Source organism: Alligator mississippiensis, chromosome 1, assembly GCF_030867095.1.
Source record: "Alligator mississippiensis isolate rAllMis1 chromosome 1, rAllMis1, whole genome shotgun sequence".
Lineage (NCBI taxonomy): Eukaryota > Metazoa > Chordata > Crocodylia > Alligatoridae > Alligator > Alligator mississippiensis.
In genome coordinates this window covers 451,608,457-451,679,732 of record NC_081824.1, presented here as the reverse complement: position 1 = coordinate 451,679,732, position 71,276 = coordinate 451,608,457, and the positions used below count along the sequence as shown (strand labels likewise).

At 54.0% G+C, this 71,276-nt stretch overlaps 1 non-coding gene and 2 pseudogenes across 1 annotated transcript; all 3 read right to left on the bottom strand.

Annotated features, from left to right (window-relative positions):
- Window positions 1-14,464: 14,464 nt before the first annotated feature.
- Window positions 14,465-14,639, bottom strand: LOC132247925 (U2 spliceosomal RNA; annotated as a pseudogene).
- Window positions 14,640-32,626: 17,987 nt separating this feature from the next.
- LOC132247872 (U2 spliceosomal RNA) lies at window positions 32,627-32,803 on the bottom strand (annotated as a pseudogene).
- Window positions 32,804-46,608: 13,805 nt separating this feature from the next.
- On the bottom strand, window positions 46,609-46,792 carry LOC132247879 (U2 spliceosomal RNA). The gene has a single exon (XR_009459287.1). It is a non-coding gene; the product is annotated as a U2 spliceosomal RNA (small nuclear RNA).
- Between the last annotated feature and the right edge of the window lie 24,484 nt (window positions 46,793-71,276).

The window sequence follows — 71,276 nt, the reverse complement described above, 5'->3', positions numbered from 1 at the left end:
TGTGAGCCGGGCCACCGTGGCCTCAAAAGCCTCGAAGGTGGTTTCCTGGGAGAGCTCCTCCAGCCAGAGGGTCTGCCATGGAGAGGGCATCCTCTGCTGTGGGGAGAGCTCCGCACCGGGAGATCCCGGCACGCTCGGGGGCCGGAGGGCACCTGGCAGCTCGGTTCCTCCCGGCGGCTCCGGAATCCTCGGCAGGTCGGGGGCCCCGGGGGTCCGGGAGGAGGGCTGTCCAGTCGGGGTGTTGTGTCTGGTCGGGGGTCCCTGGGTGGAGGCCTGCACAGTGGTGTTGTCGGGGCAGGTCTCTCCGCTGGGTGGGCCCCGGAGGTCTGGTCCGGTGGGGTTGCCGGTCTGGCAGGTCTTCGCGCCACAGCCTGGGTGCGCCGGGCCAGGGCAGTGGACCTCACCAGCGTGCCGGGTCTCCTTTTGGCTCCGTGGCCTTGGCATACCTTCTGGTGATTTTTGAGGAGCTTCAAGGCCTCATATTGGGTGCCGCAGAGGGAGCAGTAGAAAGCTAGGCGCAGCTGGTGGAAGCGCCGTAGGTTCTTGTTCATATCGCTGTGCGATCTGTACTGTCTTGGCGGGTGGCAGGTCGGGCAGAACAGCTTGTCCGGGAGGGGAAAAGGGAGGAACGTGAGCGCCATCGTGTCTGCTCCTTCCCCTGGGTCGTCCATGGGGGGGGGTCCGGTGTGGGGGGGAGGGTGGTTTCGGGGCTCCTCCACCAGCGTGGGGAGACCCTTGCGGGGGCATCCTCTGGACCGCCAGGGTCTGGGGGTCGTCGTCGTTCGGGGCCCGCCATCATCACCGAGGTGCTGTGGGGGTCTGGAGGGGTCCGCCGTCGCTCGGGGCGCTCCATTGTCATCCAGGGGGCGTCCTCGGGCTCCGGGGTCCTCCGCCGGGAGGCGGCTCTTGTCAGCCGAGGTTCCGGGCTCTGAGAGTCTCTCTGCCTCAGGGGTCGATCGATGGTCGGGGGTCCGCCGCCGCCTGTCGGGGGTCCCGACATTGTGGGGGGGGGGTGCGTCGGGGTTCTTCGCCAGCTCGTGTTCGCTGGTCCACCCTCCTGGGAGGGTCCTCTGGGATCCGTAGTTGACGTTCCGCCCTAGTTGGGGTCTCTGTGCCTCGAAAGTTCTTGACAGTGGATCAGGGCGTCCTTGAGACCTGGGGCTGTTGATCCACGTTCTGTCCTCCGAACCCTGGTGTTTGCCCACTCCGACTGAGGGGGGACCCAAGGTCTTCAGCTACTAGCCCAAGCTGGGGTTTTCGCTTTATTGGGGTCTGGCGAACCGGAAGACCCTTTGGCTACTAACCTGAGAAGCACCGCCTTCTCTAGCCCGGCATGACTGATGAGAACCCTTGCTGCAACAGGAGAAAGGAAAGCAAGCTGCTAGTCAGCTCACTTTTTGTTCCTATAGTTCCGGCAGTCTGCCGGACTGGGTTGGCACCGGTCCTGGAAATGGTGCAATGCCGGGCGCGGCGCAAAAGTAAGCGGTTCTCTGTCTTTTTCAGTGATTAAACTGATAAGAACAGATTTTTTTTTAAATTTTATTTTTTTTATATTAACAAAATACCAAAATATTGAAAATCTCTTCTCAAACAACAAAGACTTCGGTTATCCCGCTGAAAACACAAACATCTACATTAACTCCCTTCATAAAACATTACTTTCAAGACAACCAAAAGACAAATCACATTTCTTTTCTTCGAACAGAAACCGAAATGAAACGCACATCCGGAAAACCCCTTTGAACCCTTCAATTCAACCCTTCCCCATTCCCCTTTTTCACTCTATACCAAAATCCTAATAACTATCCCTCCCTTCACTCAAAAAGCCTCCTCCACTCCATCTCCTCCCACTCCCCTTTCCCTCTACTCCAGTAATATCCCAACTCTGCATACAGTAAGTAAATACACTCCCGTGGTGAAAAATAAAGCCCCTTCTGCACCCACAAACACCTCACCTTCCAAATTGCCACCTGTGCACAAAGTAATAACACCCTAACCTCCCACTCCCTCTTCTTACAACCCACCAACCCGTACAGCACCCCTTCAAAAGTCACACAATCCCCCCATCCCATCGCTTTACAAAACCTCCCCACCCTCTGCCAAACCCGTTGAGCAAACCCACACCCACCCAAATCCTCCTCCTTGTACACCCCCCCCCCCTCCCCCGAAAAATAAACAGACTTCCCTCTGTACCTGCTGCACCTGCAACCAGGTGGGCGGGTACACCATTGCCACAAATAAGACCATTGGTGACAAAAACTGCTTAATCACACTAACCTTCCCCCTAAATGACAGCTTCCTTGTACCCTATATCCCTACCACCTTTTTCACCCTCCCTCGAACCGCCTCCCACTCCCGTTCCCCTTTCCCCCCCCACATCCATATAAACCCCCAACACTTTCACCCCCTCCCCCTCCACCTGCCACCCTTCCTCCTCCAGATGCCTTCATTCTCCTATCGCCAACAAGACGCTCTTCCCCCTATTTACCCGTAACCCTGCCGCCTCCCCATAGTTCCTAATTCCTTCTACCACCCTCCCCAAAGACCCCTTGTCCCTAACCACAAAAGCAACGTCATCCATATATACCATCACCTTAACCCCTCCCCCCCCCCCGCCCCGGAACCCCTCCTCACCCGCTGCACCAAAGGCTCTATCCCACATATAAACAAACCCGGAGAAAGGGGGCACCCCTGCCGCACCCCTCTCTCCACTTGAAACCCCCCCCCAGAACCCCCCTCACCAAAACCCTGCTTCGTGCCCCTTCATACAGTGCCCTCACCCACCCCACAGATTTCCCCGGAAACCCCATCCGCCCCAAAACCCCAAACAAAAACCCGTGCTCCAAACTGTCGTACGCCTTCTCAAAATCAACACTACCCACCACCACCTTCCATCCCCTCTCCCCCACGTACTGCAGCATATCTCTCATCACCCATTATCTACAATCCTTCTACCCTTCACCCCGCATCGCCAACACCTTTGAGAACAACTTATAGTCTACATTTAGCAGTGTGATAAGCCTCCAATTTTGGAGCACCTCCCTCATTCCCTTCTTGTGTAGCAACACCACCACCCCCACCGCAAACCCCTCCCCCACTACCCCCATCTCCATTAGCTCGTGAAACACCTCCACCACATCCCCCCACCACTTCCCAAAACCTTTCGTAAAATTCCACTGGTAGCCCATCCAAACCCGGTGTCTTTCCCCTTTTCATTCCCCCTAACGCCTCCCTCACCTCTCCTTCCGTCGTGTCCCTCTCCAGATGCCCTCCCTCCTCTTCTTCTACCCTCTCCTCCAGTTCCCCCAACCACCTCCCCCTTGCCCCCCCATCCACCTCCTGCCTCCTGTACAACCCCAAATAAAAGCCCGTCACCTCCCTCAACACCTCCTCCTGCTTTTCCACCTGCACCCCCTCTCCTGTAATCACTGCCCCCACTTCCTTTTTCCCCTTCCTTACCCTCTCAGAAAAATACTTCCCCCATTCCTCCCTGTCCCGCACCCATGGTACCCATGCCAAAAAACATTTTTTCCCGCTCCCTCCCCCGAAATCACTCTTCCACTGCCTGCTTTGCCTCCCCCAACTCCCGCTTCACATCCCACCCCCCTGTCGCCTCCCAAATCAACTTCCGCACCCTCCCCTGCAGCCTCCTCAATTCCCTTCTTCTCTCCCACACCTTCTGCTTCCCCACCTGCATAAACCACTTCTTAATTCTTTCCTTTGTAACCCTCCACCACTCCCACCTTGACTTAAACAAAACCTTTGTTTTCCGCTACTCACCATACTCCCTCCCAAACCTCCCATACACCCCCTCGTCCCCCAACACCCTTGTATTCAATTTCCACACTCCCTTCCCTCTCCCCCCCCCGCTTCCCCTACCCGCAAGTCCACCTTCACCACCTTGTGATCACTAAGACCCACTTCTAAAACCTCCTTACCCTCCACCCTGGCTCCTTCCGAAATCGAAACAAAATCATTTCGAGATACCTTCCCTCCCCTCGGATCAATCCACGTTCCCACCTGCTCCCCCTTCCAAAAGTCCACCAACCCCTCCTCCCGAATCCAGTTCCCCAACCATCTCCCTGTACTATCCAATCCCCCCCCCACATCCCCTTCCTTATCTCCTTTTTGTATAATAGTTGAAATCCCCAACAAAAAGCTTCCTTCCCCCCCCCCCCCCTACATATCTCCATCCTCTTAAAGAAATCCCTTCTCTCAGCCTTCACTGCAGGTGCATACACATTGAAAATCCCCACCTCCTCCCCCACAGTTTCCACCCTTGTGCTGCAAACAACCTTCAATTAAAGTGTCCTCCCCAATCACCCTCACCCATGCCTCGTCCACCAAAATCCCCACCCCTGCTGCCTTATTCCCTCCCCTCCCACCCACCACGACCGACCCTTCTCCCACCTTTTCCCCAAGAAACCATAATTCCCCTCCCAAACAATCCCACATTCTTGCAAACATATAATATCCAATTTTAATGTTTTTAAGTACTCCCCCACCCTCTCCCACCTCTTTCTGGAAAATAAACTCTGCACATTTACGGAGGCAATTTGAAAACTCCCTTCCATTTCAATTTCTTTACCATAAACCAACAAACCACCCTACCCCTTCACCCTTCCTCCCTACTCCCGCTCTCCGAGGACTCCCCGGATGATTCAATGCCCTTCCTCCATATCCCAGTCGTTTCAACGAGACCTTCCACTGCTCCCGGACTCAAAAAAAACACTCTCCTCCTTCCCTTTCCCTTCCCTCTCTCTCATTTCCCTTGTCTTGCTCCCTCCCTCCTCCACCCCCAATTTCTTCTTTTCCCCCCCCTTCCCTTCCCTCTCTTTTTTCCTTTTCTTCAAATCTCCTGTTCCATCATTTCCATCTCCTCTGCCCAGTCCTTCCCTTTCGTTTGTCCCATCCTCAATTGCTCCACCATACCTCGCAGTTGCTTTAGTACCATATCCCCCCCCTTCTTCCCCCCTTTTCTCCCCCATCTCTATTTCCTCCTCCAGCAAACCCCTTACCGCTTCCTCTATTCCCCCATTGTCACGCTCCTCCACAGGTGTTTCCTCCACCACCATCTCCTCGCCCCCCTCCCGCTGCCCCTGCTGCTCCTTCTCCTCCACTTTCCCCTCCTCTCCTCTGATCTCCTCTTGGTTCCCCCCCTTCTGCACTTTGTTCGCATATGAAAAAGGGCACTGCTGCTGTATGTGCCCCTCCCGCCCACAGCCCCTGCATACCAGCTTTTCTTTACAAAACTGGGCCTTGTGCCCCATTGCCCTGCAGCGAAAGCATATGGTCAATTGGCAAAAGGCCGCCAGGTGGCCCCCCTGCCCACACCTGCTACATAACTTTGGCTGGTGGTTGTATGTTAAATACCCTTTATAGGGCCCAATTTGCACCACAGACTTCAAATGCCTCACTGCCCCTGGATTCCCCACCTCCTCATGTAACACTACCTTTGCCCTCCATGACCCCGTCCAAATTCCCCACCAGTCTCGCACTTTTTCCACACAAACCACTTTTTGGACCCTCCCTTCCAGCCAGAACCACACCTCATCCTTTTCCAACATATCGTTATACGTTTTAATAAACAACACTCTCGCATGCCTTCTGCCCCACCTCAAAGTGCAAACCCTCCAACTCCCCACGCTCCTCCGCCTCTCTCCGAGCTTTCCAAAATGCAGCGTAGTTCTTATCATCCGCAAAAGTCACATTCCATTGTCTATAATTATCGAAAGCGACCACGCAGCTCACATCCCTTGGGTTCACTTTCAACGTCGAAAATAGAACCGCGGCCATAAAGTCCGCACGATTCAACGTTTTCAGTCCTTTGTGGCCCTCCTGGCCCAAAACCACCTTCAGCCTCCATTTTGTCCCCCTTCCTGCTCATCCATTTCCTTTCTCCGCTCCAGACGCTGCTGCACCTCCTGCTGCTTTCTCCCCCTCCTCAGGGCGCTCCTACCGTTCTCCCTCCGCCACCGCTGGTCTTCCCTCTTCGGGGATCTGCCTTCCCTCTCCGCTGTACCACGCTCCACCCTTCCTCCTCCGATGAACGCTCACCTCGACCACCAAACTTGCCATCCGCTCCTCCGATCTTCTGGTCACCGCTTCTGCTCTCCCGCTGATCACGATCCTCCCGTCCTCCTCTCCTCTCAGCTCCCTCCTCCGCCATCGTCGTCTCCGCCAAAACCACCAACGCCACCGCCTTCATCTCCTCCATTGCTGCCGCTGCCGTCTCCATCCTCCCCGGCGCCCAGCCTCTTGAGGCCCGACCAGGCAGTGGCCGGACCTAGGCCCGTCCGCCAACCTGATCTGAGGCTTCAAGACATCGAGAAGCGATAACCCGCCCAACCCCAGAGTGGGAGCGGGCACCCCGGACCGGTGGCCCAGGGGGCCCGGCAAGCAGGGCTGGGAGCGGCGGGGGCAGCGGCTGTCGGTTGGTCAGTCCCGGGGCCTGGTGACTGAGTGACTGGCTGGCTCTCCTGCGGGCAGGCGGGGGCTGACAGGTGCGTGCTGCTCCTGACTCGACTCAAGTCAACGATTTCATAGACGTTTGGGCTGGAAGGGACCTCGGAAGGTCATCGGGTCCGTTTAGCCCCCTGCCCAAAGGGCCGGAAGGAAGTCCGCTGGGGTCATAGGATCCCAGCAAGAGAAGCATCCTGTTTGCTCTTGAAGGTGTTCAAGGGAGGCAGGCGCTTGAACCACCTCCGGTGGCAGGCTGTTCCAGACAGACCTTGCCTTGGGGGCTCAGACAGGAAAGAAATTCTTCCTCCAGTCCAGCCTGAAACGGCCTTGTAGTAGTTAGTTGATGACTATTCGACCTAGTCGTCATCCTTTCCTTGGGGCGCTCACTCTAGTGAACAAACGCGTTCCCCCAGCTACTGGTTGGTGGTCAACTTGGAGGTGGCCATCAGATCGCCCCCGAGCGAGCGAGCGAGCCTGGGCTTTATCCAGGCTCAAGAGCCCCAGGCAGGGCTCTCAGCCTGTCTTCACAGGGTCTGCTTCCCTGACCTCTGATCGTGCGCGGGCGTGGCTCTTCTCTGGACGGACTCTCTCCAGCTTCTCCACATCACGTCCTTTTGGAATTGCAGAGCAAGCCCAAAACTGGACGCTGTACTCCAGCTGCGGCCTCGCTGAGGCCGAGTACAAAGGGAGAAGGACGTCCCACCCGGGATTTGCTCGAGAAGCATCTACGGATGCAAGTCAGCGTTTGGGTCGCTTGACTAGCTGCAGCATCGCGCTGCAGGCTCGCTGCAGACTCGACTCAACTCAGGCTTCCTTCCCTTTGCCCCGGTCTCCGTCTACTGCTTTCACTTGACTTGCACTTGCACACGCCCCGCCGCTCTGGCTTTGGTTGTCGTTGTCGCCGCTGCCGACGCTCGACGAAGGCAGCTTCTGGTCTTAAGTGGCCTCGCAGGCCGAGCGACACGGAAAGTACTTTTATTACAAAAGTATCAAAACCATAAGAATTTCAACTCAACCAAACAAAACACCAGCTTGTCGCTTCAAACCTCAAGACAACACATACACATCATAACATAAGAATCTTCCCAAAACAAAACCAAAGCTAAAGAAACGCTTCTCCCCCTTTTACATAATCAACTCAAAACCATTCCAAATCCATCTTATTTCTCAAACACATAATATACATCATAACATTATTCTCTTGAACCTTCCCTTCCCTTTCAATTCCCTCCTACTCAAACAATTTTCTCCAATCTATACCTTCCCCTTCCCCTTTCTTCCTATAATACTCCAATTCCGCGTATACTAAGCACACACATTCCTGTGAAGTGAAATATAGCCCCTTCTGAACTAGTAGACACCTTGTTTTCCATATAGCCCTCTCTGTACACAATAATAAGACCCTCATTTCCCATTCCCTCACCTTCGGCTTTACCAAACGATACACCACCCCCTTATAAGCCACACAATCCCCCCACCCTATCGCTTTACAGAATCTTGCCACCCGCTGCCAAACCCTCTGTGCATAAAAACACTCCCATAACAAGTGCAACACAGTTTCCACCCTCCCACACAATTCCCTCGGGCACTCCCCCGACTGCAGCAACCCCCATTTCCTCTGTTCTGCCCTCACTGGTATTACCTTCCTTACAACCCTCCACGCAAAATCCTCTTGCTCCCCCTTCCACCTCTTTCCCACTATCCCCTTCCAGACCCTCCCCACCTGCCCTTCCGCCACCTCCCCTATGTCCGCCATTTTGTCTATCCCCCGAATTTCCCTCAGTACCCTCTTTGCTTCTCTCAAGCCCTCCCACCCTAACCCCTCCAGCCCCTTTGCCGTCAAAACCCCTCACCCCCGCTCGTACCACCTAGCTGGTCTTTCAGCCCACAGCCCCGTCCACCTCCTCCTGTATAGCCCCAATCTTCTCAAAAACCTTCCCGCCCAGTATCTACACATTGCCCCCACTTTCCTCCCTTCCAACCCTGCAGCCCTCACCACCCGTTTCCAACAGTGCACATACAAAAAGACTTCTAATTCTGGTACACCCCACCCTCCCAGATCCTCCCTCTTGCATATCTCCCTCCTCGCCACCCTCTCTGTCTTCCCCCCCCCCCCAAAAGAAAAGACACATTTCCCTTTGCACCTGCCTCACCTGCAGCCAGGTGGGCGGGTACACCATCGCTACAAACAAAATGGTTGGCAACAAACACAGTTTCATAATCCCTACTTCCCCTTTCTTTCTAGTCCCCCATATCCCTGCCTCTTTCCTCACCCTTCCTCGAACCTCCTCCCATGCCCGTTCCCCCTTCCCCCCTTACATCCATATACACTCCCAGTACCTTCAAATCCTCCCTCTCCACCTGCCACCCTTCCTCCTCCAACCCTTTCCATTCCCCCGCAGCCAACAAAGAGCTCTTCCCTTTGTTCACCCATGGTCCCGCCGCCTCCCCATACTCCCTAATACCCTCCACCACCCTCCTTAAAGCCCCCTCATCTCGAACCACGAAGCTCACATCATCCATATATAAACTAACCCTCAACTCCCCTCCCCCCGGTATTGGAATCCCCCTCACCCTCCCATCCCTTCTCACCCTTTGTGCCAGTGACTCCATACCACATATAAACAACCCCGGAGACAGGGGGCCCCCCTGGCACACCCCCCTCTCCACCTGGAATTCCTCTCCCAAAAATCCCTTCACCAGAATCCTACTCCGTGCCCCCCCATACAGTGCCCTCACCCACCCCACAGATTTCCCAGGAAACCCCATCCGCCCCAACACCCTAAACAAAAACCCGTGCTCCAAACTATCGTAAGCCTTTTCAAGGTCCACGCTTCCCATCACCACCCTCCACCCCCTCTCTCCCACGTATTCCAACACATCCCTCCACACCAACTGTGTATCAACCAACCTTCTGCCCTTCACCCCACACGTCTGATCTTCCCCCAACACCTTCCCCATCCGTATTGCCAACACCCTTGCGAATAACTTATAATCAACATTTAACAAAGTGATCGGCCTCCAATTTGTGAGTGCTTCCCTATTTCCCTTTTTATATAATAACACCACCACCCCCACCGCAAACCCTTCCCCCACTACCCCCGTCTCCATAATTTCTTTGAACACCTCCACCACATCCCCTCCCCCCCCCCCCCCCCCACCAAACCCCAAAACCTTTCATAAAACTCCTTTGGTAGTCTGTCCAACCCAGGTGTCTTCTCCTTTTTCATTCCCCCCAAGAGCTCCCTCACCTCCTCCTCCCTCATCTCCCTTTCCAAGTCCACTCCCTCCCCTTCCCCTACCCTCCCTTCCAATTCCCCAAAAAACCTCTCCCCCATCTCCCCATTTACCGCCCACTTCCTATATAACGCTGTGTAGAAACCCGTCACCTCCCTCAACACCTCCCGCTGCTCTTCTACCCGCACCCCCTCCCTCGTAACCACTGCCCCCACCTCCCTCCCTTTCCTTACCCTCTCAGCAAAATATTTTCCCCACTCTTCCCCCTCCCCTACCCACGGTGCCTGTGCCAAAAACAACCTCTCCCTTCCCCAAAACCACTCTTCCACTGCCCACTTCACCTCCCCCAATTCCCGCTTCACATCCTTCCCCCCCCATCGCCTCCCGAACCAAATCCTGTACCCTCCCCTGTAGTCTCTCCAATTCTCTTTTCCTTTCCCACACCACCTTCTTCCCCACTTGTATAAACCACCTCTGGATTTTCTCTTTTGTTATCCTCCACCACTCCCATTTGGACTTGAAAAGAGCCTTCATCATCCTCCACCTCCTATACTCCCTCTCAAAAGCCCCACACACCCGCTCATCCCCCAACACCCTAGTGTTCAACCTCCACACCCCCCCTCCCCCAACCCCCAAATCCACCCTCAGCCACTTGTGATCACTAAACCCCACCTCTCCCATTTCCTTACCCTCCACCCTCACCCCCCCAGACACAAACACAAAATCTATCCTCTATACCCTTCTTCCTCCTGGATCCATCCTTGTTCCCACCTGCTCCCCCTCCCACACATCTTGCAGCCCCTCCTCCCAAATCCAATTTCTCACCCATCTCCCTGTAGAGTCCAGAAGCCCCCCCAACACCCCCTTCCCTATCCCCTTCTTCTTTAATACAATTGAAATCCCCTACGACAACCTTCTTTCCTCCCCCACCCCCACATATCCCCAACTTCCTCAAGAATTCCCTTCGTTCCGCTTTCACCGCCTGTGCATATACGTTAAAGACCCCCACCTCCTCCCCCCCCACCTCCATCTTCATGTGCTGCAACCGCCCCTCAATGAATGTCTCCACCCCGATTACCCGCACCCGTGTCCCATTCAACAAGATACCCACCCCCACCGCTCTATTCCCTCCCACCCCAGCCCACCACGACTGCCCCTTCCCCCAGCGTTTCCTCAAAAACCCATAAGCCCTTTCCCACCCTATCCCACATTCTTCAACGCAAATCATGTCTGTGTCCAGTGCTTCTAATCATCTCCCTACCCTCTCCCACCTTTTCTTCATTAACAAGCTTCTCACATGCTAAGAAACAATCTTCACTGCCATTCCAATTTTTTTCAAAAACAAAACCACCCCCTTTTGTCTTCTCACCCCTCCACCCCACTCCCACTCTTTAATTCACTTTCAGACTCATCCCCAGGAGTCACCATCCCTGGTCTCCATATCCCCATCGTAGCTACCAAACCTTCCACTGCTCCAGGGCTCAAATATCCCCCCCCACCCTCCCTTCCTGTAACGTTTCGCCTCCTTTCCCTCCTCCCTCTTTCCCCTTCTCTCCCAAGTCCCCACCATCCATCTCCATCCCCGCTCTCTTATTACCCCCTTTCACCCCCCCTTGTTTTTTCCTTTTCTTTAAACTCCCTTCTTGTCCTTGTTCCAGGGCTTCCATTTCCTCTGTCCAACTCCCTCCTTCAGATGTTTCCACTTCCCCCAAACGCTCCACCATCCCTCTCAGCTGTTTTAAGGCTTCTGCCCCACCTTCCTCCTCTCCCTTCTGCTCCTTTTCTCCTTCCAATTCTTCCAGTAACCCCAGTACTGCTTCTTCAATGGCTTGTCCTCGTCCTCCCTCCCCCTCAGGTGTTTGCTCTATTATCAGTTCTTCCTCCTCCATCTGCGCCTCCAGGTGTTCTCCATCCCCTCGTTTTGCCATTTCTACCAACCTCTCCCTTCCAGGTGTTCCCCATCCCCTTGTTCCACCTCTCCCCCTGTTCCCCCCCCTCCCCCCCCCCCGGTCTTCTCGCACCCGCACTCTATTTGCATATGAGAAGGGGCAATCTCGCTGAAAGTGCCCCTCTCGCTTACACCCATTTTCTCCGTGCAAAACTGTGCCCTATGTCCCATCCCCCTACACCGAAAACAAATCGTTAACGCACAAAACGCCGCCAGGTGCCCCCCCAACCTACACCTACTACACAGCTTTGGCTGGTCATCGTACATAATATAGCCCTTGTGCATCCCCATCCTTACAACTGGTAACAGGTGCTTCATAACCCCCGGATTCCCCACTTCTTCATGCAAAATAACTCATGCCCTCCACCCCCCGTCCAAACCCTCCACCGGTCAAAACATTTCTCCACTGTTTTCACCCGCTGCACCCTACCCTCTAACCAGTTCACCACATCCCCCTCTTCCACCATATCTATATACATCTTTATGTACACCACACGCTCTCTCGTCCTCTGGCCCACCTCAAACCTTAGCCCCACCAGCTCTCCCCGTTCCCCAGCCACTCCGTGGGCCTCCCAAAAAGCATTATACTCTTTTGCACTCCAAAAAGACACGTGCCACTCGCGATAATTATCAAATGCTAGTACACAGACTAAGTCCACCGGTTGCACCTTCAAAACTCCCAATAAGATTTTAGACAGAGTCCCACTGGCTCAAAGTCTTTGCTCCTTGAAATCCTTCCCGCTCCAGAGTCACTTTCACTTTCCAGCGAACGTCCCTCCTTTGCTTGTCCTCTTCTCTCTCTCTGCGCCCGCCACTTTTGCTGTCCCTGCCACCGCCGCCTCCTGCCTGGTCTCTTTCCTCCGACCGCCCTCTGTTGCTGCCGCTCCTGCCGATCCGCCTTCTTCGGGGGTCTTCCCCCCCATTCCACAGCTGAACCTTCCCCCCACGTCCTACAACACTCCAAACCTCCGCCGCTGCCGACTGCTCACCTCCTTCGCTGTTCTGCTCACCTCCTCCGATGGTATGACCGCTCTCCCCGCTCTCTCCCGGACCTCGTTGCCTCCTTTCCGCTCTCCTCTGCTCCCCAACCTCCACCTCCTCTGATGTCCTCTGCTCACTGATCTCCATCCGCCTCGCCCTTTCCTTCACTGCTCTCCTCGCCTGCTCTGCCATCTCGGCTCCCGACTCCTGGCCTCTCGAGGCCCGACCAGGCAGCGGCCGGACCTAGGCCCATCCGCCAACCTGATCTGAGCCTTCAAGAGGCTGAGAAGGGATAACCTGCCCAACCCCGGAGGGGGAGTGGGCGGCCTGGGCCGGTGGCCCAGGGGGCCCGGCGAACAGGGCAGGGGGCGGCCCTGGCGGCGGGGCGGCGGCAGTCGGTCCCGGAGCCTGGCAACTGAGCAGCTGGCTGGCTCTTTCTCCTGCGGGCGGGAAAGCCACTGTGCGAGCGGGCGGGACTGGCTGGCAGATGTGTGAGGCTCCTTCCTCTACTCAACTTGACGATTTCATAGACTTTCGGGCTGGAAGGGACCTCGGAAGATCATCGAGTCCGTCCAGCCCCCTGCCCAAAGGGCCGGCTGGAAGGAAGGCCGCTGGGGTCAGTGGATCCCAGCAAGAGAAGCATCCCGTTTGCTTTTGAAGGGGTTCAAGGGAGGCAGGCGCTCGAACCGAACCGAACCGAACCACCTCCGGTGGCAGGCTGTTCCCGATAGACCTTGCCTTGGGGGCTCGGACAGGAAAGCAATTCTTCCTCCTGTCCAGCCTGAAACAGCCTTGTAGTAGTTAGTTGATGGCGGTTCGACCGGGTCGTCCTCTCTTCCCTTCCCTTCCCTGGGGCGCGCTCTCGCTTGCTCGCTCTGGTGAACAAACGTGTTCCCCCAGCTACTGGTTGGCGGTCAACTTAGAGGTGGCCATCAGATCACCCCCGAGCGAGCAAGCGAGCCTGGGCTTTATGCAGGCTCAAGAGCCCCAGGCAGGGCTCTCAGCCTGTCATCGTAGGGTCTGCTTCCCTGACCTGTGATCGTGCGCGGCGGGCGTGGCTCTTCTCTGGACGGACTCTCTCCGGCTTCTCCACATCACGCCCGTCCTTTTTGAATTGTGGAGCCAGCCCAAAACTGGACTCAGTACTCCAGCCGAGGCTGAGTACAAGGGGAGAAGGACGTCCCGCCCGCCCGGGATTTGCTCAAGAAGCATCTCTGGATGCAAGCCAGTGTTTGGGTCACTTGACTAGCTGGCAGCATCGCGCTGCAGAGTTGACTCGGGCTTCCTTCCTTCCGTTTGCCCCGGTCTCTGTCTACTGCTTTCATTTGACTTGCGCTTGCATGCGTCCCGCCGCTCACTCTGGCTTTGGGCGGCGGCGACAACACCGACGCTCGATGAAGGCAGCATCTGGTCTTAAGCGGCCTCACAGGCCGATGCAGAAGGAGGCTGCAAGGCCTGCCTGCCAGTAGCCAGGAAGGCCCCAGCCTCCCCAACCCACCCTCCGGGCGCTGCTTCCAGGCCCATGGCTGGCCTGGGCAGGCTGGGCAGGCTCCAGGCCCGCACCCCCCCGCCCGCCCAGGCCCGGGCCCTGCGGCCCTGGGCGGGGCCCCGGCCTCCCCCCAGCGGGAGGTGGCGGCAGAGGCGGGGCCGCGCCGCCTGCTGAGCAGGAGGGCGCGCGCACGCTCACTCCCTCCCCTGCCAGTGTGCTGGCTGCCTGGCGGCGGCAGCCCTTTGCATAGGGTTTTGCCCCCTGGGGCTGCCCAGGGGCCACGGCCTGGCCCTGCTGCCACTGCCTTTGGAACCCAGAGAGGAGGAAGGCAGCGCTCTCCCTGAAGGGGAGCAGGTACTGGGCCCAGAGGCACTGTAATACCGGGCCGATGCATGGAGGGGCTGGAGCAAGCTCCGAGGCCCGCTCCCGGCACCAAAAATGCGTTTAATGCATCGGTCCTCCCATCGAGGACGTATCGGCGATTAAAGTGATAAGAACAGATTGACTTTTATTAGTAGATGTTAAGGATTGTAAATCCAAAAAAGATGACAAACCCGATAGGGAAATACAGAGCGCCCGGGCGAGGGACTAACAATAGAAGGATGGGGGTGAGGTTGGGAATGCAACTAGGTTATATGCCATACAAAGTTAGCCAACTAAGCCTGGGGGTGAGGGGAGGGGGGGGGGTTTCGTGATGCTGAGAGAAAAAGAGGATAGAAACACACATACCCGTGACAATGGTCCGCAATGGTGGAAAAGTGGTCCGAAGATGAAGCGTCTCAGTCTAGATATAGTCTATCGCGGGGGTCCTCTGCGGGTGGCGCTGGGTCGTCGTCTGTTGTTGATGAATCCTCTTGAAGCGAAGGTCCATCTGTTGCAGAGGGGGGGCGGTTCATGCGGTCCCCTCTGGGTCCGGTCCGGTGGCTGTTCTCCTGGTGGGGTCCGTGTACTGGCGGTGGCCCGTGATACGCTCCACTTAAATGTCGCGGGACCACCGGATGGTGTCGGACACCATGAGGCAGCGCATCAGCTTGGCGTAGCGGCGGGAGACGCGGCAGGCACGCAGGACGCTCTCGTTACTGGGGTCCCAGGCTCCGAGCTTTCCCACGATGAGCGCGTCGAATGTCACGTCGTAGCCGTGGCCCCTCAAGGTGTCGGCCAGCGGGGCGTATTTCTCCTGCTTGCGAGCCCGGGTGTCGGTGAGGGCTTGGCGTCTGTTCTAGAAAGGGATGGTGACATCCACGATGACGATCTTCTTCGCTTCCTTGTTGGTGATCACGATGTCGGGGCGCATCTGGCTCTCGCAACCTAGGACAGTGCGGTTGACGGAGACCTGCCCCGCGGCGGCCGGGATGGCCCTCACCAGCCGATCCTGGACAGCGTTGTGGCGGAGCTGCCAGGCCCTGGCGTGCGGCTTGCAGCTGCACAGCACGTGGGGGAGGGTCTCGGCCGCGTAGCCGCACTGTCGGCACCTCCTGTCCCGGTGGCCGAAGCGGACGGCCCCGTTGAGAGGCAGGCAGTTGAGGTGGGCGCGGTGGAGGAAGCGCCAGTCCGCGAAGCGCGTGAAGCTCCCTCTAGGCATGAAGTGGTTGCTGGCGTCCCACTTCGAGGTGACGTCGAAGACCTTGCCCTGGTCGGGTTTGGCCCTCAGGTCGCCGGCGTATTTGTTGCGGACGGCGTCCTTCAGGAACCTCTCCAGGAAGGTCCTTGTGCAGGGCGTCACGGTCATGGAGTCGGCGTGCGGGGCTGGCTGCAGGGAGACTGCCAGCTCCCGGTGCTCCTCGGTCCAGGTCCAGGCGCAGCTGATGCGCTTCCCGAGGCGGCGCGTGGCGATGCGGGCTCGGCTCCACAGCGAGGCAAAGTCCCCGCCGTCTCGGCTGAACTCGCCCTCCAGCGAGCCGCTGAGGAAGGTGGCCAAGTCACGTCCGGTGGGTTGCCTGCCGATCCTCTTGCAGGCGGTCTCCTCCAGGGTGATGGCGGCGATTATACTTACCGTTGCATCCGGGCAGGTCAGGAGGCGGAAGGCGTGGGTGACCACGGCGATGTCGCTGAGGTCTCCCATGCGGGGCACATTGGCACCCCCCTGCCGGTAGGGGATGTGCAGGACCTCGTTGCTGGCCCTCAGCGGCAGGTGCAGCCACTTCTTGAGCAGCCGTCGGATCTCGGCGTCCGCCTTCTTGAGGGGGGGTCTTGGGGACCGCCGAGCCTCTCAGGACTAAAGCGACGCGGGGGATGAGGAAAGTGTTCACCGCGCCGATCTTCTGCCACAGGGCCAGCAGGGAGAAGTCCGTTTTTTGTGCATCCTTCACGATGCCGTTAATGGTTTCCTCCGGCGTCTGCCTGGCCCGGTGGCCGGTGGTCGTCCCCAGGTGGCTGTAGGCCTCGTTGTCGCACAGGTGCCGCATTGCGTGGCCCTGGATCGTGAGGGTGGAGTCCAGGACGCGGCTCTTCTGCTTCCCGTCGAAGTGCAGGGAAGCGCACTTGGCGATGTTAAAGCGCAGGCCCATCCACCTGGCCGCCTCCGATGTCACGTCCAGCATCTGCTGCAGCTGGGTGGCGTCGGAGGCGAGGAGCACGAGGTTGTTGGCGTAGGCCAGGAGGCTCAACTTCTGGCCGTAGAGGTCGAGCCCGCCGGTGCCGCCTGCCACGGCTTGAAGGAGCGGTTCCATGGCCAGGTTGAAGATGATGGGGTTGAGGGGGCAGCCCTGTCTCACTCCCAACTGGATGGGGATCTCTGTGGTCTCCCCGTCGTTGGCGCGGACGGTGGTGGTGCAGCCGTGGTAGAGCTCACGCACCAGGTCAATAACGCCGTCCGGCAGGCCCAGCTTGCGGAGGGTGTCAAAGATGTGGCGGTGGGGCATGGACCCTAAAGGCTTTGGAAATGTCCAGCCACGCCACTGCGCACTGCTTCTTGGTCCTCTGGGTGTTGCCCAGGGCCATCTGGAGGGTGAAATTGTGCTTGTAGCAGCCCTCCGTGGACATGAAGCCCTTCTGGCTTCGGCTGACGGCTCCGCCTGTCACCGCCCAGTCGGTGACGCGGCCCGCCAAGCAGCCGGCGTAGAGTTTGGCAACGGTGGAGCACAGGGCGATGGGCCTCCAGTTGCCCGGGTCATTCGGGTCTCCCTTCTTGTGGATGAGGACCGTCATGGCCCTCTTCCAGGCGGCGGGCATGTGCCGGAACTCTCTGCACTTGTTGAAGAGAACAGAAGGAACAAGGTGAGATCACTAAAGGTGAATATACCTCCTCTGCTCGTGCTTGTAGGGAGGCAGTTAGGCGGGCCAAAGCTACCATGGAGCTGAGGATGGCAACCCAAGTAAAGGACAACAAGAAATTGTTTTTTAGATATATTGGGAGTAAAAGGAAGGCCCAGGGAGGAAGAGGACCGCTGCTAAATGGGCAGAAACAATTGGTGACAGACAGGGGGGACAAGGCTGAACTCCTCAACGAGTTCTTTGCTTCAGTGTTGCTAAGTGAGGGGCATGACAAGTCTCTCACTGGGGTTGTAGAGAGGCAGCAGCAAGGCGCCAGACTTCCATACGTAGATCCTGAGGTGGTGCAGAGTCACTTGAAACAACTGGATGCCTTTAAGTCGGCAGGCCCGGATGGGCTCCATCCGAGGGTGCTGAAGGCACTGGCCGACATCATTGCAGAGCCACTGGCAGGAATATTCGAATGCTCGTGGCGCACGGGCCAAGTCCCGGAGGACTGGAAAAGGGCCAACGTGGTCCCCATTTTCAAAAAGGGGAGGAAGGAGGACCCGGGCAACTATAGGCTGGTCAGTCTCACCTCCATCCTTGGTAAAGTATTTGAAAAAATTATCAAGGCTCACATTTGTGAGAGCCCGGCAGGGCAAATTATGCTGAGGGGAAACCAGCATGGGTTTGTGGCGGGCAGATCGTGCCTGACCAACCTAGTCTCTTTCTATGACCAGGTTACGAAACGCCTGGACACAGGAGGAGGGGTGGATGTCGTATACTTAGACTTCAGAAAGGCCTTCGATACGGTATCCCACCCCATACTGGTGAACAAGTTAAGAGGCTGTGATGTGGATGACTGCATGGTCCGGTTGGTGGCGAATTGGCTAGAGGGTCGCACCCAAAGAGTCGTGGTGGATGGGTCGGTCTCGACTTGGAAGGGTGTGGGCAGTGGGGTCCCGCAGGGTTCGGTCCTTGGACTGATACTCTTTAATGTCTTCATCAGCGACTTGGACGAGGGATTGAAATGTACTCTGTCCAAGTTTGCAGATGACACAAAGCTATGGGGAGAAGTGGACACGCCGGAGGGCAGGGAACAGCTGCAAGCAGACCTGGATAGGTTGCACAAGTGGGCAGAAAACAACAGGATGCAGTTCAACAAGGAGAAATGCAAAGTGCTGCACCTAGGGAAGAAAAATATCCAGCACACCTACAGCCTAGGGAATGACCTGCTGGGTGGCACAGAGGTGGAAAGGGATCTTGGAGTCCTAGTGGACTCCAAGATGAACATGAGCCGGCAGTGTGACGAAGCCATCAGAAAAGCCAATGGCACTTTATCGTGCATCAGCAGATGCATGACAAATAGGTCCAGGGAGGTGATACTTCCCCTCTAAAGGGCGTTGGTCAGACCGGAGTTGGAGTACTGCGTGCAATTCTGGGCGCCACACTTCAAGAAGGATGCGGATAATCTGGAGAGGGTACAGCGAAGGGCAACTCGTATGGTCAAGGGCCTGCAGACCAAGCCCTACGAGGAGAGACTAGAGAAACTGGACCTTTTCAGGCTCCGCAAGGGAAGGTTGAGAGGCGACCTTGTAGCTGCCTATAAGTTCATCACTGGGGCACAGAAGGGAATTGGTGAGGATTTATTTACCAAGGCGCCCCCGGGGGTTACAAGAAACAATGGCCACAAGCTAGTAGAGAGCAGATTTAGACTGGACATAAGGAAGAACTTCTTCACAGTTCGAGTGGCCAAGGTCTGGAACGGGCTCCCAAGGGAGGTGGTGCTCTCCCCTACCCTGGGGGTCTTCAAGAGGAGGTTAGACAAGTATCTAGCTGGGGTCATCTAGACCCAGCACTCTTTCCTGCTTATGCAGGGGGTCGGACTTGATGATCTATTGAGGTCCCTTCCGACCCTAACATCTATGAATCTATGAAGGCAGCCCGGGTCACGTTTTTTAAGGAGACCGTATCTGATCCTGTCCTTGCCGGGGGCAGTGTCCCTGGTCCTCTTCAGGTGGGCTTCCACCTCCTGCGGCGTGAAGGCTTCCTCAAACCCCTCCGCCGGGGGCATGGGGGTCAGCGATTCGACGGACGCAGGGTGTGGGGCGGCTGCTTCTACTTGGGGGTTGAAGACCCTGCCGAAATACCTGAAAAGAGCCTCCCGGGGGACCTGGCAGAAGGCCGAAGGTCCCTCCAGGATCTCTCTCACCACCTTGGGACGGTTGGCCCGGTACAGCTTCTGGATCCATGAGGCTGCCGCTGGGTCGTAGCGCTGGCGCCTGGGACACCGCTGCGGTCTGTGGTCCTGTCGCGTCGCCTGTCTACTGTTTCCTCGGGGTTGGCCAGGCCGGGCAACCGCCGAGAGCTCCTCTGTGAGCCGGGCCACCGTGGCCTCAAAAGCCTCGAAGGTGGTGTCCCGGGAGAGCTCCTCCAGCCAGAGGGTCTGCCATGGAGAGGGCATCCTCTGCTGTGGGGAGAGCTCCGCACCGGGAGATCCCGGCACGCTCGGGGGCCAGAGGGCACCTGGCGGCCTGGTTCCTCCCGGCGGCTCCGGAATCCTCGGTGGGACGGGGGCCTCAGGTGGCCCCGGGGGTCCTGGTGGAGGGCTGTCTGGTCGGGGTGTAGTGTTCGGTCAGGGGTCCCTGGGCGGAGGCCTGCAGGGTGGCGTTGTCGGGGCAGGTCTCTCCGTAGGGCTGTCCTCGGAGGTCTGGTCCGGTGGGGTGGCCGGTCTGGCGGGTCTCCGCGCCGCAGCCTGGGTGCGCCGGGCCAAGGCGGTGGACCTCACCAGCGTGCCGGGTCTCTTCTCGGCTCCGTGGCCTTGGCATACCTTCTGGTGGTTTTTGAGGAGCTTCAAGGCCCCGTATTTGGTGCCGCAGAGAGAACATTATAAAGCTAGGCACAGCTGGTGGAAGCGCCTTAAGTGTTTGTTCATGTCGCTGTGCGATCTGTACTGTCTCAGTGGGGGGCAGGTCGGGCAGAACAGCTTGTCCGGAAGAAAGGGGAGGAACGTGAGCGCCGTTATGTCTGCTCCTTCCCCTGGGTCATCTGTGGGGGGGGTCTGGTGTTGGGGGGCTTCGGGGCTCCTCCACCAGTGTGGGGAGACCCTCGGGGGGGGGGGCATCCTCGGGGCTGCCGGGGTCCGGAGGTCGTCACTGTTCAGGGCCCTCCATCGTCCCCGAGGCGCCATGGGGGTCTGGAGAGGTCCGCTGTCGCTCGGTGCGCTCCGTCGTTGTCTGGGGGGCATCCTTGGGCTCCGGGGTCCTCCGCTGAGAGGCGGCTCTCGTCAGCCAGGGTTCCGGGCTTCGAGAGTCTCTCTGCCTCCAGGGGTCGATCGATGATCGGGGGTCTGCTGCCGCCTGTCGGGGTCCTGACATCGTGGGGGGTTGCGTCGGGTTTCTTCGCTGGCTCAGGGTCGCTGGTCCACCCTCCTGGGATGGTCCTCCGGGATCCGCGGTCGACATTCCGCCCTAGCTGGGGTCTCTGTGCCTCGAACGTTGTCGACAGTGGATCAGGGCATCCTTGAGACCTGGGGGTGTTGCTCCACGTTCCGTCCTCCGAACCCTGGCATTCGCCTACTCTGACAGAGGGAGACCCACGGTCTTCAGCTACTAGCCGGAGCTGGGGTTTTCGCTTTATCGGGGTCCGGCGAACCAGAACACCCTTTGGCTACTAACCTGGGAAGCATGGTCGCTTGCGCAACCGGATACCCTTTCGGACGTACTGGCGGCACCGACTTCTCTAGCCAGTCATGACTGACAAGAACCCTCGCTGCAGTAGGAGAAAGGAAAGCAAGCTGCTAGTCAGCTCACTTTTTGTTTCTATAGTTCCGGCAGTCTGCCGGACTGGGTTGGCGTCTGTCCTAGAAATAGTGCAATAGCAGGCCGGGCGTGGTGCAAAAGTAAGTGTTTCTCTGTCTTTTTCAGTGATTAAACTGATAAGAACAGATTGACTTTTATTAGTAGATGGTAAGGATGGTAAATCCAAAAAAGATGACAAAGCCGATGGAGAAATACAGAACGCCAGGGCGAGGGACTAACAATAGAAGGATGGGGGTGAGGTTGGGAACGCAACTAGGTTATATGCGATACAAAGTTAGCCAACTAAGCTTGGGGGTAAGGGGAGCGGGGAGTGGGAGGGTTTCGCGATGCTGAGAGAAAAAGAGGATAGAAACACACATACCCGTGACAATGGTCCGCAATGGTGGAAAAAGTGGTCCGAAGATGAAGTGTCTCAGTCTAGATATAGTCTATTCCGGGGGTCCTCTTCGAGTGGCGCTGGGTGGTCGTCCGTTGTTGATGAGTCCTCTTGAAGCGAAGGTCCGTCCGTTGCAGAGGTTGGGGGGGGTTCAGGTGGTCCCCTCTGGGTCCGGTCCGGCAGCTGCTCTCCTGGTGGGGTCTGTGTACTGGCGGTGGCCCGTGATGTGCTCCACGTAAATGTCGCGGGACCACCGGATGGTGTCCGACACCATGAGGCAGCGCATCAGCTTGGCGTAGTGGTGGGAGATGTGGCAGGCATGCAGGACGCTCTCATTACTGGGGTCCCAGGCTCCGAGCGTTCCCACGATGAGCGTGTCAACCGTCACGTCGTAGCCGTGGCCCCTCAAGGTGTTGGCCAGCGGGGCGTACTTCTCCACCGATGCCCGGGCTCGCAAGCGGAAGGCTTGGCGCTGGTTCTCGAAGGGGATGGTGACGTCTGCTATGGTGATCTTCTTGGCCTCCTCGTTGGTGATCACGATGTCGGGGCGCATCTGGCTCTCGCAGCCTGGGACGGTGTGGTTGATGGAGACCTGCCCCGCGGCAGCCGGGATGGCCCTCACCAGCTGGTCCTGGACAGTGTTGTGGCGGAGCTGCCAGGCCCTGGCGTGCGGCTTGCAGCTGCACAGCACGTGGGGGACGGTTTTGGCTGCGTAGCCACACCATTGGCCTCTCTTGTCCCAGTGGCTGAAGCGGACGGCCCCGTTGAGAGGCAGGCAGTTGAGGCGGGCGCGGTGGAGGAAGCGCCAGTCCGCGAAGCGTATGGAGCTCCCGCTAGGCATAAACTTGTTGCTGGCGTCCCACTTAGAGGTGACATCGAAGACCTTATCCTGGTCGGGTTTGTCCCTCAGGTCGCCGGCGTATTTGTTGCGGACGGCGTCCTTCAGGAACCTCTCCAGGAAGGTCCTCGTGCGGGGCGTCACGGTCACGGAGTCGGCGTGTGGGGCTGGCTGCAGGGAGACTGCCAGCTCCCGGTGCTCCTCGGTTCAGGTCCAGGCGCAGCCGATGAGATTCCCGAGGCGGCGCGTGGCATTGCGGGCTCGGCTCCACAGCAAGGCAAAGTCCCCGCCGTCTCGGCTGAACTCGCCCTCCAGTGAGCCGCTGAGGAAGGTGGCCAGGTCACGTCCGGTGGGTTGCCTGCTGATCCTCTTGCGGGCGGTCTCCAGGGCGCTGGTGGCAGTGATACTTACTTTTGCATCCGGGCAGGTCAGGAGGCGGAAGGCGTGGGTGACCACGGCGATCTCACCGAGGTCTCCCATGCGGGGCACGTTGGCACCCCCCTGCCGGTACGGGATGTGCAGGACCTCATTGCTGGCCCTCAGCGGCAGGTGCAGCCACTTTGAGATCCGGCGGCTGCTGAAGGTGTCCGCCGAGGGGGGGTCTTGGGGACCGCCGAGCCTCTCAGGACGAACGCGACACGGGGGATGAGGAAAGTGTTCACCACGTCGATCTTCTGCCAGGGGGCTAGCAGGGATGAGTCCAGTTTGCGTGCGTCCTGCATGATGCCATTGATAGTCTCCTCCGGCATCTGCCTGGCCCGGTGGCCAGTGGGCATCCCCAGGTGGCAGTAGGCCTCGCTGTTGCGCAGGTGCCGCATCGCCTGGCCCTGAATTGTGAGGGTGGAGTCCAGGACGCGGCTGTTCTGCTTCCTGTCGATGCGCAGGGAAGCGCACTTGGCAATGTTAAAACGCAGGCCCATCCACCTGGCCGCCTCGGACCTCATGTCCAGCATCTGCTGCAGCTGGGTGGTGTCGGGGGTGAGAAGCACGAGGTCATAGGCGTAGGCCAGGAGGCTCAACTTCTGGCCGTAGAGGTCGAGCCCGGTGGGGCCGCCTGCCACAGCTCGAAGGAGCGGTTCCACGGCCAGGTTAAATGCGATGGGGCTGAGGGGCCAGCCCTGTCTCGCTCCTGACCGGATGGGGATCTCCATGGTCTCCCCGTCAGTGGCGCAGACGGTCGTGGTGCAACCGCGGTAGAGCTCGCGCACCAGATTGGTGACGCCGTCCGGCAGGCCCAGCTCGCGGAGGGTACCAAAAGATGTGGCCGTGGGACACGGACCCGAAGGCGTTGGAAATGTCCAGCCCAGCCACTGCGCACTACCTCCTGGTCCTCCGGGTGTTGTCCAGGGCCATCTGGAGGGTGAAATTGTGTTCGTAGCAGCCCTCCGTGCACATGAAGCCCTTCTGGCTTCGGCTGACGGCTCCGCCCGTCACCGCCCAGTAGGTGATGCGGCCCGCCAGGCAGCTGGCATACAGTTTAGCGACTGTGGAGCACAGGGGGATGGGTCTCCAGTTGCCCGGGTCGTTCGGGTCTCCCTTCTTGTGGATGAGGACTGTCATGGCCCTCTTCCAGGCGGCGGGCGTGCGCCGGAACTCTGCACCTGTTGAAGAGAACAGAAAGAACGAGGCAGCCCGGGTCACGTTTTTTTAAGGAGACTGTACCTGATCCCGTCCTTGCCGGGGGCAGTGTCCCTGTTCCTTTTCAGGTGGGCTTCCACCTCCTGTGGCGTGAAGGCTTCCTCAAACCCCTCTGCTGGGGGCATGGGGGTCAGCGCTTCGACGGGCGTGGGGCGGCTGCTTCCGCTTGGGGGTTGAAGACCCTGCCAAAATACCTGAAAAGAGCCTCCCGGGGGACCAGGCAGAAGGCCGAGGGTCCCTCCAGGATCTCTCTCACCGCCTTGGGACTCTTGGCCCGGTACAGCTTCTTGATCCGGGAGGCTGCTACCTGGTCATAGCGCTGGCGCCTGGGTCGCCTCTGCGGCTGCGGTCTGTGATCCTGTCGCGTTGCCGGTCTACTGTTTCCTCGGGGTTGGTCGGGCCGGGCACCCGCTGAGAGCTCCTCTGTGAGCCGGGCCACCGAGGCCTCGAAAGCCTCGAAGGCGGTGGCCCGGGAGAGCTCCTCCAGCCAGAGGGTCTGCCATGGAGAGGGCATCCTCTGCTGTGGGGAGAGCTCCGCACCGGGAGATCCTGGCATGCTTGGGGGCTGGAGGGCACCCAGCGGCTCCGGAATCCTCGGCGGGACGGGGGCCTCGGGTGGCCCTGGGGGTCCGGTCGGGGCGTTGTGTCCGGTCGGGGGTCCGTTGGCGGGGACCTTGCACGGTGGCGTCGTCGGGGCAGGTCTCTCCGCTGGGCGGTCCCCGGAGGTCTGGTCCGGTGGGGTTGCCAGCGGGGTGGCCGGTCTGGCGGGTCTTTGCGCCGCGGCCTGGGTGCGCTGGGCCAGGGCGGCATACCTCACCAGCGTGCCGGGTCTCCTCTCGGCTCCGTGGCCTTGCCATACCTTCTGGTGGTTTTTGAGGAGCTTCAAGGCCTCGTATTTGGTGCCGCAGAGGGAGCAGTAGAAAGCTAGGCACAGCTGGTGGAAGTGCCGTAGGTGCTTGTTCATATCGCCGTGCGATCTGTACGGTCTTGGCGGGTGGCAGGTTGGGCAGAACAGCTTGTCCAGGAGGGGGAAAGGGAGGAACATGAGCGCTGTCACATCTGCTCCTTCCCCTGGGTCATCTGTGGGGGGGGTCCAGTGATGGGGGGGGGGGGGGGGTTCGGGGCTCCTCCACCAGCGTGGGGAGACGCTCGGGAGGGGCATCCTCGGGACCGCCGGGGTCCGGGGGTTGTTGTTGTCGTTCGGGGCCTGCCGTCGTCACCGAGGCGCCATGGGGGTCCGGAGGGGTCCGCTGTCGCTTGGGGCGCTCTGTCGTCATCTGGGGGTGTCCTCGGGCTCCGGGGTCCTCCACCAGGAGGCGGCTCTCTTCAGCCGGGGTTCTGGGCTTTGAGAGTCTCTCTGCCTCCGGGGGTCGATCAATGGTCGGGGGTCTGCCGCAGCCTGTCGGGGTCCCAACATCGTTGGGGGGGGTGTCGGGGTTCTTCGCCAGCTCAGGTTCGCTGGTCCACCCTCCTGGGAGGGTCCGCCGGGATCCGCAGTCGACTTTCCGCCCTAGCTGGGGTCTCCGTGCCTCGAACGTTCTCGTCAGTGGATCAGGGCATCCTTGAGACCTGGGGCTGTTGATCCATGTTCTGTCCTCCGAACCCTGGCGTTCACCTACTCCGACCGAGGGGGACCCAAGATCTTCAGCTACTAGCCCGAGCTGGGGTTTTCACTTTATTGGGGTCCGGCAAACCGGAAGACCCTTAGGCTACTAACCTGAGAAGCACGGTTGCTTGCGCAACCGGATACTCTTTCGGACGTATTGGCGGCACTGCCTTCTCTAGCCCGTCATGACTTAGGAAAACCCTTGCTGCAACAGGAGAAGCGAAAGCAAGCTGCTAGTCAGCTCACTTTTTGTTCCTATAGTTCCGGCAGTCTGCCGGACTGGGTTGGCACCGGTCCTGGAAATGGTGCAATACCAAGCTGGGCGCGGTGCAAAAGCAAGCGGTTCTCCATGCCTCCCTCCTCTTCTCCCTTTCCTCCCCCATTCCTTTTCCCCTCCTCCTTTCTCATTCTCTCCTCTACTTTTCCTCCTATTTCCTCTGTCCACCCATGTCCCCCCCCGCTACCCTATCCCTGCCAGCTCAAATAAGCGCCTCCACTTTACCCTGTGCCATACCCCCCCTTTAGCCCTATCCTGCCTGCCTCCCCCCCCTCCCTCTATGTGTCCCTTTACCTCCTACCACCCTACTTGTAAACATTCCCTAGTTGTGAAAAATAACCCCTTCCCAACCAGTAAACACCTTACTTTCCACAGTGCCATCCTCACCCCATCAAAATAACCCGCACCTCCCAAGTCCTTTCCTCCTCTTCCACTAATCTATATAATGCCCCTTCATACGAGATCCCTTCCGCCCACCCTAGCTCCCTCAAAAGTTTCCTCACCCTCCCCCATACCTTCCGTGCATAATCACATTCCCAAAAGACATGGTGTACTGACTCTTCCCCCTGACATAACTCCCGTGGACATACCGGTTATCTTACCAATCCCCATCTATATTGTGTTTCCCTTACCATCAATACCCTTCTAGCAACCCTCCACCCTAATTCCCTGTGTCCCGGTTCCCATCTCTTATCTATCACCCCCTTCCATACCTGCTGTACCTGTCCCCACAAAAGTTCCCTCACATCTGTTAGCCCATCCTTCCCCCTAATCATTTTCAGCATCGCCCTTGCATTTTGCAACCCCTCTCTCCCCAACCCACCCAGTTCCTTATCCCTGATGAAACTCCCTACCCTCCCATAATGCATAGACAGTTCCCCTGCCCACACCCCCGTCCATCTGTCCCCAAACAACCAAGAGTCCTCCACAACCTCCCCCCTGAATACCTCCCAAACTTCCCTGCATATCCCTTGCCCCTCAGTGCTTCCCTCACCATCCCTGCCACCACATGCCCATACACAAACACCTCCACTTCCAGCACACCCCATCCACCCCTCTCCCCTTCCTTATATATTTCTTTCTTTGCCACCCTCTCCACTTTGCCCCCCCAAAAGAGAAGACAAATCTCCCTCTGTACCTTCCTGGCTTGTGCCCACAACGGGGGATATACCCTCCCCGTGAACAGCACTACTGGCAGCAAAAACCTCTTGATGACCTCTGCCTTCCCACCCAAAGACAATCCCGTGGTGCCCCACCACCCCACCACTTTCTTTACCCTCCCTTGCAATTCCTCCCATGCCCGCTTCCCCTTCCCATCTCTATCAAACGTAACCCCCAAAACCCTCAAGTTATCCCTAATTACCTCCACCCCAAATCCCTCTATCCCCCTCCCACTCCCCTTGTACCCACACACTACTCTTACCCTTGTTCAACCTTGCCCCAGAAATTTCCCCATACTCCCATACATGTCAACACGCTCCCTAACGAATATTTATCTCTCACCACCACTGTAATATCATCCATATACAACAAAACCTTTACCCCCCCCCCAGGAGCTTGCACCCCTCTGATACCCCTATCCCCCCCTAATCTTTTGTGCTAACACTGCCATACTACACATAAACAACCCTGGTGACAGTGGACATCCCTGGCGAACCCCCACTCCCACCCTAAACTCCCTTCCCAAACACCCTTTAACTAACATCCTGCTCTGTGCCCCTTCGTATACCCCTTTCACCCACCCCACAAACCTCCTTGGCACCCCCATCCCCTCCAATACCTCAAACAGAAACCCGTGTTCCACCCGATTGTAAGCTTTCTCCAAATCTAAGCTTCCTATCCCCAATTCCCACTTCCTCACCTGTGCATACTCTACAATATCCCTCAAAACCCAGTGCCTCTGATAGATCTTCCTTCCCTCCACCACACATGTTTGTCCTTCTCCCACCACCTGTCCCAACACCCTCTTCAAGCTCCCAGCCAACACCTTCATGAACAACTTATAGTCTCCATTTAACCAAGTAATTGGCCTCCAGTTTTTCAGATCCCCCCTCTCCCCCTTTTTATGTAGCAAGATTACCACCCCATCCGCAAACCCTTCCCCCACCATACCCAATTCCATGATCTCTCTAAACAACATAACTATATCCTCCCCCACCAAGTCCCAAAATTTGCAATAAAATTCCTTCCCTAACCCATCTAGTCCCGGCACTTTCCCTCCCGCCATCCCTTTCAAACACCCTTCCACCTCCCCCACCATTATTTCCCTCTCCAACCCCTCCCTATCCTCTTCTGCCACCTGTCCCTTTAACCCCTTCACCCACTGACTCTTCCCTCCCCTGTTCCCCCTTCCCCCTCTATACAAGTCTTCATAAAACTTTGTCACTTCCTCCAAAATCTCCTTTGTCCCATCCACCCATCTCCCCTCCCCTATTTTTAATTTTCCCCAGTTCTGCCCTCCCTTTCCTCACTCTTGATGCCAGATATTTATTCCACCTTTCCCCCTCCTCCACCCATGGTGCCCTCACCAGAAAAACCCTCTCCTTCTCCTGCTCCCCAAACCATTCTTCCACCTTCTGTCTTGCCTCCCTTAACTCCTCCCGAACCTCCCTCCCTTCCCCTGCCCTCCTTAACAACTCCTGCACAACCCGGTCTCCTTTCCAATTCCCTCCCTCGCTCTTCTTCTCCCCTCTTTAATAAACCATTCCTTGACCCTCCCTCTAACCATCACCCACCACTCCCATCTTGTTGCAAACAACCCCCAAAGTGTCCTCCACCCTCTGTATAGCTCCCTCAACTCTTCGCACCTTCCCTCATCTTCCACTAATTTCAGATTCAACTTCCATACCCCTCTCCCCCACTTCCCCCCTTCCCCTACCTCCACCCTCAACATTTGATGGTCAGAAAAACCCACATCCCCAACCACTTTCCTCACCCCCCTCACTCCCCATGAAACAAACATAAAATCTATGTGTGACTGCCTCCCCCCACTCGGATCCACCCTTGTTGCCACCCCTTCCCCTTCCCACATGTCTTTTAACCCTTCTTCCTTAACCCAATCCCTCAAGTATCTCCCCCTACTATCCATTCCCCCCCCCCACCTGATCCCCTCTCTGAATAATACAGTTAAAGTCCCCTACTACTATTTTATGCCCTCCCCCCCACAACAAACAGCCAACCTCTTGAAAAACCCCATCCTTTCTACCTTCCCTGCTGGTGCATACACATTCCATAAAATCACTTCCTCCCCCCCCACCCTCAAGTTCACCCTTTGCAGCCTCCCGTCCACCAACATCTTAACACTCTTCACCTGCCAATCCCGCCCCCCCCAATTAACACTCCCACTGCCTATTATCCTCTGCCCCTGCCCACCATGATTGTCCCCAACCCCATCTTCTCCTCAGGTGCCTGTAATCCCTGCTCCACCCAATTCCACATCCTTGCAAACAAAATATATCCGCCTCCTGCTCCAGGCATTCTCTTATCCTTTCCCATTTCTTTCTCCCTAATAAACTCCTCATATTTAGGGACACTATCCACAACATTCTCTTTCAGCCCACCGCTTCACCTCCCCCCCCCTTTCCCTCTCAAACCTTCTTTTCCTCCCCTCCCCATCCCCTCTGCCCACATTCCCATAGCTCTTGCTAAAGCCACAATGGCCATCGGGCTTAAGAAACCCTTCTTCCCCACTCTCCCTGCGCTTCCTGGACTCTTTCCTTCTTTTTCCATCTCCCCCAACAACCTTTTTCCCTTCCCCATCTCCTTCCCCATTTCTTCTTCCCCTTCCTGCTTCTTGTCTCCCCCTTTCCTCCCCTTCGCTTTCTTCACCTCCTTTCCCCCACTACTTTCAGCACTTTCCCTCTGTCTTGCCAGTGCCTCTCCACTTTCCCTCCCATCTACTTCCCTTGCCCCCTCTTCCTTCTCAAATTTCTTCAGACTCTCTTCCTTCCCCCCCTCCCCCTTATCCTCCCCACACCCCCCCATACCCACCCCTTCTTCAGCCCCGGTTATTCCCTCCATGGAGGCTACTGAGGACACGCTGTCCTCCTCTCCCTCTTCCTTCCCATCTTCATCTTCCTCCCCCCCCCCCCCCACCCAAGGATTCTACATCCTCCTCCTCGCTCTCCGGTTCCTTCCCCCCAGCCCGAGCCCGACTGGCATTTGATATGGGGCACTCCCGCAAAAAATGCCCCTCTTTCCCACGAATAATGCATTTCCCAACCGTCGTGCACACCCGTGCCCTATGCCCCTGTCCCCCACACCGAAAGCAAACTGTGAACTCGCAAAACGCCGCCAGGTGCCCCTCCTTCTCACAAGTTGAACACAGTTTGGGTTGCCCAAAATAATTAACATACCCCTTGTTTGGCCCCAAAAAACAAGTAGAAGACTAATGCTTGACCCCCCCCCCCACTCCCCCCCTCAAACAGCAACACCCGTGCCCTCCATGCCCCATTCCAGATCTTATACTTATCAAGAATCCGTTCTACCCACATGACCCTCTGCACCTTGCCCTCTAACCATCTCGCCACGTCCTCTTGATCCACCATATCGTTAAACAAACGTATCACCAACACTCTCCCCCGTTCTTTTTCCCCCGCCTCAAAGCGTATCCCCTTCAGTGCCCCCTCCCTCCTCAATTTATCTTGCTGCACCCAGAAGTCATCATAAGCCCCTCTCTTCCAGAACGTAATAGTCCACGCCCGGTTGTTTTCATGCGCGATAACCGCGCTCGTCCTTCGCATCCACTCCGCAGTCTCCGAATAGTATTCTTTCCATAAACTCTGCCCTTTGTAGTCTCAATTCTCCCAAAAATCCCTCTTTCAACAAAGTCACTTTTATCCTTAGCTTTACCCACCGCCGTGGGTCGTTCTCTCCCCACATGGGTCCTGTGTTATCTCCTCCTTCTTCACCGCATTCTTCCTTGCCCCATTCTTTCCCTCTCGCACTCTCGCTCCGCTGGACCCGCTGCACCTGCTGCTCCTTCTCTTCTTTCTTCCCTGCTTTCTCGCCTCTTGCTACCTCCTCCAATTCCTTCTCTTCCCTCAGCCGTTCTTCCTGCTTCCGCTTTCTACCTGCCACCATCCACACGCCCTCCTCCATCGGCTGACCATTCTCCGCTGTCGCCTCCTTCCACCACTCCTTGTCCACCAGCATGCTCCTCCTCGCAATTGATCCTTCTTTCATTGAAAACGCTCCATCCGCAGCCATCATCTCCTCCTCGCTCTCGGTCTCCCATTGGCCCGACCGGGAAACAGCCAGGCTTCCGCCCGGCCGTCCCCGATCTGAGCCTTCAAGAGGCTGAGAAGTGATAACCCGCCCAACCCCGGAGGGGGAGAGGGTGCCCCGGGCCGGTGGCCCAGGGAGCACGGCCAGGGGCGGCCCCGGCAGTGGGGGTTGCTCGGCCGGTCCCAGGGCCTGGCGACTGAGTGACTGGCTGGCTCTCCTGCGGGCGGGAAAGCGGGGGCTGGCAGGTGCGTGCCGCTCCTTCCTCGACTTGAGTCAACAATTTCATAGACGTTTAGGCTGGAAGGGACCTCAGAAGATCATTGAGTCGGTCCAGCCCCCTGCCCAAAGGGCCGGAAGGAAGTCCGCTGGGGTCAGTGGATCCCAGCAAGAGAAGCATCCTGTTTGCTCTTGAAGGGGTTCAAGGGAGGCAGGCGCTCAAACCGAACCACCTCCGGTGGCAGGCTGTTCCCGACAGACCTTGCCTTGGGGGCTCGGACAGGAAAAAAATTCTTCCTCATGTCCAGCCTGAAACGGCCTTGTAGTAGTTAGTTGATGACCGTTCAACCGGGTCGTCCTCCCTTCCTTGGGGCGCTCGCTCGGGTGAACAAACGCGTTCCCCCAGCTACTGGTTGGCGGTCAACTTAGAGGTGGCCATCAGATTGCCCCCGAGCGAGCGAGCGAGCCTGGGCTTTATCTAGGCTCAAGAGCCCCAGGCAGGGCTCTCAGCCTGTCATCGTAGGGTCTGCTTCCCTGACCTGTGATTGCGCGCAGCGGGCTTGGCTCTTCTCTGGATGGACTCTCTCCAGCTTCTCCACGTCAGGTCCTTTTTGAATTGTGGAGCCAGCCCAAAACTGGACGCAGTACTCCAGCCGAGGCAGAGTACAGGGGGAGAAGGATGTCCCGCCTGCCCCGGATTTGCTCGAGAAGCATCTCTGGATGCAAGCCAGCGTTTGGGTCACTTGACTAGCTGGCAGCATCGCGCTGCAGACTCGACTCGGGCTTCCTTCCTTCTGTTTGCCCTGGTCTCCGTCTACTGCTTTCATTTGACTTGCACTTGCATATGCCCCGCCACTCACTCTGGCTTTGGTCATCAGCAGTGGTGACGATGCTCGACAAAGGCAGCGTCTGGTCTTAAGCGGCCTTGCAGGCTGACTTGGAAAGAGGCTGCAAGGCCTGCCTGCCAGTAGCTGGGAAGTCCCCGGCCTCCCCAACCCACCCTCCAGGCACCGCTTCCGGGCCCGCGGCGGGCCCCACAGGCTGGGTGGGCTCCCAGCCCGCACCCCTGCCGCCCGGGGCCCGCAGCCCCGGCCTCCCCCCGGCAGGAGGCAGTGGCGGGGCTGTGCTGCCTGCCACGCAGGAGGACGGACGTGCACTCTCTCCCTCCCTCCCCTCCATGTCAGTATGCTGCCTGCCTGGCCAGCAGCATCCCTTTGCATAGGGTCTGCCCCCTGGGGCTGCCCAGGGGCCACGGCCCTGCCCCTGCTGCCGCTGCTTTTGGAACCCAGAGAGGAGGAAGGCAGTGCTCCCCTGGAAGGGGAGCGGGCACCGGGGCCAGAGGCACTGTAATACTGGGCCGATGCATGGAGGGTCTGGAGCAAGCTCCGAGGCCCACTCCCGGCACCAAAAATGCGTTTAATGTGTCAGTCCTCATATGGAGGACGTATCAGCGATTAAACTGATAAGAACAGATTTTTTTTTTTATTTAAAGCCATACCACGTTTACCACCACCAACAAAATTTCCACTTTCTCAGTTCAGAACTCTAAATAACAACAATCACCTCATAACATAACAAAACTTTCCCATACAAACAAAGAAACGCTTCTCCCCTTTTTACAGACTGAACTCACAAAGGGTTCCAGCTCCGTCTTGATTATCAACACGTAACATAACATACAGCATAACATTGGTTCTCTTCAACTTTCCCTTTCCCCTTCCTTCCCTCTTACTCAAACAATTTCCTCCAATCAGTACTTTCCCACTCCCCTTTCCTCCTATAGTACCCCAACTCCACATATGCCAAATAAACACATTCCCGTGACGTAAAACAAAGCCCCTTCTGGACCAGTAAACACCTTGTTTTCCACACTGCCATCCGTGTACACAACAGTAATGCCCGAATCTCCCATTCCCACACTTTATGCCTCGCCAAACCGTACACCGCTCCCTCGTAACTCACACAATCCCCCCACCCTATCTCTTTACAAAACCTCGCCACCCTCTGCCAGACCTCCTCCGCATACGAACATTCCCACAACATGTGGGACACCGTTTCCTCCCTGCCACACAGTTCCCTTGGGCACTCCCCTGACCTTATCAACCCCCATTTCCTCTGCTCCGCCCTCACCAGTAGCATCCTCCTAACCACCCGCCACGCAAAATCCTCATGCTCCCCCTTCCATCTTTTCCCCACTATCCCCTTCCAGACCCTTCCCACCTGCCCTTCCGACAACTCCCCTATATCTGCCATCTCATCCCTTCCTCTGATTTCCCTCAGCACCGGCATTGCTTTCTTCAGTCCCTCACACCCTAACCCCTCCAACCCCCTTCGCCCTCAAAAAACCCCACCCCCGTGCATACCACTTGGCCCGTCTCTCGGCCTACAAACCTGTCCACCTCCCTCCATATGACCCCAACCTCCTTAAATACCTTCCCGCCCAATATCTACACATTGCCCCCACTTTCCTCCCCTCCAGGCCTGCAAGTCGCACCACCCCTTTCCAAAAGTGCACATACAGAAAAACCTCTAGTTCCAGCACGCCCCAGCCTCCCAAGTCCTCCCCCTTATATACCTCTCTCCTCGCCACCTTCTCTGTCTGCCCACCCCAAAAAGAGAGAGACATTTCCCTTTGCACCCGCCTCACCTGCAGCCAGGTGGGCGGGTACACCATTGCCACAAAGAAAATTGTCAGCAGCAAAGACTGTTTCATAATCCCCACCTTCCCCCGGAACAACAGCTTCCTCGTTCTCCATAACCCTACCACTTTCCTCACCCTCCCTCGAACCTCCTCCCATGCCCGTTCCCCCTTCCCCTTCACATCCATATAGACTCCCAGCACCTTCAAACCCTCCTTCTGCACCCACCACCCCACCTCCTCCAGTCCGGCCCACTCCCCCACCGACAACAAACTACTTTTCCCTTTGTTCACCCGTGGCCCCGCTGCTTCCCAATATTCCTTAATTCCTTCCACAACCCTCTCCAGCGACCCCTTATCCCTCACCATAAACATCACGTCATCCATGTACAGTGTCACCCTCCCATCCCTCCTCACCCTCTGTGCCAACGGCTCTATGCCACACACAAACAGCCCCGGAGAGAGGGGGCACCCTTGACGCACCCCTCTCTCCACCCTGAATTCCTCTCCCAAACACCCCTTCATCAAGATTCTGCTCCTTGCTCCTCTATACAGGGCTCTCACCCACCCCACGAATTTCCCAGGAAAACCCATCCGCCCCAACACCTCAAACAGGAACCCGTGCTCCAAACTGTCATACTCCTTCTCTAGGTCTACACTGCCCACCACCCCCTCTCCCCCACGTACTCCAACATATCCCTCCATACCCACTGCGTATCCCCCAACCTCCTACCCTTCACCGCACATGTCTGGTCTTCCCCCACCACCTCCCCCATCACCTTCCCCATTCTTGTTGCCAGCACCTTTGAGAGCAACTTATAGTCTACGTTCAATAATGTAATAGGTCTCCAATTCTTCAACACCTCCTTGTCCCCTTTCTTGTACAGTAACACCACCACCCCCACCACAAAACCCTCCCCCGCCACCCCTGACCCCATCACCTCCCGGAGCACCTCCACCACGTTCCCCCCCCCCCCCCCCCCCAAAACCGCTCGTAGAATTCAGCCGGCAACCCATCCAAACCCGGCGTCTTCCCCTTCATCTGCCCCAGCACCTCCTTCACCTCTTCCTCCGTGATGTCCCTCTCCAACTCCACCCTCTCCCTCTCTTCTACCCTCTTTTCCAACTCCCCCAAAAACCTCTCCCCTGCCATCCCATCCACCTCCCGCTTTTTATACAGCTCCGCATAGAATCCTGTCACCTCCTTCAACACCTCCCTTTGCTTCTCTACTCGCACCCCCTCCCCTGTCACCACTGCCCCCACTTCCCTGCTCCCTTTCTTCACCTTCTCTGCAAAATACTTCCCCCATTCTTTCCCCTCCCCCATCCACAGTGCCTGTGCTAAAAACATCCTCTCCTGCTCCTTCCCCCAAAACCATTCCTCCACCGTCCGCTTCGCCTCCCCCAACTCTCGCGCTTCACTTCCTTTCCCCCCATCGCTTCCTGAATCAACCCCTGAACCTTCCCCTGCAGTCTCCCCAGCTCCTTCCTCTTCTCCCACGCCTGCCGCTTCCCAACTCGAATAAACCACCCCCTGATCTTCTCCTTCATAACCCTCCACCACTCCCAATGAGACTTAAACAGCACCCTTGTTGTTTTCCACCTCTCATATTCCCTCCCAAACGCCCTACACACCAGTTCGTCTTCCAGTACTCCTGTGTTCAGCTTCCACACCCCCCTCCCTCTCCCACTTCCTCCCCCGACCCGTAACTCTACCCTCAACATCCTGTGATCGCTAAACCCCACTTCTACCACCTCCTTCCCTTCCACCCCCACCCCTTCCGAAACCAAACACAAAATTGATTTGCAAAACCTTCTTCCCCCCCGGTTCGATCCTCGTTCCCACCTGCTCCCCCCTCCAGACATCCACCAGCCCCTCTTCCCGAACCCAGTTCCCCAAACACCTCCCCGTGCTGTCCAAACTTCCCCCGCCAATCCCCACTTCTCTATCCCCTCCCTCAATAATGCAGTTAAAGTCCCCTACAAACACCTTCTTCCCTCCCCCACATATTGCCAATCTCCGAAAGAATTCCCTCCGCTTCTCCTTCACTGCTGGTGCGTAGATGTTGAACACCCCCACCTCCTCCCCCCCCCCACCTCTACCCTCATGTGTTGCAATTGCCCCTCAATTAACACCTCCACCCCAAGCACTCTCACCTGTGTTTCATTCACTAAAATCCCCACCCCTGCTGCCTTATTTCCACCTGCCCCCACCCACCACGACCTTCCCTTATCCCATCTTCTCTGCAGCACCCCATAATCTCCCTCCTACCCAATCTCACACTCTTGTAAACAAATAATATCAGCCCTTAACGCCCTCAAATACCCTCCCACCCTTTCCTACCTTTTCTTAGATAACAGACTCCTCACATTCAAGGAGACAACACAAAATTCCCCTTCCATGGCAATCAACAGAAATGAAAAATCCCCCCCCTCACACCTCGTCCCCACTCCCACTCTCCGATGCCTCCAGCGAGGCCTCTACCCCTTTCCTCCATTTCCCAGGTGGTTCAAACAGCCCCTCCACCGCTCTTGGGCTCAGAAATCCCAAACTTTCCTTCCTTTCCCCTTCTCCCTCCCTCTGCTCTTTCTTCTTCCCCTTCCCTTCTTCCTTTCCACCTTCTGCTTGCACCCCCAGCTTCTTCTTCCCCTTTTCCTCCCCTCCTTGTTTCTTCCTTTTCTTGAGACTCCCCTCCTGCCCTTGTTCAATTGCCTCCATCTCCTCCAGTTGCTCTGCCCACCCCTTCTCTTGTGTTTGACCCATTGTTTGTCCCATTTTTTGTTCCATTTCCAACTCCGCCAGCATACCCCTCAAATTTTGCAACGCCGCATTGCCCCCCTCTTCCTCTTCCCCCTTCTGTTCCTTCATCTCCAACTTCTCCTCCACCAGCTCCTTGACTGCCTCTGATCCCCTCTTTACCCTCCTCCTCCCCAGGCCTTTCCTCCACAAACATCTCTCCTCCCTCTTCTAGCACACCCATCTGTTCCTCCTCCTCCATTTCTCTCTCCTCCCCCCCCACCCCCCCGCTCCTCATGACTCCCCGCCATCCGCACTCGATTTGCGTAGGATGAGGGGCACGTCTGCTGTATGTGCCCTCCTGCCCGCAACCCTTACATACAAAGCTCTCCTTGCAGAATTGAGCTGTGTGCCCCAGCCCCCTGCAGCAATAACACACCCTAAGTCGGCAGAACACCGCCAGGTGCCCCTCTTGCCCGCACCGATTGCACAGCTTGGGCTGGTCGCGATACACCACATATCCCCTACACGGCCCAACTTGCACTGCCGAAGCCAAGTGCTTAACCGCCCCGGGGCTCCCCACCACCTCATGGAGCACCACCTTCGCCCTCCATGCCCCTGTCCAAACCCCCCACCAATCACATTCTTTTTCTACAAATGTCACTCTCTCCACCCTCTGCTCCAACCATCTTCTCACGTTGTCCTTATGCAACATGTCTGTAAACATCTTAATATACAGCACTCTCTCCCGTGCCTTCCGCCCCATATCAAACACCAACCCCTCCAGCTCCCCTCGTTCCAATGCCGCCTCACTCGCCTTCCAAAAGGCAGCATAACTTTTCTCATTTTCAAAAGTCACATTCCAGACCTTCCTGTTGTCGAAGGGCACCACACAGTGCAAGTCCCTCGGATTCACTTTGAGAGTCTTCAAGAGGACCTCAGCCATAAAGTCTCCGCGACTCAGAGTCTTGTTTCCCTTATACCCCTCAAGGGCAAAGGTTACCTTCACCCTCCATTTTGTCCCCTGGGCTCCATTTTCTTCCTCTTCAGGGTCCGCCTCTCCTGCCGCCTCCTTCTCTTGCCCCTGGGTCTCCCGACGACTCCCTGCTGCCAGCGATGCTCCTCTCTCTTTGGGGGTCTTCTGCCCCCCCTGCTCCCACTTGGGCCTTCCCTTTCCGCTGCACATGGGTCCACCCTTCCTCCTCCTCCGCCGTTCGCTCACCAACTCCGTCGTCCCTTCCGCTGATCTGGTTCGCCCATCGCCGCCGCTGCCCCCGAACTCTATCCTCCTCAGCTCTCGTCTCTGCTGTCATTTGCATACCAATCTGCATCCCGATCTGCATATTGGGCCTCGCCTTCGTAGCTGCTATCTCTCTCTGCACCGCTGTCCCCTCCGTCTTCCCTGGTGCTCTGCTCATGGCCCTCTAGAGGCCTCATGTCGAGGACGTATCAGTTCTCGAACCGAACCACCTCTGGTGGCAGGCTGTTCCCGACAGACCTTGCCTTGGGGGCTCAGACAGGAAAGAAATTCTTCCTCCTGTCCAGCCTGAAACGGCCTTGTAGTAGTTAGTTGATGACCGTTCAACCTGGCCATCATCCCTTCCTTGGGGCGCGCTCTCGCTTGGGTGAACAAACGTGTTCCCCCAGCTACTGGTTGGTGGTCAACTTGGAGGCGGCCATCAGATCGCCCCCGAGCGAGTGAGTGAGCCTGGGCTTTATCCAGGCTCAAGAGCCCCAGGGCTCTCAGCCTGTCATCACAGGGTCTGCTTCCCTGACCTGTGATCGTGCGCGCGCGGCTCTTCTCTGGACGGGCTCTCTCCAGCTTCTCCACATCACATCCATTTTGAGTTGTGGAGCCAGCCCAACACTGGACGCAGTACTCCAGCTGCAGCCTCCCTGAGGCCGATTACAAGGGGAGAAGGACGATGTCCTGGGATTTGCTCGAGAAGCATCTCTGGATGCAAGCCAGCGTTTTGGTCACTTGACTAGCTGCAGCATCGCACTGCAGGCTCACCTCGCCTTGCCTCGGGCTTCTTTCCGTTTGCCCTGGTCTCCGTCTACTGCTTTCATTTGACTTGCGCTTGTGCACGCCCTGCCACTCTGGCTTTGTTTGGCGGTGGCAGCAGCAGTGTCAACGACAACGACCACCCTGGACGAAGGCAGCATCTGGTCTTAAGTGGCCTCACAGGCCAAGCCAGAGACCTGGCAAGAGACACAGAAAAAGGCTGCAAGGCCTGCCTGCCAGTAGCTGGGAAAGCCCCGGCCTCCCCGACCCACCCTCCGGGCCCCGGCGGGCTTGGGCGGGCTCCCGGCCCGCACCCCCCCACCTGCCCAGGCCCTGCGGCCCCGGGCAGGGCCCTGGCCTCTTCCGGGCAGGAGGCAGCAGTGTTGTGCTGCCTGCCAAGCTGGAGGGCACTCGCTCCCTCCCTCCCTCCCCTGTCAGTGTGCTGCCTGCCTGGCGGCAGACCTTTGCATAGGGTCTGCCCCCTGGGGCCACCCAGGAGCCACAGCCCTGCCCCCGCTGCCGTGCGCAGGTTTGTTATTACCCTGAAATAGAATAGTTTTCTGATAGCATACTGTTAGGCTTACAATAATTTGGATTATTAAGAAGTATTAGCTTTACAGCTGAATAAAAGGCATGACCTGTGGCCTAGCAATACAGCTGACCACAAGGCAGAATGATAGCTAGGCCTTTGCTTGTGTCAAGTAATCATTTTAACTGTATTAAGCATTTTCTGAGTTAAAAAGTGGATCTGTGTCTGTGTGCTGAAAAATCAGCTAGAGCAAGAAGTAAAATAAGACAGGGAAACCATTGTTCTGGGTGCACTGGTTGTGTCCTTGAGAAGTATCTACTACTGTATAAGGTTTTGCTAACATATAATGTTACTGTTACTTAACTTTTAGCTTTTAAAAAAGTGCTAGTTCAGCTTAATAGAAATATGCTGTTACAAAGATTTGCAAAGCACCACCCAAGTATTGCTTTGTTGTTAACCATGTAGTCTTGCCTTGTTGTAAGAAGTATAAAAGATCACCTCACCCTTGAGGGGGGGCCATTTTGCCTTTTGCTGGCTTTATGGTCTTTGCTTGAGCAAAGAAACAGTTGTCTTTCTTTACCCACGTTGTATGTCTATCAAATTACAGCTAGACAACGAACCTTAGGGAGGTTTCTCCCACCACAATTTGGCACCCCAGATGGGACCCATCTAGCTTGGAGCCTTTGGAGACCTCCATCCCCCGGCACCCCAGAGCGCATCAGGTGAGTTCACCTATTTGGGTCAGTCTCGGGAGGTGGACGGTCCCCTCAGGACCAGTAAGGCGGGATCCTCAAGTCGGGTAAAGGAACGGTACCAGCGAGTACCTCAGGTCAGGTATATTTTTGGTTTCTATCTGGTTTCTGGTTTTAACCTCTAGAGGTCTCTGGAAGCAGTCTTTGAGGGTATCTGTCTGCTGATTTAAAAGCTGTTAGAGCGGCAGCCTGGCCGAAAGGTGAAAGACACAGATATAAGGTAGAAATGCTGTTATAACGGCCAATGACTAGGGCTCGGACTCAAGACGCCCCTCCTCACGGAGAAAGCCAGTGGGGTCCGAGAACACCGGTGGTTGTACGTGGACGAAACAGCTCCTAGGCAGGTAGAACTTAAGGAAATAAGACTGCTTGTGCTTGGATATAATCATGGGTTCCAGTCTAGGAAAAGCTATTCCCGATTCACCCCTTGATTTTATGTTTAAGAATTGGAAACATTTGGAGGGACGGGCAGAACTGTCCAAGTCTCGTATGGCAGAACTCTGTTTAACTAATTGGACGTCTTGTCTTCCCAAATCTAACTGGGACGTATAATGGCCAGAAAATGGATCGTTGGACCCAAATTGTCTGGCTGCCTTACGAAAGATCTTGGAGGTCCCCTGCCTCGACCTAATAAATTATTGGTATTTATGAGACAATGTTGCTAGTAAACCTTTAGCTTCCCTGACCCCTGCATCTTTCTCGAATCTGTTAGCTCCCCTTCTATGTCTAAAACTTGCTACACCACCGTCATATTCAGAAGATGATTACAGACCCATGCCTAGGCCCCCTAACCTACCATTGATACCACCCCCAATGTTTGAACCCCAAAACATTGCCCCCGGGCTGGCCGAGGGACAGAAGTCTTCGGGAGGCATCACCTCGATTGTCTCTCTCGGAATCCCCGAGTCCTGGATCTGGAGAGGGATCTCTGGATCCCTCTCCAGATTCCAGTTCCACTCTGATTTCAAATCGTACTCGTCAAAAATTGTCTAAGCCTGCACTGCACTGGTGCAGTGCACTGCACTTAGAGGTAACTGAAGTTACCCCCTGTGCCTGGTGAGGGTGGAGAAGTTATCAGTCACTGGACACACGCTCCGTTCTCCACCACCGACCTCTTAAACTGGCAAGAAAACACCCCCAGGCTCAGAGATGATCCCGAAGTAGTTCTAAGGCGCTTCAAAACCATTTTCATAACTCATAACCCCTCCTGGTCAGATGTCATGCAGCTTCTCAAAAGCCTCTTAGCTACGGACGAGAAGACTCAAGTACTACGCCATGCTGACCAATTTCTAGCCGATCAGCCCCATGAAAACCACCCCATGCCTAATGGCGTGCCTAGGCAAAATCCAAATTAGAATTACAGTCAGGAAAGCGGGCAAAATTCAGTACGAATGCTGAAAGACAGCATTTTAAAAGGATTAAAGAAAGCAGGAGATAAAACTACAAACTGCTGGTCCAAAGTGACAGCTACTGTTCAGGGCCCCGAAAAACACCCTTCAGACTACTTTGAAAGACTCTATAAAGCTATACATCAGTATGGACACATGGACCCTGAGACACCTGCCACTTTGCCTGTGTTAAAACTTGTATTCATAAGTCAGGCTAGCAAAGAGATTAAAAAGAAGCTCCAACATGACACTGAGGGTGTTGAGAATAAATCCATGACAAAAATCTTAGCCATTGCTACTAAAACTTTTATTAAGCCCCCCCCCCCCCAAAAAAACCCCAAAAGATAAAGAAGAACCAGTCTTTTGAGATCATAAAGCTGTCCGCAGCTTACTTGTCTGCACAATTAGATCCAGTGGCAAAGGGGGGAGTAGGCTGCCTTTGCACAGTGGTAGCAGCTGCAACAATAGTCGAAAAAGCCCAGGAATTAGTCCTCGGATACCCCCTTATCCTAAAGGCTCCACACGCAGTAGCCCTCCTCCTCCAGAAAAATACTCAACATTTTTCTCATCAGAGAATGAACAAATAGAAAGCCACACTTTTAATGGCTACAGACCTGGTCACGGAGAGATGCAATACCCTGAATCTGGCTACTCTATTACCTCTACCCAGCAATGGGGAACCAGACTCCCATGATTGCCTTCAAGTTGCAGCATTTTCAGACAAACCCAGGATAGATCTTAGTGACTTACCCTTAGACAACCCTGACTTGATTTTTTTTTGTAGATGGCTCTTCAAAGTTAGTCAATGGAGTTAAAAGAATGGGTTATGCAACAGTAACTCCATTTAAAGTACTTAAAGCTGAACCACTGCCTGGGCAGTTGAGCTCGCAGGCGGCTGAACTTACTGCCCTTACACGAGCTTGTCAATTAACATTGGGCCACTCTGTAAATATTTGGACTGATTCTAAGTATGCCTTTGGAATCTGTCATGCCACTGGACAATTGTGGAAACAGAGGGAATTTATGACAGCCTTTGGAACTAAAATATCAAATGCTAAACAAGTCAATGATCTCCTACGAGCTATAATGTTGCCAAAAGCCATAGCTGTAATGCATTGCCCAGCCCATACCAAAAAGGGAGATCAAGTCTCAAAAGGCAATGCCCTGGCCGATGCTGCAGCTCAAACAGCAGCCTTACAGCCACTATCCACCCTAGCCTTCCAAGCTCAAATTTCTCAGTCAAAGGCATATTTGGAAATACTGCTAGAGCCAAAAATGTACAAGTCTGTACCACCTTTAGAACAACAGAGATAGAAAGTGGCAGGAGCCACCTGTGAAAAAGATGGAATATGGTGATTGCCAGATGAAAGGATAGTGCTACCTAAAGCATCCCTTAGACCCTATCTGCAACAACTCCATCAAAGAGAGCATTTAGGTTATAAAAAACTTGCCACTATCACTAACAGGCTGTTCTACACACCCGGAGTCTACCAGAAAGCAAAAAGGCTTTTAGAACACTACAGTACATACAAAAAAGTTTAATATCAAAGAAAAAAAAATCAGGACCCCCTGGAGCCTGCCCCTGGGCTTATACTCCCTTTGCAAGACTACAAATAGATTTTACTGATATGCCTGAAGACAATGAGTACAAAAACCTCCTAATAATTATTGACCAACTCACAGGGTGGGTAGAAGCCTTCCCCACCAGAAGAGCTACAGCACAACAAGTAGTAAAAATACTCCTTAATAAAATTATACCCAGGTTTGGTCTTCCACGTATCATTAAAAGCACTCAAGGATTACATTTTACTGCTGACTTAAATAAAACACTGGCCAACTGCCTAGGAATAGAATATAAATTCCATACCCCTTGGCACCCAGAAAGCTCAGGACAAGTAGAGAGAATGAATCAAACCCTGAAACAAAAAATTAAAAAGCTATGTGCTGAGAGCGGGTTAAAATGAACTAAGATTCTCCCACTGGCCCTTATGTCCATCAGAACCACCCCCAGGAAAAAACTAAAGCTGAGCCCTTACGTGTGTTTGGACACCCTGTTCCCCAACATTTCCCCTTACTTCCGGCTCACATGTCTTCTCTTTTAGGCGATAAAGGACTCACCTCTTATATTTTATCTCTACAGTCTCAGTTAAAATCTCTCCATAGGTATGCTGCTTTAAGCCAACCCCTCCCTGCCGATGTCCCAGCACATCGCATCCAGCCTGGAGGCTGGGTGTATATAAAAACTTGGAAACGGTCTCCCCTTAAACCTAAGTGACAAGGACCGTATGAAGTCCTCCTCACCTCCCACACTGCCATAAGAGTATCAGAAAAAGACAACTGGATTCATTATACTCATACAAAGAAGACAGAAGTTTCATCAGAGCTCAGGATTGGCTCCAACGCGAGCTTCCCTGACCTGGAAAAGGGGTAGCCAGAAGAAGACGACTGCAGACTTTGCGGGAGGACCGCACGCCCGCCTGACCGCGACAAGGGTGAGCCAGAAACGGACAAAAAAATTAAGACAAACACCTCCTGGACCTGCAGCCCATTAGATAATATAAAACTCAAACTAACCAAGGTCCACTAATGAACTGTCACCCTTTTGGGGTCCTGCCCAGCCCAGAGAGCACCGAACTCCAAGTACTGCATCCTCTAGACACTTTTGGATCAGCTGAAACCGAGCACTTTGAGACTGTAACATGTCCCAGAAGATCAGTTATTAAGAGCTGCAGGGTTATACATACTGTTTGTGCTGATTTTTATTATAATATGGTTTTTATAACTATGTTATTTCTAATCTTTCTCTTTGCTGGAGAAATAAGTCTCTCACAGGGGTCGGCTATAGCTGCCAGTTGCTATAAGTGTGCTAATCCTGGTGCCCGAGGTTTTCCTGTCTGAATAAGTGATTCAATCGAACTCTCTGATATAGCCGGGAAGGTCAACATTGCCCGTTGATATCCTCCCTCACATTGCTATAGTTCAGCAGAAGTTCAGGTATTTACTTATGGAACAGAATATTGTATAAAGCCTAGCCCCACCCAGTTTTCAGACAACTTACAAAATCTCCTCAGGCTAAGGCTACTCTTAAGCCTACTGTTGCCCATATCTCTGATAATAATATGCATCTCCAATATGTTGACAGAGCCGCTAAAGCAGAAAACCAAAGTGATTGTTGGGTGTACAGTCATTTTCCTCTCCACACCCAAGGAGAAATTCCCATGACTCCCATCCCCTTGGGCCCCATCGAGTCACTTTTAAACCCCTCTAATAACCAAGCTTGGGACCAAAGTCAACAAGAGTTCCTTTTAATAAAGCCTGTTGTTAAAAATTGGTGTTTCTATATAAACTGCTCAGTATCAGACTGCATTAATTTAGACACAAACATATATGTCACCACTATTTTACTAGTTCAAGTGGAGGAGACTGGCGTAATAACAACACAGCAACTCCTACCTATTGCAGCTCTTACAATGATTTCTACAACAACAACAATTTAACCAAGGGCACTAATCCTATCTGCACCCCCATCTCCTCTTTAAATAATACCTTGTGGTATTGTTTGTACACTGATACCTCCCGGGGACAACGCTTCTTCAATGGAACTGCAAATCCTTCCTTTAAATCAAAGGGTGAACGCGGGGTGCTAGGATTAGGAAACGGGGGCTGAATACCTCCTAAGTATTCAAACCTCGCTGCTTTAAAAGGAAAATACTGGGTGTGTGGCTCCCACGCCTACCATAAAATCCCTGCCAAAGGAAAAGGTATCTGCTATCCGGCAATGCTAAAACCCTCTATGTCCTTCGCCACGCACCTTCCACGGGGCAGGTGGCGAAACAAGAGGGATTTGCAAGAAAGCCGTGATATAGTAGACAAATATCAAAAAACTCCGCTTACCAAAGGAGTATTAGTCGGGTGTTCTTTAGCAGATATACTCCCGGGAATAGACACTGCTTGTCTTGGAAGATTTACACCATGCCTGCAAGCTGTGATAAAAATCATGGCTCATAAATTCAGTAAAGATCACAAGGAACTCTTGAAGGCCATTGCTGCCTTGGCTGACACCCAAGAAGAACTCTGACAAATGATAATTGAAAACCATATAGCCCTTGATTTTCTCCTTGCTGCTCAAGGGGGAGCTTGTGCGGATATCGGACCAGAATGTTGCGTTTGGGTTAGCAGTTCTTTTACAATAGTACAAACCCAGCTCAATGATACAGCTGTCCATATCCAAAAAGCTAAAGATATAGCTAAAATCCCCAAAGATACATCTCTTAGTTGGCTCACTAATTGGTTGCCTTCCCTTACAGGATGGCTTAGACCTTTTATATTAAGCTTAATCGGAATTGTTATAACTATAATCTGCCTGTTGTGCTGTTTTCAGTGTCTGTGCTGTCTAGGACAACAGTTTATGCAAAGACAAGTAAAAATATATGGTCAGTTTATACAAATATCCAGCATCAATCATCAAAACCTAACCCCACAAAAAGTTAAATACCTAAAAGTGTGTTCCAAAATTTCCTCTGGAAAATTAAAACAAAGGGAGGAATTGTAGTGCGCAGGTTTGTTATTACCCTGAAATAGAATAGTTTTCTGATAGCATACTGTTAGGCTTACAATAATTTGGATTATTAAGTATTAGCTTTACAGCTGAATACAAGGCATGACCTGTGGCCTAGCAATACAGCTGACCACAAGGCAGAATGATAGCTAGGCCTTTGCTTGTGTCAAGTAATCATTTTAACTGTATTAAGCATTTTCTGAGTTAAAAAGTGGATCTGTGTCTGTGTGCTGAAAAATCAGCTACAGCAAGAAGTAAAATAAGACAGGGAAACCATTGTTCTGGGTGCACTGGTTGTGTCCTTGAGAAGTATCTACTACTGTATAAGGTTTTGCTAACATATTATAATGTTACTGTTACTTAACTTATAGCTTTTAATAAGTTCTAGTTCAGCTTAATAGAAATATGCTGTTACAAAGATTTGCAAAGCACCACCCAAGTATTGCTTTGTTGTTAACCATGTAGTCTTGCCTTGTTGTAAGAAGTATAGAAGATCACCTCACCCTTGAGGGGGGGGCCATTTTGCCTTTTGCTGGCTTTATGGTCTTTGCTCGAGCAAATAAACAGCTGTCTTTCTTTATCCGCGTTGTCTGTCTATCAAATTACAGCTAGACAACCAACCTTAGGGAGGTTTCTCCCACCACATGCTGCTTTTGGAACCCAGAGAGGAGGAAGGCGGCGCTCCCCCAGAAGGAGAGCGGGCACCAGGCCCGGAGGCACTACAATACCGGGCCGATGCGTGGAGGGGCTGGAGCAAGCTCTGAGGCTCACTCCCGGCACCAAAAATGCGTTTAATGCGTCAGTCCTCACATTGAGAACGTATCAGCGATTAAACTGATAAGAACAGATTTTTTTTTATTGACATAGTACCAAAATATTGAAATCTCAACTCAAACAACAAAAACTTTGATTATCCCGCTCCAAACGCAAACGTTTACATAAATTCCCATCATACCACATTACTTTCAAAACAACCAAAGGACAATTACATTTCTTTTCTCCAAACAGAAACCCAACTTGGAACGGACATCCAAAAAACCCCTTTTAACCCTTCAAATTAACCCTTCCCCATTCCCCCTTTTTTTACTCTACACCAAAATCCTAATGGCTATCCCTCCCTTCACTCAAAAAGCCTCCTCCACTCCATCCCCTCCCACTCCCCTTTCCCTCTACTACGATAAGATCCCAACTCTGCGTACAATAAATAAATACACTCCCGTGATGAAAAATAAAGCCCTTTTTGCACCCACAAACGCCTCGCTTTCCAAATTTTCACCTGTGCACAAAGTAATAACACCCTAACCTCCCACTCCCTCTTCCTACAACCCACTAACCCGTACAGCGCCCCTTCAAAACTCACACAATCGCCCCACCCCATTGCCTCACAAAGCCTCTCCCCACCCTCCGCCGGACCCGTTGAGCAAAAGCAGATTCCCATAGCACGTGAACAGTCGTCTCCTCCCGTGTACACCCCTCCCACGGACACTCCGCCGACCTTATCAGACCCCACTATTGCTGTTCTGCCCTCACAGGGATCACCCTACGAACCACCTGCCATGTGAAATCCTCGTGCTACCCCTTCCACCTTTTCCCAACTATCCCTTTCTGTACGCTCCCCACCTGCACCCCCGATAATTCCCCTATATCTGACATTGCATCCCACCCGCTTTGCATCCCTCAAACCCTCATACCCTACCCCTTCCAAACCCTTTGCCCTCAAAAAATTCCACCCTCTCGTGTACCACTTTGCTGGCTTTTCAGCCCACACCCCGTTCCACCGCCCCCCATACAAACCCAGCCTTCTCAAAAACCTCCCCGCCCAGTATCTGCAAAACTCCCCTACTTTCCTCCCTTCCAACCCCGCCGCCCTCACCACCCCCTTCCAAAAATGTGCATAAACAAAAACTTCCAATTCCGGTACCCCCCACCCTCCCAGCTCCTCCCTCTTATACACCTCCCCCCTTGCCACCCTCTCCATCTCCCCCCCCCCCCCCCAGGAAAAATAAACAAACTTCCCTCTGTACCTGCCTCACCTGCAGCCAGGTGGGCGGGTACACCATCACCACAAATAAAACCATCAGTAACAAAAACTGCTTTATGACACTAACCTTCCCCCTAAACGACAACCTTCTTGTACCCCATATCCCTACCACCTTTTTCACCCTCCCTCAAACCGCCTCCCACGCCCGTTCCCCCCCACATCCATATAGACTCCCAACACCTTCACCCCCTCCCTCTCCACCTGCCACCCTTGCTCCTCCAAACCCCTCCATTCCCCTATTGCCAACAAAATGCTCTTCCCCTTATTTACCCGTACCCCCGCCGCCTCCCCATAGTCCCTAATTCCCTCTACCACCCTCCCCAAAGACCCCTCGTCCCTGACCACAAAAGCAATGTCATCCATATATACCATCACCTTAACTCCCTCTTCCCCACCCCCCCCCCCCGGCACCAGAACCCCCCTCACCCTCCCATCCCTCTGCACCCGCTGCGCCAAAGGCTCTATCCCGCATATAAATAAACCCGGAGAAAGGGGGCACCCCTGCCGCACCCCTCTCTCCACTCGAAACTCCCCCCCCAGAACCCCCCTCACCAAAATCCTGCTTCGTGCCCCTTCATACAATGCCCTCACCCACCCCACAAATTTCCCCGGGAACCCCATCAGCTCCAAAACCCCAAACAAAAACCAGTGCTCCAAACTGTCATACACCTTTTCAAAATCAACACTACCCACCACCACCTTCCATCCCCTCTTCCCCACATACTGCAGCATCTCTCTCATCACCCATTGAGTATCTACAATCCTTCTACCCTTCACTGCACATGTCTGGTCCCCCCCCCCACCCCCACCTTTCCCAACACCCTCCCCATCCGCATTGCCAACACCTTTGAGAATAACTTAGTCTACATTTAACAAAGTGACAGGCCTCCAATTTTGGAGCGCCTCCCTCATTTCCTTCTTGTGTAGCAACGCCACCACCCCCACCGCAAACCCCTCCCCCACTACCCCCATCTCCATTAGCTCGTGAAACACCTCCACCACATCCCCCCCACCACTTCCCAAAACCTTTCGTAAAATTCCACTGGTAGCCCATCCAAACCCGGTGTCTTTCCCCTTTTCATTCCCCCCCTCCCCCCCAACGCCTCCCTCACCTCCCCTCCCGTCATGTCCCTCTCCAGATCCCCTCCCTCCTCTTCCCCTCCCTCCTCTTCCCCCCATCCACCTCCTGTCTCTTATACAACCCCACATAAAAACCCGTCACCTCCCTCAACACCTCTTCCTGATTTTCCACCCGCACCCCCTCTCCCATGAACACCAGCCCCACTTCCTTTTTCCCCTTCCTTACCCTCTCAGAAAAATACTTCCCCCATTCCTCCCCCTCCCCCACCCACGGTACCCGTGGCAAAAACATTTTTTCCCCGCTCCCTCCCCCGAAACCACTCTTCCACCGCCTGCTTTGCCTCCCCCAACTCCCGCTTCACATCCCGCCCCCCTGCCGCCTCCCAAATCAACTTCTGCACCCTCCCCTGCAGCCTCCTCAATTCCCTTCTTCTCTCCCACACCTTCTGCTTCCCCACCTGCATAAACCACTTCTTAATTCTTTCCTTTGTAACCCTCCACCACTCCCACCTTGACTTAAACAAAACCTTTGTTGTCTGCCACTCACCATACTCCCTCCCAAACCTCCCATACACCCCCTCGTCCCCCAACACCCTTGTATTCAATTTCCACACTCCCTTCCCTCTCCCCCCCTCCCCTACCCGCAAGTCCACCTTCACCACCTTGTGATCAGTAAAACCCACTTCTAAAACCTCCTTACCCTCCACCCTCACTCCTTCCGAGATCAAAACAAAATCGATTGTAGATACCCTCCCTCCCCCCGGATCGATCCTTGTTCCTACCTGCTCCCCCTTCCAAACGTCCACCAACCCCTCCTCCCGAATCCAATTCCCCAACCATCTCCCTGTACTATCCAATACCCCTCCACACACCCCCTTCCCTATCACTTTTCTATAAATACAATTGAAATCCCCAACAAAAATCCTTTCCCCCCCCCACCCCACATATCCCCATCTTCTTAAAGAAATCCCTTCTCTCAGCCTTCACCACAGGTGCATACAAGTTGAAAATCCCCCCCCCCCTTTCCACCCTCATGTGCTGCAAACGACCTTCAATTAAAGTGTCCACCCCAATCACCCTCACCCATGCCTCATTCACCAAAATCCCCACCCCTGCTGCCTTATTTCCCCCACCCACCACAACCAACCCTTCTCCCACCTTTTCCCCAAGAAACCATAATTCCCCTCCCAACCAATCCCACATTCTTGCAAGCATATAATGTCCACTTTCAATGTTTTTAGGAACTCCCCCACCCTTCCCCACCTCTTTCTTGAAAATAAACTCTGCACATTTACGGAGGCAATTCGGAAACTCCCTTCCATTTCAATTCCTTTACAAAAAACCAACAAAACCACCCTACCCCTTCACCCTTCCTCCCCACTCCCGCTCTCCGAGGACTCCCCGGATGATTCAACGCCCTCCCTCCATATCCCAGTTGTCTCAACGAGACTTTCCACAGCTCCCGGACTCAAAACACCACTCCCCTCCTTCCCTTTCCTTTCCCCCTCTCTCCCTTTCATTTCCCTTGTCTTCTTGCTCCCTCCCTCCTCCACCCCCAGTTTCTTCTTCCACCCCTTCCCTTCCATCTCTTTTCTTTTTCTTCAAACCCCCCTGTTCCATCGTTTCCATCTCCTCCGCCCAGTCCTTCCCCTTCGTTTGTCCCGTCCCCAATTGCTCCACCATACCCCGCAGTTGTTTTAATACCATATCCCTTCTTCCCCCTTTCCCTCCCTTCTCTCCCCCCCCATCTCTCTTTCCTCCTCCAGCAAACCCCTTACCCCTTCCTCTATTCCCCCCTTGTCACACTCCTCCACAGGTGTTTCCTCCACCACCATTCCCTCGCCCCCCCTCCTGCTGCCCCTCCTCCTCCACGTTCCCCTCCTCTCTTCTGTTCTCCTCCTGGTTCCCCCCTGCCGCACTTTATTCACATTAGAAAACGGGCACTGCTACTGTATGTGCCCCTCCCGCCCACAGCCCCTGCATACCAGCTTCTCTTTACAAAACTGGGCCCTGTGCCCCATTGCCCTGCAGCGAAAGCATATGGTCAATTGGCAAAAGGCTGCCAGGTGGCCCCCCTGCCCACACCTGCTACATAACTTCGGCTGGTCATGATACGTTAAATACCCTTTATAGGGCCCAATATGCACCATAGACTTCAAATGCCTCACTGCCCCTGGACTCCCCCCCCCCCCATGTAAGACCACCTTTGCCCTCCACGACCCCATCCAAATTACCCACCGGTCTCGCACTTTTTCAACATAAACCACTCTTTGGACCCTCCCTTCCAGCCAGAACCCCACCTCATCCTTCTCCAACATATCATTATACATTTTAATAAACAACACTCTCGCACATGCCTTCTGCCCCACCTCAAAGTGCAACCCCTCCAACTCCCTGTTGCACCGCCTCTCCGTGAGCTTTCCAGAAAGCAGCATAGTTCTTATCATCCGCAAAGGTCACATTCCATTGTCTATAGTTATCAAAAGCTACCACGCAGCTCACATCCCTGGGGTTCACTTTCAATGTTGAAAATAGAACCGCGGCCATAAAGTCCACCCGATTCAACGTTTTCAGTCCTTTGTGGCCCTCCTGGCCCAAAACCACCTTCAGCCTCCATTTTGTCCCCCTTCCTGCTCCTCCATCTTCTTTCTCCGCTCCCGACGCTGCCGCAGCTCCTGCTGCTTCCTTCCCCTCCTCAGAACGCTCCTGCCGTCCTCCCTCCACCACCGCTGGTCTTCCCTCTTCGGGGATCTTCCTCCCCCCTGCTCCCGCCTGGGCCTTCCCTCTCTGCTGTACCACCCTCCACCCTCCCTCCTTCGCTGAACGCTCACCTCGACCTCCAAACGCTCCTCCGATCTTCTGGTCACCGGTTCCGCTCTCCCACAGATCTCGATCTTCCCGTCCTTCTCTCCTTTCAGCTCCTTCCTCTGCCATTGTCGCCTCTGTCAAAATCGCCAACGCCACTGCCTTCATCTCCGCCGCTGCTGCCTCCGTCCTCCCCAGCGCCCGGCCTCTCGAGGCCCGACCAGGCAGCGGCCGGACCTAGGCCTGTCCGCCAACCTGATCTGAGCCTTCAAGAGGCCGAGAAACAATAACCCGCCCAGCCCCAGAGGGGGAGTGGGCCCCCCAGGCCAGCGGCCCAGCAAGCAGGGCCGGGGGTGGCCCCGGCAGGGCAGTGGCAGTCAGTCCTGGGGCCTGGCAACTGAGCGACTGGCTGGTTCTGCTGTGGGAAAGCCACCGTGTGGGTGGGCAGGGGCTGGCAGGTGTGTGCCGCTCCTGACTCAACTCATAGATTTCATAGACATTAGGGCTGGAAGGGACCTCAGAAGATCATAGAGTCCATCCAGCCCCCTGCCCAAAGGGCAGGAAGTCAGCTGGGGTCATAGGAGCCCAACAAGATAAGCATCCAGTTTGCTCTTGAAGGTGTTCAAGGTAGGCGCTTGAACCACCTCCGGTGGCAGGCTGTTCCAGACAGACCTTGCCTTGGGGGCTTGGACAGGAAAGAAATTCTTCCTTATGTCCAGCCTGAAACGGTCTTGTAGTAGTTGATGACCATTTGACCTAGTCGTCATCCATCCCTTGGGGCGCTCTGGTGAACAAACGTTCCCCAGATACTGTTGATCGGGGTGACCACCTTAGAGGTGGCCATCAGATCGACTCTGAGCGAGCCTGGGCTTTATCCAGGCTAAATAGCCCCAGGGCTCTCAGCCTGTCATCGTAGGGTCTGCTTCCCTGACCTCTGATAGCGCGGGCGTGGCTCTTCTCTGGACAGACTCTCTCCAGCTTCTCCACATCCTTTTTGAATTGCGGAGCCCAAAACTGGACGCAGTACTCCAGCTGAGGCCGAGTACAAGGGGAGAATGATGTCCCAGGATTTGCTTGAGAAGCATCTATGGATGCATGCCAGCGTTTTGGTCGCTTGACTAGCTGCAGCGTCGCACTGCAGGCTCGCTGCGGACTCGACTCCTCGCTTCAGGTTGCCCGGGGCTCGGTCTACTGCAGCTTCTTTGGATGCGACTTGACTTTGAGTGACTTGCACCCACCCGCCTCGACTCGGGCTTTCTTCAGTTCACCCTTGGCGGGCCTCCGTCTACTGCCTTCGTCACACTCCACTCGACTCGGGCTTCCTTCCATTTGCCCCGGTCTCCGTCTACTGCTTTCATTTGCCTTGATTTGGACTTGCCCACACCCTCCCCCCCCCCCGCCACTCTGGCTTTACGACCAGATGAAGGCAGCGTCTGGTCATAAGTGGCCTTGCAGGCTGAGCCGGAGGGCGAGAGCCACAGAAAGGGGCTGCAAGGCCTGCCAGTAGCTAGCAGGGAAAGCCCCGGCCTCCCCCACCTACCCTCCGGGCACCGCTTCCGGGGCTGCGGCGGGCCCCTGCGGCCCCAGGCAGGGCCCTGGCCCCCCCAGCGGGAGTGGGGGGGCAGTGCTGCTGAGCCAGGAGGGCACGCGCGTGGGGGCTCGCTCGCCCGCTCGCATGCTCACTCCCCTGCCAGTGTGTTGCCCGACCAGCGGCAGCCCTTTGCATAGGGTCTGCCCCCTGGGGCCGCGGTCCCGCCCCTGGTGCTGCTGCTGCTGCTTTTGGAACCCAGAGAGGAGGAGGAGGAAGGCGCTCGCCCGGAAGGGGAGCGGTCCTCACACCGAGGATATAGCAGCGATTAAACTGATAAGAAAAGATTTTATTTTATTTTTCTTTTTTTAAGTAACAAAGTATCAAAACCATAAATCTTTCAACACAATCAAGAAAAACCACCAGCTTTCTCACATCAAATCTCAAAAGAGAACCATTCACCCCATAACATAAGAATCTTTCTCGAATAGCAAAGAAACACTTCTCCCCCCCTTACCTAAACCACTCAAACATTTCGACTCCGTCTCATTTATCAACACATAACACACAACATAACATAGTTTCTCTCAACCCTTCCCCTCCCTTCCTCCTATTCAAACAATTTCCTCCAATCAATACCTTCCCACTCCCCTTTACTCCTGTAGTACCCCAACTCTGCATGCACCAAATAAACACACTCCCGTGAAGTAAAACAAAGCCCCTTCTGAACCAATAAACACCTTGTCTTCCACATCGCCACCCGTGTACACAGTAATAACTCCCGAATTTCCCATTCCCTCACTTTACGCCTCACCAATCCACACACCGCCCTCATAACTCGCACAATCCCCCCACCCTATCGCTTTACAAAACCCCACCACCCTCTGCCAACCCTCTGTGCAAAAGAACATTCCCACAATTCGTGAAACACCATTTCCTCCCCCGTGCATAGTTCCCTTGGACACTCCCCCGACCTTAGCAACCCCCATTTCCGCTGCTCCGCCCTCACTGTTATCACCCTTCTCACCACCCGCCACACAAAATCCTCCTGCTCCCCCTTCTACCTCTTTCCCACTATCCCCTTCAAGACCCTCCCCACCTGTCCCCACAACAATTCCCCTATATCCGCCATCCCATCCCTCCCTCTAATTTCCCTCAACACCCGCTTTGCTTCCTTCAATCCCTCACAACCCAACCCCTCCAGCCCCTTTGCCCTCAAGAAACCCCACCCCCGCATATACCACCTGGCCGGTCTCTCGGCCCACAACCCCGTCCACCTCCCCCCATATAACCCCAACCTTCTCAAGTATCTCCTGTCCAATACCTACACATTGCCCCCACTCTCCTGCCCTCCAACCCCGCAGCTCTCACCACCCCTTTCCAAAAGTACACGTAAAAAAAAAACCTCTAATTCTGGCACTCCCCACCCTCCCAAGTCTTCCCTCTTACATACCTCCGTCCTCGCCACCCTCACCGTCTTCCCAACCCCAAAAAAATAGACACAGTTCCCTTTGCACCCGCCTCACCTGCAACCAGGTGGGCGGGTACACCATCAGCATGAACAAAGTCGTTAGCAACAAAAAGTGCTTAATAGTCCCCACCTTCCTTCTAAATGACAGCTTCCTAGTCCCCCATATCCCTACCACTTTCCTCACCCTCCCTCGAACCTCCTCCCATGCCTGTTCCCCCTTTCCCCTCACATCCATATACACTCCCAGTACCTTCAAACCCTCCCTCTCCACCTCCTCCAACCCCCTCCACTCCCCCACCGCCAACAAACTACTCTTCCCCTTATTCACCCATGGCCCCGCCGCCACCTCATACTCCCTAATTCCCTCCACCACCCTCCTCAAAGACCCCTCATCCCAAACCATAAACGTCACATTATCCATGTATAACGTGACCCTCAACTCCCCGGCACCAAAATTCCCCTCACCCTCCCATCCCTTCTCACCCTTTGCGCCAACGGCTCTATGCCGCACACAAACAGCCCCGGAGAGAGGGGGCACCCCTGGCGCACCCCTCTCTGCACCCTAAATTCCCCTTCCAAAAATCCCTTCACCAAAATTCTGGTCCTTGCCCCTCTACTCAGTGCTCTCACCCACGCCACGAACTTCCCCGGGAACCCCATCCGCCACAACACCTCAAACAAAAACCCGTGCTCCAAACTACCATAAGCTTTCTCTAAATCTACACTACCCACCCCCACCCTCCACCCCCTCTCTCCCACATACTCCAACATATCCCTCCACACCGACTGTGTCCCCACCATCCTCCTACCCTTAACCCCACATGTCTGGTCTTCCCCCACCACCTCCCCCAACACCTTCCCCATCCTCGTTGCCAACACCTTTGAAAATAACTTATAATCCACATTTAAAAGTGTAATTGGCCTCCAATTCGGGAGAGCCTCCCTGCTTCCCTTTTTATGCAATAGCACCCCCACCCCCACCGCAAGCCCCTCCCCCACTACCCCCCCGTCTCCATAATTTCCTGAAACACCTCCACCACATCCCCCCACCCCCACCACCTCCCAAAACTCCGTCTGCAAACCATCCAAACCCGGTGTCTTCTCCCTTTTCATCCCCGCCAAAACCTTCCTCACCTCCATCATATCCCTCTCCAAATCCACTCCCTCCCCCTCCCCTAACCTCCTTTCCAACTCCCCCAAGAACCTCTCCCTCGCCTCCCTGTCCACCTCCCGCTTCTAATACAACCTCCAATAGAAACACATTACCTCCTTCAACACTGCCCCTTGCTCCTCTATCTGCACTCCCTCCCCCATAACCCCCACCCCCACCTCCCTCCTCCCTTTTTCTTTACCTTCTCAGCAAAATATTTTCCCCATTCCTCCCCTTCCCCCACCCACAGTGCCCGTGCCAAAACCATCCTCTCCCTCTCCTTCCCCCGAAACCATTCTTCCACCGCCCGCTTCGCCTCCCCCAACTCCTGCTTCAATTCCCTTCCCCCCACCGCTTCCCAAATCAAATTCCATTCACCGCCCAGCCTGTGATCTGAGCCATGTTGTAGCCCATTGTGCTGTTTACACATACAGTAGAGCAAAGGATGATACACCCTGAGCCCAGTCAGATCTCACTGCATCGGGGCAGAGTGAGGCTCCAGGATCCAGAAGCTGGACTGCTGTTGCTGGTCTACAAGCCAAAGCCGTGCTCAGCAACTGGAGCCACGCAGTTACAGGTGCAGACTGTGGACTCTGCAATAGCTGGTATTAGGGATACTATGTGCTCATGCTAGTCTAGATCAGCATGCTCTATGCACCAAGCAGCCACAGCCTGGGGCAACAGACGGAAGGCTCTTGGTCAAGGGTACCATAAGCTGGTGAGGTGGAAAAAGAGGAAAAAAGATAGTTGTTTCTTGGAAAGCATTAGTAGCAGTACCTTCTTATTTCATCTTTTGAGGAGAAGAGATTATCGTAAACCTTACTTTTGCCAGACTCTGCTATTTCCAAATCCTATGCCACACTACAGACATGTGGCTGAAGCACGAGATGTCTAATAGACTGTCTCTATCAGACCACCAAGCAAGTATTACAGGTGTGACCATCAGTTGATGTACTCATTTCTTCCTTTCCTTTACTGGCCAATGAAGCCAGAGTAAATGGAGCAAAGGACCTACAAGACAACATGATCAAACAGATCATCCCAATGCAGATCATCAGTCCTTTGGCATGGAAAAGTTAGTAGCAGGAACTGATCTAACCAGATGCTCCTATTATAGCCAACCTAAGTCTACACATGCATCAGGCTCCTTGTAACAGTTCCCCCTGCCCCTTTAAAAAAGGAGGCTAAAACCCAAAACACCCCACTAGCAGCTATGCCAGCACATACCATAAGCCAAGGTCAAAAGGAAACATGACAGCGACAGGCAGCAGCAGCGTTCCATGATGGTATAGAAGAGACAGTTCTGGAAGGGAGGATTTTGCATCTTGCACAGGAAGGGGAAAACCCCACTTAACTGACACCTTTGCAATCCAAACAAGAACTGCTTTGGTTCAGTTGCAAAAAGTTCCAGAGAAACCAAGCAGTGTGAATAAGAAGGGGTCACAGCCTTTGTGATGGTACTGGAACAAGCCACCTCAAAACACAGGGCAGACTGAAGGGAAAGTTGGAGAACTTCCCAGATTCTAAGTCAGCTGCTGCCAGTGCGTGCTACCTCCCTCCCAAGTTCCCCCACTGGTTTAAGCGAGGGTCTCTATTGCACTCTTGTGGGTTGTTGGACACGTGCTGGAGCAAGCACGTGTTCTCTTGCTTCTGGTATGTGACAATAGGGCATCAGGCTGAAGATGCATCACCTGCTGCTTTTCTCAACTGGGCAGTGATAGTTATGGGAACTGTGACTGTACCTTGAGTCTTTGTCCAAGCCTGCAAAAGAAGCCCTGATAGCAGAAGGGCTGTTGTCAGGCTGTGAAGAGATGAGGCAAGTCCCAAGGTTTGGGGAAAACAGGTGGCTGGCCCACTGCTGGGGAGAAGAGCAGTGCCATGGGACTCTGGTCTGCTGTTAAAGGCACCTGGGCTGGCTGTCCATCTTCCACTGCCTTAGTCGAGCAACAGCTGACAGGTCTTTGGTATATCTGCTCAAAGAGGCTTCAAACTTCCAGCAGGTTTCAGACTTCCCACATCTCTTTATCCAGGTCACCAGCTTGGAAAGCCTCTTTTGGGTCTCACACTTCAGAACTTCTGCTTGGTGTCGGGCCTGAAGCTCTGGAGAGAGAGACACAAGGGTGTAAGTGGCATCAAGACAGTAGTTAAATGCTTACAAATGCAAAAGATGAAGGACCTATATGCCTATAAAGCTGAACGAGCCACAAGTTTTATTGCCCACAATTACTGCGATTCCCTTCACTGGTGATGGATAGAAGCTGTCAAGTCTGTTCTGTACCCAAAACCCAAAGCATCCCAACCAGGAGAACCATGAGCAAGCTTTGCATACCAGAACAAGACAGATGCAAAGTTGCCATGTTGATCTGAAGTCCCCCCAAACACAGGGTTTCTGACGTGGGCTCATCTAAGCACCACTCTAGCTGTCCATGCACACTACCGTAAATACCACTATATTCTCTTCCATCAATGAGTGTACACACATACAGTCATGCCCCTGCCCCCACCAAAGCAAAAAGAGAAACTAAGCATACTGCGTTTATAAGGAAGGCAATACGCGAGTGGACTGGGGTGGGGGCTGTTCCAGGACAGTCCTAACCTGCAATACCAAACAGCACCAAGCTGTGGCAAGTGTGATGCTGGTCTCAAGCTCCTGAACTAATCTGGGGAGCCCTTAGTGCAGTGATTCACCACCAGGATGTTATAGCATGACAGAGTGCCTTGAGATCCTCTCACAGCTGCCACAGGGGACCTCACAAGGTTGCACCATTAAGCACGCAAACATGCGTCTCAGGAGATAAAGCTACGGATTGCAAATAGGACAGCATCAAAAACATCCTGACCTCTTACCATCTTCCCTACTTCTTTTCAAGTAGGGAAAAACAATGAAGCGGGTTCTCTTGCCAAGAGCATAAAATCAAAAGGAGAAGAAAGAGAGAGGCGAGACATTTACTGAGCTGACATTTACTGAGGGATGCCTCGTGTCTGACATGGCCAAGAGGCACTGCTGCCCCCGAGATTCTAAAGCTGCTACAATTATGAGGGCCCCAAGGTCTCAATATGATCCACACAAGCTCAGGAGGAGTGGAAGCCTGTTGGATCACCATCAAATCCTTTGACTCCACTGTATTCAAATATTGGCCGCTTCCTACACAGGGAGCCGGCAGGTTCACTTGGAGGTAGGGCTGATTCTATTGGCCGGGCTACAGAAGAGTTGCTCCATCCACGTGTCTGCCCCATTCTCCGAGATTGGGGACCAGGGATGAGAACGTGTTGGTTGAAGTTTTAGGCTGCATACAAACCCTATAAAATAAGCATGCAGGGCCAGCCACCTTCATAGGGTGTGGAGACAGTGAAAAGAAAAGGAATTCAAGGTAGGTATTTCAGGGCAGCTTATGTCGTACACTTGTGATTTGAAGAGAGCAGCTGGATACTTGGTATCACTGGACTCCATGGGCAGTTATCTTGTCTGGTGCATTGCTCTATCAACACAGTGAATATTTTTCAACAGTCATAAAGGAAATAGAAGCCTTACTACTATGCTAGGGGTCTTGAGATATGTTATTCAGTTTGTCATCCTAGAAAAAAAAACAAAACAAAACAAAACAGGAAAAGACATCCAGACCCTGACTGCTCACTGCTTCTTCCAGTGGTGTGGAGCACATGATGCCCGTCAGGCAGAGATATACCTGCCCGAGCCCACAGCCTGGGTACAGACTGATCTGCTCCCAGCATTCACACTCATCCACCCCCCCACCCCAACCCCCTGCAGGGCCCCGAAATGCATCTCCCTGCCCTTCCTATGCCGCCCCTGCCACCTCAAGAGCCCCTTGGCTTCCCTCTCCCACCCATCAGTCTCCTCACACCCCTCCAACTCCTACCCAGCCTCCTCCGTACCCTCTCAATCCACAGTATCCTGCACAGATGCAACCCTTCATGTCCAGCCTGCCCGACTCCTCACTACCCAGCTCACTGGGCCCTTTCAGGCACCTCCACGTAGTCAAACTTCACTGCTACTCCTTGCATACCCTGCTCCCCCCTCGCCCACAATCCCTTTTCCATCTTCTCAGAATCCAGCTTCCCCCCCAAAACCCAGCTGCCCCCACACCTCCCCGCACCGGCTAGGCTCCAAACCCTACTTGCCATGCATTCTCCACAAGGCCCACTGCCCCCTAAGGCCCCTTGCTTACAACTGCCCCACTGCTCAGATGCTTAATGCCTCGCAGGTTTCTTCTCCTCAAAACCCTCCAAAACCATTTCCCCCACCACCCTTCACAGACGCCGACCATGAGGCATGTGGATACAAGGCACCAACTGCTTCACCTTGCCCCCCCACCCCCCTCTTGCACCATGCCATCTGGCCTCCACCCTCCACAGACCAGGACTAAGACACTGTCAGGGGAGAACTTGCTTCAGCTGCTGGCAGCATCCCGACCCCAGGAGACAGCCCTGCCCATCCACCTCTGCAGGGCTTTCTGCCACCCTGGTTGTGTCACTGCTTCAGGCTCCATCATGTGCTCCAGGACTAACCCAGGAAAGGGTCACTGCAGGAGCTCCCTTCACCTCACCTTGGCATCTCCCTCCACCTCCCCACTGCTGCACCACTACCCACTTCAGCCTGCTTCTAGCCCTGCCCCTCTCCCTAGACCCAACTGTTCCCATTCACCACCAGGTGCCGGCTCCTAGAGAGCTGCACACCCTTACTGAACATGCTGGGGGGAGCGAGAAACAGTACCAGGAGTGGATGACAGACAAGGCAATTCCTAGAAGAGAAGCTACCACAAGTAGGTCAAGGTCAAGGGCCATTAACACCTGTTGAGAGGAGGGATTAGGAAGCATCAAGCAGCTACTCATCCATTAAATTAATTAACCCCCACAGCTCCACCCGAGGTGGAAAAGCAGCTCTCCAGGCTGTTTAGGTTGTAGCTATGCTGCTCTAAGGACAGGCAGACAAGGTTCTTTGTATCAGATTTACCCATCCTTTATTAGACAAGCTAACAGTTGGAAAAAAATTCTTCTTTGCAAGCTTCAGGGTATAAACACCCTTAGTCAGGCTGAGGGAGCTCTCCCAGCTGGGTAATATGCACAATGGCATTCTCTTGCAGTAGTTCTGCACAGGCATCATCACTGCAACCTTTGAGAAGATTATTGATGAATTTTACCAATTACACAAGACCCGCCTGCCCTAGGTGCACTGCTTGACAGATAGCAAAGGGGGGGGGGGGAGGGCGGAATAAGTTTCAGCACTGAAGACAGTAGACCTGACAACCTATCAGAGTAGCACATTGTTTACAAAGAGACCACTTCCTTAGCAGGTTGCCTGTACTGAAGGTGGGGTTATTGTGACGGGGAAGGAAAATCTTCAGTCCTGAGAAATGGCTAAATTGACAGCCACCAAATTGTATTTCTAGGAGTCTTGTTAATGAGGGGCTTATAGTAGCTAAACTATATAATACTTGCCTTCAGAACTTGCATTTACTTTATGAGTTGGCTCACTTCTCAGGACATATCCAGAACCCCAGTCAGGCCCCTCTGCTCATGGTGATCATTCAAGTAGGACTGACAACCGATATTCCCAAACCCTTAGAGGCAGGCAAGATGGTTACCATTCCTTTGCGGGAAGCTTAGCTCAAGGAAAGGCCACCACGCTGAAATACAAAGGAAGAGCTAGCAAACATTATCATGAGCTGTAGCTCATACAAAATTGTGAGCCAAGAGACCAATGTTAAAAGCATCACTGCACACCAATGAAGATGGTTTTCTTGGCAAATGTAGCTAGGATACCAGGTGCTGGAAGAACTTGTGTCCCAACTACTGTTAATTATGAAGGGAAGACCAACCTGTTTTCAGAGGGTCATAGATGTACACATCTTCTCCATTATCCATGAAAACCTGGTTGCTTTTGTAGTACTGACCACTCCAAAACATGGAAAGAAGTCAGCTCCCACAAGCATCCTTGAGAGGGGCTTTATGAATCAAGCAATTCCAGAACACCTTCATTTTCCGTCTGGTTTTGAAGCTTCTAAAAAGGTGTCCCAGCTATTCCCCCCCCCCCCTTCATCTGGGTTTACTGCAGAAAATTAGGGTTCTTCTTGGGGGGGGGAGGGGGGTGTTTCTTCAAACAGAGCTGCTACAGTCAGTCACACAGGTCTACAGAAATATGTATCATGGGATTAGTGATAAAACCAGGAGGTTAGGCACCGTGCTTCCAACATGCCCAATTTGATACGGAGGATTACAGGCAAGCCAATAACCCATTAGGAAAGATCATTTCACTGCCTTACTGAAACACTGGCTTGAAGCCCCATTCCTTCTTAAGAGACGGCATGTTGTTTCAGCAAAGGTTTCAAAACGGAGACTGCGTCCTATCCATAATCCAGAGGGACCAGCTTGACCCAAGTGGCATTTGAAGGAATTACTTGAAAGGCTGCCAGAAAGGAGGAGGGAAAAGCACTTTCTCTCTCACTCACTGCAGAGAGAAGGATGTAAAAATCAATGGCTCTAAGTTGCGAAGAAAGGTTAGTGTGGATATCTGGGAGAAAGCCACCGTGAGAAGCCAGCCAGTGGAACAGCCTGCCTAGGGAAGCTGTGGACTCTTAGTCCCTGGAGGCATTCAAGAAGAGGCTGGGCAGCCAGTGGGCGGGGATGATCTAGGCATAACTATGCCCATTTTCTACTCTGGGTATTTTCCATGCTTGTGCTTTGCCTGTTGCTCTCATCCCCATCTTCCACACCTCTTTTTTCTGCTGTGCATGCCAGGGTGTTTCTAAGCCTCCCCAGAGGCATTGGGAGTTGGCTAAGCCAAGACTGGGGACTCCACCTGGAGTGTGCCAGTTCAGGTCACATGACATGAGATATAACAAGTCAACGAAAAACTGGTTTGACCCAGAAAGCTGCAAGAGGGCATAGACTGTGGTTTGACCTATTGACCTCATAGGTCTACTCAGCTCAACAAGGGAAAAAGACGGGAGAAAGCTCAGATTCCAAAATAAGTGTGGGGGGGAAAAGCAATCATTAGCAAATAGTGCACTAACTCAAAGAAGTCAGCAGAAATTAAGGCCTGGGGTTTTCTTCTTCCACAAGGTTCAAGTTGCTATAGGGCACCCGTGGTGATAATATCAGCTGATGCATGCTTCCAGGTAGCAAGTCTTTCTCCCCCTTCATTTGGTAGCAATGGATGAAGTCATTATACCAGACATACGACTCATTTATGGGAAGTGTCCTGTCCTGCCAACTCTACTAAAATGTGTAATGCTTGTAACGGAACAGTCCCCCTCTAAGAGGGCTTGCCAAAGGAGGTTATAACCATAGGCAAACGTGTAGGCATAGACTGAAGAGGCACCCAATTTGAGGCAAGTGCAAGGATCTATTCATGGATGAGATGCCTTGAGATCCAGTAGTGATCATTTAAAAGGAACTGCTCAGCCGTGGTTGTACTTATGGAATTTCCAGTAGGGTCAATAGTCTTGTTAGGAACCAGCCGAGGGACAAGACTATCAAAATACGGTGAAACCATCTTCTAATGACAAGTGAGAGAGGCATGTTGAGACACTTCCATGGTATAAGGTTGCTGGCTGATGGGTTAGTTTCTTTCCCTAAGCCAATAGCCTCCTTGGTCTTGTCTGACTGGAGAGAAGACCTGTGAAGGGTTGGAAGGGATCTCCAGAGATGATCTAGTCTAACCTCCTGCCTGTGGCTGGATCATTCCTACCCTAACCATCTCTTTCAACCCTAATCTAAGCTCTACATGAGACTACCCTCAACACAGACCTAACACACTGACCTGCTGCAGGTAAAGCAGGGGAACCATGGCTGCCCACTTCCTGCCCCTTTCAGGTGCTGTCAATACAGGCTCAAGAGATTCTGGCCAGAGGGCTATGCCCCCCAGTACAGAGGAAGGCAACCCTCTGTCCCACAGCCCACACCAATCTAACCCTGGGGTAAAAGTCTTTCCTAGAGACCCATGTGGCCATGTGTCTGACCCTGAGTGGAGGGGTAAAGGCCTCTATCCAGGAGCCTCCAGCTTTGCTCCTAGCAGGAGAAGTGGCACACACCAGGTGAAATCCCCAGTCCTGGCTTAGCCAACCCCCAATGCCTCTGGGGAGGCTTAGAAACACCCTGACACGCATAGCAGAAAAAAGAGGTGTGGAAGATGGGGATGGGAGCATCAGGCAAAGCACAAGCATGGAAAATACCCAGAGTAGAAAATGGGCATAGGTATGCCTACATCATCCCCACCCAGTGGCTGCCCAGCCTCTTCTTGAATGCCTCCAGGGACTAAGAGTCCACAGCTTCCCTAGGCAGGCTGTTCCACTGGCTGGCTTCTCACGGTGGCTTTCTCCCAGATATCCACGCTAACCTTTCTTTGCAACTTAGAGCCATTGATTTTTACATCCTTCTCTCTGCAGTGAGTGAGAGAGAAAGTGCTTTTCCCTCCTCCTTTCTGGGAGCCTTTCAAGTAATTCCTTCAAATGCCAATTGGGTCAAGCTGGTCCCTCTGGATTATGGATAGGACACAATCTCCGTTTTGAAACCTTTGCTGAAACAACATGCCGTCTCTTAAGAAGGAATGGGGCTTCAAGCCAGTGTTTCAGTAAGGCAGTGAAGTGATCTTTCTTAATGGGTTATTGCCTGTAATCCTCCGTATCAAATTGGACATGTTGGAAGCACGGTGCCGAACATCCTGGTTTTATCACTAATCCCATGATACATATTTCTGTAGACGTGTGTGACTGACTGTATCAGCTCTGTTTGAAGAAACAACACCCAAGAAGAACCCTAATTTTCTGCAGTAAACCCAGATGAAGAGGAAAAAAACCCAGCTGGGACACCTTTTAGAAGCTTCAAAACCAGAAGGCAAATAAAGGTGTTTTGAAATCACTATATTCGTAAAGCCCCTCTCAAGGATGTTTGTGGGAGCTGACTTCTTTCCATGTTTTGGAGTGGTCAGTACTACAAAAGCAACCAGGTTTTCATGGATAATGGAGAAGATGTGTGCATCTATGACCCTCTGAAAACAGGTTGGTCTTCCCTTCATAATTAACAGTAGTTGGGACACAAGTTCTGCCAGCACCTGGTATCCTAGCTACATTTGCCAAGAAAACCATCTTCATTGGTGTGCAGTGATGCTTTTAACCTTCTGTATGAGGTACAGCTCATGGTAATGCTTGCCAGTTCTTCCTTGTTCTTCAGCGTGGTGGCCTTTCCTTGAGCTAAGCTTCCCACAAGGGAGTGGTAACCATCTTGCCTGCCTCTGTTTGGGAACATCGGTTGTCAGTCCTACTTGAATGATCACCATGAGCAGGGGGGCCCGATTGAGATTCTGGATATGTCTGAGAAGTAAGCCAACTCGTAAAGTAAATGCAGGTTTTCAAGGCAAGTATGATATAGCGTAGCTGCTATGAGCCCCTCAGGAGCCAGACTCCTGGAAATACAATTTGGTGGCTGTCAATTTAGCCATTTCTCAGGACTGAAGGGTTTTGTTGGTGTGTTGTTTGTTTGTTTTTTGGCCTCACAGTAACTCCACCTTCAGTACAGGCAACCTGCTAAGGAAGTGGTCTCTTTATAAGCAATGTGCTACTCGGATAGGTTGTCAGGTCTGTTGTCTTCAGTGCTGAAACTTATTCCACCCGCCCCCACCCCCCCCCCCCCCTTGCTATCTGTCAAGCAGTGCAGCTAGGACAGGCTGGTCTCGTGTAATTGGTAAAATTCATCAGTAATCTTCTCAAAGGTTGCAGTGATGACGCCTGTGCAGAACTACTGCAAGAGAATGCCATTGTGCATATTACCCAGCTGGGAGAGCTCCCTCAGCCTGACTAAGGGTGTTTATACCCTAAAACTTGCAAAGAAGAATTTTTTTCCAACTGTTAGCTTGTCTAATAAAGGATGGGTAAATTTGATACAAAGAACCTTGTCTGCCTGTCCTTAGAGCAGCATAGCTACAACCTAAACAGCCTGGAGAGCTGCTTTTTTACCTAGGGTGGAGCTGTGGGGGTTAATTAATCTAATGGATGAGTAGCTGCTTGATGCCTCCTAATCCCTCCTCTCCACAGGTGTTAACAGCCCTTGACCTACTTGTGGTAGCTTCTCTTCTAGGAATTGCCTTGTCTGTCATCCACTCCTGGTACTGTTTCTCGCTCCCCCCAGCATGTTCAGTAAGGGTGTGCAGCTCTCTAGGAGCCGGCACCTGGTGGTGAATGGGAACAGTTGGGACTAGGGAGAGGGGCAGGGCTAGAAGCAGGCTGAAGTGGGTAGTGGTGCAGCAGTGGGGAGGTGGAGGGAGATGCCAAGGTGAGGTGAAGGGAGCTCCTGCAGTGACCCTTTCCTGGGTTAGTCCTGGAGCACATGATGGAGCCTGAAGCAGTGACACAACCAGGGTGGCAGAAAGCCCTGCAGAGGTGGATGGGCAGGGCTGTCTTCTGGGGTCGGGATGCTGCCAGCAGCTGAAGCGAGTTCTCCTCTGACAGTGTCTTAGTCTTGGTCTGTGGAGGGTGGAGGCCAGATGGCATGGTGCAAGAGGGGGGTGGGGGGTGGGGGGGCAAGGTGAAGCAGTTGGTGCCTTATAGCCACATGCCTCATGGTTGGGGTCTGTGAAGGGTGGTGGGGGAAATGGTTTTGGAGGGTTTTCAGGAGAAGAGACCTGCGAGGCCTTAAGCGTCTAAGCTGGGGGGCAGCTGTAAGCAAGGGGCCTTAGGGGGCAATTGGCCTTGTGGGGAGTGCATGGTGAGTAGGGTTGGAGCCTAGCTGGTGCAGGGAGGTGTGGGGGCAGCTGGGTTTTGTGGGGGGAAGCTGGATTCTGAGAAGATGGAAAAGGGATTGTGGGCGAGGGGGAGCAGGGTATGCAAGGAGCAGCAGCGAGGTTTGACTACGTGGAGGTGCCTGAAAGGGCCCAGAGAGCTGGGGCTGGGTAGTGAGGAGTCGGGCAGGCTGGACATGAAGGGTTGCATCTGTGCAGGATACTGTGGATTGAGAGGGTAGGGAGGAGGCTGGGTAGGACTTGGAGGGGTGTGAGGAGACTGATGGGTGGGAGAGGGAAGCCAAGGGGCTCTTGAGGTGGCAGGGGCGGCATAGGAAGGGCAGGGAGATGCATTTCGGGGCCCTGCAGAGGGTTGGGGTGGGCGGTGGATGAGTGTGAATGCTGGGAGCAGATCAGTCTGTACCCAGGCTGTGGGCTCGGGCAGGTGTATCTCTGCCTGACGGGCATCATGTGCTCCACACCACTGGAAGAAGCAGTGAGCAGTCGGGGTCTGAATGTCTTTTCCTGTTTTTTCTAGGATGACAAACTGAATAACGTATCTCAAGACCCCTAGCATAGTAGTAAGGCTTTTATTTCCTTCATCACTGGTGGAAAAAATATTCACTGTGTTGATAGAGCAATGCACCAGACAAGATAACTGCCCATGGAGTCCAGTGATACCAAGTACCCAGCTGCTCTCTTCAAATCACAAGTGTATGACATAAGCTGCCCTGAAATACCTACCTTGAATTCCTCTTCTTTTACACTGTCTCCACACCCTATGAAGGTGGCCGGCCCTGCATGCATGTATTATAGGGTTTGTATGCAGCCTGCTAAAACTTCAACCAACACGTTCTCATCCCTGGTCTTCAATCTCGGAGAATGGGGCAGACACGTGGATGGAGCAACTCTTCTGTAGCCCGGTCAGTAGAATCAGCCCTACCTCCAAGTGAGCCTGCTGGTTCCCTGTGTAGGAAGCGGCCAATATTTGAATGCAGTGGAGTTGAAGGATTTGATGGTGATCCAACAGGCTTCACCACTTCTGAGCTTGTGTGGATCATATTGAGACCTTGGGGCCTTCGTAATTGTAGCAGCTCTAGCATCTCGGGGGCAGCCGTGGCTCTTGGCCTCGTCAGACATGAGGCATCCCTCAGTAAATGTCAGCTCAGTAAATGTCTCGGCTCTCTCTTTCTTCTGTTTTTTATTTTTATACTCTTGGCAAGAGAGCCCGCTTCATTGTTTTTCCCTACTTGAAAAGAAGTAGGGAAGTTGGTAAGAGGTCAGGATATTTTTGATGCTGTCCTATTTGCAATCTGTGGTGCCTGTTTATCTCCTGAGACGCATGTTTGCATGCTTCACAGTGCAACCTTGTGAGGTCCCCTGTGGCAGTTGTGAGAGGATCTCAAGGCACTCTGTCATGCTATAGCATCCTGGTAGAGAATCACTGCACTAAGGGCTCTCCAGATGAGTTCAGGAACTTGAGACCAGCATCACAGTTGCCACAGCTTGGTGCTGTTTGGTATTGCAGGTTAGGACTGTCCTGGAACAGCCCCCATCCCAGTCCACTCATGTATTGCCTTCCTTATAAACAAAGGATGCTAAGTTTCTCTTTTTGCTGGGGTGGGGGCAGGGGCTTGACTGTGTGTGTGTGTGTGTGTGTGTGTGTGTGTGTGTGTGTGTGCTCATTGAAGGAAGAGAATATAATGGTATTTACAGTAGTGTGTATGTGTGCATGCACAGCTATAGTGGTGCTTAGATGAGCCCAAGTCAGAAACCCTGTGTTTGGGGGACTTCAGATCAACATGGCAACTTTGCATCTGTCTTGTTCTGGTACGCCAAGCTTGCTCATGGTTCTCCTGGTTGGGATGCTTTGGGTTTTGGGTACAGAACAGACTTGACAGCTTCTATCCATCACCAGTGAAGGGAATCGCAGTAATTGTGGGCAATAAAACTTGTGGCTCGTTCAGCTTTATAGGCATATAGGTCCTTCATCTTTTGCATTTGTAAGCATTTAACTACTGTCTTGATGCCACTTACACCCGTGTGTGTGTGTGTGTGTGTGTGTGTGTGTGTGTGTGTGTGTGTGTGTGTGTCTCTCTCTCTCTCTCTTCAGAGCTTCAGGCCCGAAACGAAGCAGAAGTTCTGAAGTGTGAGGCCCAAAAGAGGCTTTCCAAGCTGGTGACCTGGATGAAGAGATGTGGGAAGTCTGAAACCTGCTGGAAGTTTGAAGCCTCTGTGAGCAGATATACCAAAGACCTGTCAGCTGTTGCTCGACTAAGGCAGTGGAAGATGGACAGCCAGCCCAGGTGCCTTTAACAGCGGACCAGAGTCCCATGGCACTGCTCTTCTCCCCAGCAGTGGGCCAGCCACCTGTTTTCCCCAAACCTTGGGACTTGCCTCCTCTCTTCACAGCCTGACAACAGCCCTTCTGCTATCAGGGCTTCTTTTGCAGGCTTGGACAAAGACTCAAGGTACAGTCACAGTTCCCATAACTATCACTGCCCAGTTGAGAAAAGCAGCAGGTGATGCATCTTCAGCCTGATGCCCTATTGTCACATACCAGAAGCAAGAGAACACGTGCTTGCTCCAGCACGTGTCCAACAACCCACAAGAGTGCAATAGAGACCCTCGCTTAAACCAGTGGGGGAACTTGGGAGGGAGGTAGCACGCACTGGCAGCAGCTGACTTAGAATCTGGGAAGTTCTCCAACTTTCCCTTCAGTCTGCCCTGTGTTTTGAGGTGGCTTGTTCCAGTACCATCACAAAGGCTGTGACCCCTTCTTATTCACACTGCTTGGTTTCTCTGGAACTTTTTGCAACTGAACCAAAGCAGTTCTTGTTTGGATTGCAAAGGTGTCAGTTAAGTGGGGTTTTCCCCTTCCTGTGCAAGATGCAAAATCCTCCCTTCCAGAACTGTCTCTTCTATACCATCATGGAATGCTGCTGCTGCCTGTCGCCGTCGTGTTTCCTTTTGACCTTGGCTTATGGTATGTGCTGGCATAGCTGCTAGTGGGGTGTTTTGGGTTTTAGCCTCCTTTTTTAAAGGGGCAGGGGGAACTGTTACAAGGAGCCTGATGCATGTATAGACTTAGGTTGGCTATAATAGGAGCATCTGGTTAGATCAGTTCCTGCTACTAACTTTTCCATGCCAAAGGACTGATGATCTGCATTGGGATGATCTGTTTGATCATGTTGTCTTGTAGGTCCTTTGCTCCATTTACTCTGGCTTCATTGGCCAGTAAAGGAAAGGAAGAAATGAGTACATCAACTGATGGTCACACCTGTAATACTTGCTTGGTGGTCTGATAGAGACAGTCTATTAGACATCTCATGCTTCAGCCACATGTCTGTAGTGTGGCATAGGATTTGGAAATGGCCAAGTCTGGCAAAAGTAAGGCTTACGATAATCTCTTCTCCTCAAAAGGTGAAATAAGAAGGTACTGCTACTAGTGCTTTCCAAGAAACAACTTTTTTTTCCTTTTTCCACCTGACCAGTTTATGGTATTCTTGACCAAGAGATTTCCTTCTGTTTCCCCAGGCTGTGGCTTCTTAGTGCATAGAGCATGCTGATCTAGACTAGCATGAGCACATAGTATCCCTAATACCAGCTCTTGCAAGGTCCACAGTCTGCACCTGTAACTGGACCCACACAGTTACAGACCACGGCTCTGGCTTGCTGGACTGCTGTTGCTGGTCTACTTCTGGATCCTGGAGCCTCACTCTCCGCAATGCAGTGAGATCTGACTGGGCCCAGGGTGTTGTATACAGTGCCTGCAGGAGAGACTTCCTACTACAATGGTGTCCTCAACTGAGAGGCAGCAGGCCTGTAGGGCACTGGGTGATGACTGCATCGGGAACCCTTCTGCCACTCCCCTCAGCAGAGGGGCTTGAGGCTAAGCTCCTGCTGGAGGCCAGAGTGAGACGTGGACTACAGCTTCAGACCAAGATGGCACAGAGTCCAGCCTGCAGGGAAGTGGGACCCAGACTGCCTTGAGCTGATGTATCTGGCTAGCTGAAGCAAGTTTTGGCTGCATGCCCAAGTCCTGGAAGAAGGTAATAACCTGGCTCCTCCACAAAAACAGCGAGCCTGATCTTCTGCATCCCTGGAGGCCCATCATCCTTTGCTCTACCATATATGTAAACAGCATGCTGGGCTACAACTTGGCCCAGATCACAGACTAGGCGGTGAATGGAAGGGTCACTGGCCTGAACCAGGAAGCTTTCATGTCCCGTGAGGGCTGTTGAACACAACTTTGCTGCTGGTGACCCACAACAGCACCCAGACAGCATGGTGCCCACATGCAGGTCAGTGCAGGCTTCTGGCGCAGTCCCTTACCCAGGCATCTTCATCTTCCAGGAGCTTGGGATGTCAGGCCAGACTTCCCCAGCTGGTCCATAAGGTCTACAACAGCTACAGTATCACTTCCTGCAAATGGGTGTGAAACACTGTTCCTGACAGACTGTACTACTTTCAACCAAGGCTGCCTCTAATATCCCAGCATCAGAACACTCGGCCCATCTTTTTGTGCAGGGGTCCCAGGCAAAAAGGTAGATAT